Here is a 70,619-nt window from a genome sequence, read left to right as displayed (position 1 = left end):
AACAGCAGTTGTGATGCGAACTACAGTTTCTGGTCGTTTTGTGACACTGAGTAAACTGCATGTACGATTGTGCTTGTTGTACTGATTTTTTTTGTTTTCAACTGCAGTGAGAAAAGTGTTGCGTAACAGTTGCCTTTTGTAGACCTAGTGCGGCCTGCCGAATGGCTGTGATCTTGCTCTGCGGCCCATATGCTGAGTTGAGTTTGAGACCCCTGCTCTATCCACTGCACTACCACCTGGTTAGGCGAGGAGCAGTAGTCTTAATAGGAAATTGACAGCCTTTGAACGTTTTAACTTTGAGATGCTCATTGGACATAAAGTAAGTGGTCACAGTTTGGGGGAGAAGCCAGGACTTGTAGGTAACAGAATTTTTACTGACATTTGAAAAACATACATTAAGGTATGATAAAGAACACCCTATACTTGTCACCCAGTATTGACAGTCATCTGCATTTTACTTGTCTTGTTTTTTCTATTCCTCCCCCACATAGAAGCACACTTTTTCCGGCAGTTTCTTTTTTTTTTTTAAAGCAAATCTCTTTAAAATGATGTCGCATCATGTTATCAATAGCTACAAGTGTGCTAAATTTTGGAGCTGTTAATATAGAGATAACATTTAAAGACCTGAGTTTTTCTGAAACCGTCCATGCTGAGGGGATAGAAGGGGTGAGACCAGGCCATGGGGCCTTCCACATTTGGGGAACAGGGAAAGGACTAGCTAGCATCCTAGAGAGGAGTCGAGAGGAAGTAGGAAGACCAGGTGATAATCTGGTGCCAAGGGAACAAAGGGTTCCAAAGAAAATGTGCTTTACTAGAGAGCAGAGATACAGGGCAGTAGTTGGACGTGGACATGAGGTCCACAGTGGAAAAAGCATGGCAGCCCTGGCTGATTGGCTAAGTGGATAGTGTTGGCCTGGTATATGGGGTCCTGGGTTTGATTCCTGGTTGGGACACACAAGAGTAGCAATACTCTGCTTCTCTCCCTCTTCCTTTCCCCCTTCTTTCTCTCTTCTCCTCCTGCAGCCAGTGGCTCGATTGGTTCCAACATCGGCCAGGCGCTGTGGATAGTTTGGTTGGTCTCGGTGTGTCAGCCTCATGCACTAAAAATAGCTTGGTTGATTTGAGCATTGACCCCCTTTCGCTGGATGGATCCTGGTGGGGGTGCACGCAGGAGTCTGTCTCACTATCTCTCCTCCTCTCACTTAAAAAAAAAAAGAAATTAAAAAAAGAAAAAATATGGCTTTGTTATCCCTCAGTTTAAGTACATTATAGAAACTGTTCAATAGCATAACAGATTCTGTAAGGACAAGTTTATAAGTACTTATTTTTTTTTTATTTTTTGGGGAGTGAGGTGTAACTTAAATGTAAAAGTATATAAAAGGCACAGATCTTAAGGGTACAGATCAATGAATTTTTTTCTTTTTTTTTTTACAGGGACAGAGAGAGCGAGTCAGAGAAAGGGATAGATAGGGACAGACAGACAGGAATGGAGAGATGAGAAGCATCAATCATCAGTTTTTCATTGCGACACCTTAGTTGTTCATGATTGCTTCTCATATGTGTGCCTTGACCGTGGGCCTTCAGCAGACCGAGTAACCCCTTGCTCGAGCCAGTGACCTTGAGTCCAAGCTTCAATGAATTTTTTATATAGACTCATGTAACCTTGAACATTTCCAAATACCCAGAAATTGCCCTTTGTGTCATTTCCTTGCCAATTCTCCCACTCCAGAAGCACTAATCCGACGCCTGTCACTATAGGTTAATTGTAACAGCTCTTGAACTTCATAGAAATGAAATCTTACAGCAGGTCTTCTGTGTCTGGTTCTTTAGCCTGTTGTCTGAAAGTCTTCCAAGTTGCATGTAATAGGATGTTGCTCTACAAGAACTTCTAAAGGATTTCCTACTGGTTATTCTTCCTGCTGGTTATTTTACAATATCTATTATAAAAGATTGAATTTCAGTTCCAGATGTCTTGCAGTTTGGTGAGTGCATAGTGAACTTTAAGGACAATTGAGGTTCTAAAGTGCTTAAAGTTATAGGGGAATGTTTTTAAAAAGGGAGAGAAATCACAGCATGTTTGTATGGTGATGGAGTGATAGAGGGAAAATGGAGGAGACTAGGGAATAGGGTCTTAAAAGAGGTGAGAGGGGGTGCAATGGAATTGAAGAAGGGTGAGTCTTATTATTTGACATCCCTCCAAATTGTAAAAACTACTCCCCTGGTTTTTATATGTTGGCAGCTATTCCACACAGCATAAAAACTCAAAACAGGTCTTTGGACTTTCAATCTGATGTTGATGTAGATAATAGGGCTTTCTTTATGGTTCTGGACAAATACTGGTGATGGCTGTTCTAAGTGGGTGGAGCCAGAGGGAGTGGAGAGTGGTGGGCAGTCAAGGCAAAAGTGGGAAGAGGAGCCCCATGGCAGAAGCAATTGTGATACTGGGATTCATAATAAATATATATGGTCTTCCTCCCGATTCTGGCACAGAGCCCTTAAACCCTTAGAATTTTGTGATGAGAATGGTAAAAGTATCTCTTGTTATGTTAATGAGTGACTTGGAAAGCACCTAGGTAACTTAAGGCAGTGTTTTTCAACCAGTGTGCCGCGGCATACTAGTGTACCGTGAGACATGGTCAGGTGTGAGTATAAATACATTTAGAAACTATATTATTAACTATATGTATAATATGTACTGTGTTAGAGTGTCACTTTGGTAGGTGGTGTGCCCCAGGATTTTGTAAATGTAAAAAATGTGCGGCGGCTCAAAAAAGGTTGAAAATCACTGACTTAAGGATGGGGCTGGTTGCCAGGGAACCCAACCGGTATGATTGTGGTAAGGTGCCAGAGAACTGTAAAACTTAGTATTGGCAATGCCATTTTAAAGAGGAAAAGTCAGGCTTTCTGTTCTGTCCTTTCTTTGGAAAATGGAGGGAAAAGGATATAGAAGTCTCCTGATTTACAAAGAGTTCTCTGAAAGGATTAAGGTTATCTGAAGAACTCTCTCTTCCTTTTCAATAAGAGACAAAATTTACATACCACCCTACACTGATTTTGGCTCTCCCTCCCTTCCTGGAATCCTGAGATTAAGTGTAACCTCTAGGCATAGGAGGACAGAGAGATACTAAAAGGTTTATGAATGTTTTTGATTGTATTACCTTGAAAGTTTTAATGTTTTTTTGTAAATCCCCTAGACAAATGTTATAATCTTGTTAATGATTGTGTCATGCTGTCATGCCCCCCCAACCTGTATATAGTCAAAGGGTATATAACCAGCCTCTGAAATATACTCGGGGCTGCATGATTTGGGTCTGAAGAATCCCTCGTGTATGCCGCCAGCTTAATCAATAAAACTCCTCAAAACTCAATTTTGGATTTGGTATCTCTACGTAAACCCGCTGAAGTGAGGTATGGTACTTTTCAGAATCTGGGGTGTAAAGCCAGGAGCCATGGCCAGGGCCACTATCACAGCCGCCTGGACCATGCAGGTTCGCATAGGATTCGGACAGTTGGTAAAGAAACAACGGAGCCACAAACTGGTGGGCCATAGTCTTTAATTCTAGCTTGCACCCGGTGGACAAGTAAAAAATACACACTGGGCTCCAAAACCCAATCACATTCAGTGCTCACAAAGCCACTGACTTATCCAAGTTTCCTAGAATCAAAAGTTTCTAGCTCACCAGCCTTATTCTCCTCAGTTCCCCATCTCCTTCCTTATCCCAGATACAAACTACACAAACTGGCATCTCACTCAGCACTCCGCCATCTTGGCTGCTTCTCCTGGCCTACTCCACGTGGCCTCCTTCTGTTCTCCTTTCTGCTCTCTCCTCTAATGATGATCTCAGGAACCAAGAGAGCAAACTCCTGTTCCGCCCCCACTTTATACTGTAGCTTCATGTAAAGCCAGCAGGCAGGGCCATGGCCAGCATCAGAGCTGCCTGGCCCATGCAGGTTCGCATTGGATTCGGACAGTCGGCAAAGAAACAGCGGAGCCAAAAACTGGTGGGCCATAGTCTTTAATCTAGCTTGCACCCGGCGGGCAAGTAAAAATACACACTGGGCTCCAAAACCCAGTCACATTCAGTGCTCACAAAGCTACTGATTTATCCGAGTTTCCTAGAATCAAAGGTTTCTAGCTCAACAACCTTATTCTCCTCAGTTCCCCATTTCCTTCCTTATCCCTGATACAAACTCTGTACAAACTGGCATCTCACTCAGTACTCCGCCATCTTGGCTGCTTTTCCTGGCCTTCTCCACGTGGCCGCCTCCCGCTGCTGGCTCTACTCTCTCTGCTCTCTCATGCTAACCTCAGGAACCAAGAGCGCAAACTCCCGCTCTGTTCCCATTTTATAGTGTAGAAATCCAAACCCTTAATCCAATATACATAATGGGGAAGTCTCTAATACAAAATCACTTCTATGAGGCATGATAGGATTGTACCACCTCACACCAAAAAGGGTGGGACAGGCTTAATCCCAAAACCAAGCCTCAGGCTACAACAATTCTCAACACACATTAATATCACCTGGGCAACGGCCTCTTTTAACAAAGTGAGCATAATACATTTTATCTGCCCAACAATCTACCCCTATGCTCACTTTACTACCCACCAATTTACATCACCAGCATCCCCGTGCAAGGAAATTAGGCATTATACAGATTACAACAGCAAAAATCATACGGTTTCAACAATTACAAAGGTACATTTCACCAGTCTCTGAGCACTTAGCCCAAAGCGCAAAATGTCCTCGGCCTTCTTTCTAGCCATGGGAAAAACTTCCCGGGGCAGGGGAGTGCTTCCAACAAAGCCACCCCCCACCCCCATCAGGGTATTTCACATTGTCCAAAATCCGTAATCCGTAAGTCCATCCAACAAAGGAGCTAATGCCCACTCCGGTCGTAGTCCAGGAAATCAGTCCACACACATGGGGCATCAGCCACCCCCCTCATTCCTGCCGTCCTCGCAGGTCTTACACTGTCCCAAAGAGGGGCACGTGGTAATGGCAGTCAGCATTTCCACCTCTGCTCCGGAAAGCATGTCCAGCCCTATGTCCCCAAATCGCAGACCTACCAGGGCCGCAGTAGGTGCTCCTTCCAGCTGGGCTCTCATCTTATGGAGACTGTAGATTGCAACTCCAGTCCGATTCTCCTCATCCTCCAAAGAGGAACTGAAAACACCAGCTCCCGTTGCCGGGCTCGATCCCCGGACCGCTGCCACCTTCTGCTCTGCAGACCTTGCAGCTCCAGACCCGGCCTCAGCTTCAGCCTCAGCCCCAGCCTCCCGCCGCTGCTGGCTCTCCACAACATCCAGGGCAATCTGCAACTCACGAACCTCTGAATCCTCCTCCAGCGTTTGCTCCATTTCCAGGCAAATCTCGAACACCTGGTTGGCCTCCTCCTCCAGCATTTCCTCCAGCTCCAGGGTCAGCATCGGTTTCTCCTGCGTTTGCTCCATCTCCTTCCACTGCTCGGTTTGCAGGTCCCGGGCAGCCTCTTCCACAGAGCTCTCAGTTTCCTCACACATGGCTATAAAAGTCAGCCAGCCTATGGTCCCCAAAAGGACAGCCATGGGGAACCATAACAGCAGCCAGTCCTCTACTCCACCGCTCAAAGGTGGTGGTTGCTCCATACCGAACTGTATCGAATCCTGCCACAGACTACGCCAAATGTAAAGCCAGGAGCCAAGGCCACGGCCACTATCAGAGCTGCCTGGCCCATGCAGGTTCGCATTGGATTCGGACAGTTGGCAAAGAAACAGCGGAGCCAAAAACTGGTGGGCCATAGTCTTTAATCTAGCTTGCACCCGGCGGGCAAGTAAAAATACACACTGGGCTCCAAAACCCAGTCACATTCAGTGCTCACAAAGCTACTGATTTATCCGAGTTTCCTAGAATCAAAGGTTTCTAGCTCAACAGCCTTATTCTCCTCAGTTCCCCATTTCCTTCCTTATCCCAGATACAAACTCTGTACAAACTGGCATCTCACTCAGTACTCCGCCATCTTGGCTGCTTTTCCTGGCCTTCTCCACGTGGCCGCCTCCCGCTGCTGGCTCTACTCTCTCTGCTCTCTCATGCTAACCTCAGGAACCAAGAGCGCAAACTCCCGCTCCGTTCCCATTTTATAGTGTAGAAATCCAAACCCTTAATCCAATATACATAATGGGGAAGTCTCTAATACAAAATCACTTCTATGAGGCATGATAGGATTGTACCACCTCACACCAAAAAGGGTGGGACAGGCTTAATCCCAAAACCAAGCCTCAGGCTACAACAATTCTCAACACACATTAATATCACCTGGGCAACGGCCTCTTTAACAAAGTGAGCATAATACATTTTATCTGCCCAACACTTCACAACCTCTAATCCAATATACAAAGTAGGGAAGTCTCTAATACAGTCACTTCTCTGAGGCATGATTGGATTGTACCACCCCACATCAAAATGGGGTGGGAAAGGCTTAATCTCAAAACCAAGCCCCAGGCTACAAGGATTCTCAACACACAATATCACCTGGGCAACGGCCTCTTCATGGGCAGCGTCATATTTAACAAAGTGAGCATAATATACTCTATCTGCCCAACATGGGGTATGGTACTTTACAACATTATAACAGGGTTGGAATTTTTAGTCCCACCATCCTACTCCACCTCCTGGGAGGGGAGGGTCTAGACCAGTGGTAGTCAACCTGGTCCCTACCGCCCACTAGTGGGCGTTCCAGCTTTCATGGTGGGCGGTAGCGGAACAACCAAAGTATAAATAAAAAGATAGATTTAACTATAGTAAGTTGTTTTATAAAGATTTATTCTGCCAAACTTAGCAAAAATCTGACATAAAGTACTTGGTAAATAATTATTATTATATGCTTTAACTTACTGTAACTCTGCTTTATAAATTTTATAAAGTAAAGTTACTTCCCTACTTTATAAATCACCATTACTGTGGAACCAGTGGGTGGTTAGAAAATTTTACTACTAACAGAGATACAAAAGTGGGTGGTAAGTATAAAAAGGTTGACTACCCTTGGCCTAGAGGCTGAGTCAGTCGCTAAATAGCCAAAGATTTAATTATCTAAGACTATGTAATGAAGCCTTTATAAAAAAATAAAAGGGGCCTTGGCCGGTTGGCTCAGCGGTAGAGCGTCGGCCTGGCGTGTGGCGGACCCGGGTTCGATTCCCGGCCAGGGCACATAGAAGAAGCGCCCATTTGCTTCTCCACCCCCCCCCCCCCCCCTTCCTCTCCGTCTCTCTCTTCCCCTCCCGCAGCCAAGGCTCCACTGGAGCAAAGATGGCCCAGGCACTGGGGATGGCTCCTTGGCCACTGCCCCAGGCGCTAGAGTGGCTCTGGTCAAGGCAGAGCGACGCCCCAGAGGGGCAGAGCATCACCCCCTGGTGGGCAGAGCATCGCCCCTGGTGGGCGTGCCGGGTGGATCCCGGTTGGGCGCATGCGGGAGTCTGTCTGACTGTCTCTCCCCGTTTCCAGCTTCGGAAAAAATAAATAAATAAAAAATAAAAGGGTTCAGTGGGCTTCCAAAGGTGACTTCATGGAACTGCTGGGACAGTGGCCAGCTCGGGGGGCACAGAAGCTCCTCACTCTTTCCCCTTTCATTGACCTTAGCATCTCTTCCATCTGGCTATTTCTACTTATCTCTTTTTATAATGAGTTGGTGATGTAGTAAGTAAAATATTTCTCTCTTTCTATAAGCCAATTAATATGGAACCCAAGGGAGGGGGCTGTTGGGACCTCTGATCTATAGCTAGTCAGAAGCACAGGTGACAACCCGGGCTTGTGATTGCTGACTGAAGTGGGGGAACAGTCTTGTAGAACTGATATCTTACCCAATGGAATCTGACTCTGTCTCCAAGCAGATAGTACTAGAGTAGTTTCATATTGTTAAGGTAAGAAATATCCAGACCTGTAGAGAATTTTTATGAGTTCGTTTGAGCCCAACTGACAAAAATTGCCAGGAAGCAAAATCTCAACAGATTGAGAAAATGCTCCAGAGAATGGCAGTTTTGCAGATTATTTTACAATTATAGTCAAAGGAGGAGTCAAATGAAATTCGTTGGTGGTAGATTAGGGGGTAGGAGATAGCAAAGCAGGAAATCTCAGAGATTAGATCAAGAATAAACCGTGAGACAAATACTTCTTTTATATTGGTGGGTACAACATAGTTAATAATTAACATTTATAGCACATAGAGAGGTATGCAAGGAACAAGATTACAATGAGGGGTTCTGGGCTCTAGTGGGTGATTGTGCCCTGGGGGGTCTGGAAAAAGGATTACTTCAACATTCCAAAGGTATATTATCGTAGATATGCAGATAGGAAGACAATAGGTAGGCTCAGTTAAGGTAAAAATTGATACTGGCCTAGAGCATGACTACCCACCATGACTCACCTTTAGTTAGGAAGTTTTCATTTCAGACCATCCTCTGTGGTTACTTTAGGTCTCTGAGTTTGTAAGGCCGCCATGCAGGTCAGGCTGCTCTGAGCTTGTCAGGTTTTGTATTTGGTCACCTTTTCATCCATGATATTCAGCAAAATCTCACTTTTATTCTTACAGGACTTACGTTGGAATCCATGGGAGTCCGAAAGACCAGTCACAGGCTTTATTGAAAGGAAGAGAGGAACCCTGCCGGGCACTTCTCTGGGGGAGAAGAGCGCCAGTTACAGACTAGGAGCGACTTATATAGTGTTTTGGAGACCCTGAGGGGATACTGAGGCAAAAGTCCTGGTATGTCCGGAGCCCCTCCTTGGGGCGGCTTGTTAGCTTTTTGGAATTCCTCTGTCTCAGGGGCGATAGTCTAGTTAAGGTGAGGTCTGACAGATAAGCGAAACATCAAGAGGGCAGTTTGGAATACACAGATCTATAAACTTCCATCTGGTATTCAAGAATTGCTGGATTTGAGTAAAAACCTGCAAGTAGGAACTAGTTGCATAATAACAGGCAGGAAGAGGGGCTGGAGTGGGAGTGTAGCAACTAAAGAACCCTCCAGGTGAGGCCTGTGGGTGTAATAACACAGTGGAACACTGTTCTGCAGTGTAAACAAATGAGTGGCCTGGATGGATCTCACAGCCACTGTGCAGAGCCCAGGAAGTATATACTGAGCATGAAGGTATTGGCTGGGCCAAGAGAGCTTTTAGGGGGCTAGAAACTTCTAGCTATTTAGGTGAATGCATTTGTAAAAATCTGTTGAGATTGCTTATAAAATTTGTGTAGTTTATGTATAATGGATCTTAATAAAAGGAAAAATGAGCTAGGATTAAGAGCTAGATTGACAGAAGGCAGGTGGGAGTCATGGAAAGGTTTTGAGCCAAGTGCAGGGCCTAGTCAAATCTGGGTATTATTAGAAAGGCCCTCTGCCTGACCAGGTAGATGGTGGTGGCGCAGTGGATAGAGTGTCAGTCTGGGCCACAAGGGATACAGGTTTGAAACTGAGGTCAACTGCTTGAGCGCAAGCTCACCAGCTGGAGTACAGGGTCGCTGGATTTAGCCTAAAGGTCACTGGTTTGAAATCCAAGGTCACTGACTTGGCTGGAGCCCCCCACCCTGGTCAAGGCATATATGGGAAAGCAATCAATTAACAACTAAGGAGCCGCAATGAAGAATTGATGCTTCTCATCTCTCTTCTGTTTGTCTCTCTCTCTCTCTCTCTCTCTCTCTCTCTCTCTCTCTCACACACACACACATGAAAAAAAAGAAAGGCCCTCAGGGGCGAAGGAGAGGCTAGACCTTATCCACTGCCTCTAACCCTGGTAAACCCCCACTTCTCTCTGTGCCCTCTTTTTCCCACCCAGCCCTCTTAAAGTGTGCAGGCAAAACAGAAGCAGGAGAGGAAATAGCCAAAACTCACCCTGAGGCTGAGCCTCTGAGGGCAGAGCCTCTGACTCACGCCTGCAGTTTCAGCCCCTGCGCAGGACCAGGCCCTCAGGAAGTGCTGGTTCTGAGAGGGAGTGCAGAACTGCCAGAAGGGGGGGTGTCAGGACCTGCACCCACAGGGGAGAATGGGGGTGGGTAGGCAGGGACAGACATGAGATCATTCAAAACTGGGATCTCTCAAGTGTTCTCTTAGTTTCTTAGTCAAAAGCCCCTTCTAAACCAGTTCCTGCCTTGTCTCAGTAGAAACCAACTTGTGGGCTTTGGGCCACCCCAGAGATTCCATGTGCCCATTCAGTAGTACTCACTGAGGCCTGCATGTGGCATTTAAGACACGAGTGAATAAAAATGAAAACGTGGTGGGATGGTCTGAATAGACCAGTTGGCTCAGTGCTGGGGTTCTGGAGCCAGGCTGCCTGGGTCGCATCCCAGCTCCCCCACCTCTGCTGTGGCTTTGGGCAGGTTTCTTTTCTTTATTTTACAGAGATAGAGAGAGGGATAGACAGGGACTGACAGGAACGGAGAGATGAGAAGCATCAATCATTAGTTTTTCGTTGCACGTTGCGACACCTCAGTTCATTGATTGCTTTCTCATATGTGCCTTGACCGTGGGGCTACAGCAGACCAAGTAACCCCTTGCTTGAGCCAGCGACCTAGGGTCCAAGCCGGTGAGCTTTGCTCAAACCAGATGAACCCATGCTCAAGCTGGTGACCTTGGGGTCTCGAACCTGGGTCATCGGCATCCCAGTCTGATGCTCTATCCACTGTGCCACTGCCTGGTCAGGCCTTGGGCAGGTTTCTTAATCTCAGTTTTTTCACCTATAAAACAGGACCAGCAGGACCCCCTGTGCCTCTTATTGTAGAGATTGTGTAAGATTGGTCATACAGAGTGCTTAATGTGATGCTTGGCTTAAATAGTGTGACAGAGGCAGCTTCATGGGGCTATAAGGAGCTTCAGAGAGCTTCCTAGAGAAGGGGACATATAAGCCAAGGCTTTAAAAAGTAGGAAAGAGTTTGCCAGCTGAAGGGGGGTAGCGTGTGTGTGTGTGTGTGTGTGTGTGTGCGCGCGCGCGCGCACGTGCACGTGCGTACAGCAGCAGGGGAAAGACTGAAGAAAGAGTGGTCCTGGAGGGATGAGTTGCCAGGGGATCTGGCAACACTGTAAATAGGGCTTCCTGCAGTGGGAGGCTGTTGGAGATGTCTTCGGAGGTTCCATCTATTATAGTTCCTTGTCTCCTTTACTCCTCGGGGTGGGCTGGCAGCCAAGGGCAGGCATTCTGGCAGTGGGTGGTGCAGGCCCCAGTTTAGCAGGGCTGAGGGCTGAGGCTAGTTGCACACTTGTAGGGAAATCCAAAGATAGCTCAGCAGAGGAGGATGACTCCCAGCCTCGGCTTCCCCGCAAATCAAGGGAAGTGAGGATGAATCAGCCTCTCAAAGTGGAATGAAGCCACTGTGGAAAGTGAGACCTGGGTTTGGGCCTCAAGGCCACTCTGCCTCTGACTCACCTCTGGCAGAGCACAGAGGGACAGGCTGGGTGTGAGTCTGGACCCTGCAGCCCCCGTGCTCAGCTTCCAGGCCTGGTTCCTCTGGAAACCTGTTTCTGTATCTGAACAGTGGGGTGGGGTGGGGTGGACATGGTCTTGGGGGATTTATTTATTTATTTATTTATTTTTTGTATTTTTCTGAAGCTGGAAACGGGGACAGTCAGACAGACTCCCACATGCGCCCGACCGGGATCCACCCGGCAAGCCCACCAGGGGCGATGCTCTGCCCACCAGGGGGCGATGCTCTGCCCCTCTGGGGCGTCGCTCTGCCGTGACCAGAGCCACTCTAGCGCCTGGGGCAGAGGCCAAGGAGCCATCCCCAGCGCCTGGGCCATCTTTGCTCCAATGGAGCCTTGGCTGCGGGAGGGGAAGAGAGAGACAAAGGAGGGGAGGTGGAGAAGCAAATGGGCTCTTCTCCTATGTGCCCTGGCCGGGAATCGAACCCGGGTCCCCCGCACGCCAGGCCGACGCTCTACCGCTGAGCCAACCGGCCAGGGCCTGGTCTTGGGGGATTTATAAAAAGGGAGCACAGAGCTGGGCATACCGTAGGACCTCCAGAAGTGCCAGGCTGTCCCCTTTCCTGTCTGAATCCTAGCAGATAGGAAATGAGTGTGTGGACTGGTTTGGGGTTCCTGCTCGTCTCCTGATGGGTGAGGTGTCCTCTAGGAGCAGTGGAATGAGTAGAGGGGAAAAGGACAGCAGAAAAAAGAGAAAGGGCAGCCCGCATTGTGTCTGAAGGTCAACAGCAATAATAAAAATACTGAGTATTTCTTGTAATTGGTCCTTACTGAATGCCTGACCCTCTGTGCCTCTCCGTTTTAATCTTCACAGCAGTTCCATGGGGTATGGCCCCATTTTACATGTGAGGTAAAATGTTCAGAGACGTGGAACCATTTGCCCCAAATCACACAGCCAGTGGGTGCCAGAGCAGGATCCAAAGCCTTGGCTCTTAGCCTCAGATCTGGGGGGGGGCTGTTGAGGACCCCCCCAGCCTACGGACCTGGGAGGGCACTTAAGGGAGGCTTCTGTTTTATCGATGAGGAAACAGGTTCAGACAGGGCAGTGTAAGGGCTTTCCACTGGATGACCTGCCTGTTTAAAGTGTGGATATGTTTAGAAAGAAACATGAACTTCTGTCTTTGTTTAACATTTATTACAAAGTATAAAGAGCAGAGACTGGTGGGCCTGTTCACCCTCCACACCTCCTCCCCCACGATATTCTCTGCAACTCTAGATAAATGGTGTGCTCCCACTTCCCACCAGGGGGCGCTGCCTCCTGCCTTGTCCCAGCTTCAGGCTGTTCCTTCAGTTCTGCCGACCAGCGGAAACTGAGGCACCCCAGGATCCTGGACTCTGGATCCCAGTCCCCTCCTCCTCTGGGCCATAGCTGTTCCAGCCCCCAGGCACCCCCACTTATAACTGAAAGGTGGAGGTCATCTGTAACAGCATAGCGGATGTGTTTGTTGAGGGTACGTGGGGTAGTGGTGACCCTTTTCCCATTTGGGGCCTCGGGAATGGGCCACGGCCGCCCTCCTTCAGCCAGTGCCCCCTCCAGCAGCCTCAGTGAGTCAGCCCACACCAAGGTGGGGCCCGCTTCAGTCCTTGCATTTGAGGTGCTTATTCATCGGGCTGGGTCAGGAGCAGAAGGGAGAATGTCCTTGACCTCAATCCTGGGGAAAGTAACCTGGTTCTTCCTCCATGGGTCCTGGTAGGAGACACCAGAGGAGGAACAAGAGTGGGACATGGAAGTGAAGACAGAAACCAGTGAACAGATGAGGAAAGAAGAGTGTGGATGTACCCAGCACCAGATCAGGGATTGCGGCATTGGGAAAGAGCCAGAGAGCATGCCCAGAGACAGGCAGAGAGAGACACGGCCAGATCCCAAACAAACAATAGGGAGAGGGTATGGAGGGCCAACAAAGGGGAGAAGAAATATCTCCTTCCTTCACTGCCCATCCAGTCCCAAACTTGGAGTCCCTTCCTCCCAACACAGCCAGAGTGGGAGAGAAAGGGTAGCCTTGTCTCCAGGCCATCGCCCACCCCCTCACTGTATCGGGTGCTGACCACAGGCACCTTTCCTCCAGAATGCTCTCCTGCCCAAGTCCCAGCCTCCTCACCAGCTATGTGGCCTCCTGGCTGGGTTCTGGAAGCTGCCTTGTTCCCAGGGCGGTGCTAAGCAGCTCGGTCAGGGTGTCCAGCTTCCCTGCCAGTGCGTCAATCCGCTTTTCCAGGGCCTGGTGTGAGCTGCTCAGACCCAGCTGCAAGTCACACAGGATCATGTGCATCTGTGCAGAGGGAGGGTCAAAGGCATCAGGGGCTGGGTACACCTGCCCTGTCCCATGGAGTAAGGCGGTGGAAGCAACATTTAATCATTAGAAGCCCTTGATTATCCTCAATTATAACTGTTACCAGTTATTGACCCCACACTTCCGCTTCTTGGGCAGGTGCTTTTCATTATGGTTTAAATCCTAAAGAGCCATGGGGAGTGAGAATCCTGTTCCCATATTTACAGCTGAGCAAACAGCCTGGGAGCAGCTCATTGACATACCCAAGGCAACACCTAGAATAGACCTAGGATGTAGTAGGTACGCACTAAATATTTATGAGATTGATGAATGCCTGACTTCAAAATCTAGATAGCCCTCTCCTTGCCTCCTCAAACCAGGATTCATGGGTTCATCCTTTGGGGTGTGTCAGCTTTCTATGAGAATTCTTTAATTCTATGTTATGTGGCTCAGTCATCTTTAGGAAATTATCACCTGTCAATTCCATAAGATCTAGGCCATCACCTCCTCACTGAGCCATATATAAGTGTTTACCATGGCATTGGTGCTGTGGGCCACTGTTTGAACTGTCACGGACCAGTGAGAAAAAGCAAAGGCCACTGGATAAGCAAAAGACACTAAGAGTCAAGTTAAGGGGTGTGATGTCACTGTCCCTGAGCACCGGTGGAATCAAGGGTTCCCCGCAGGAGGTGGGCGGGCCGAGCCACTTGGCCAGGCAGGGGAGGCAGCAAGGCCCTGGGCCCTCTTCCCAACAGCAGCAGGGATTGAGTTTCACTGAAACATTGTTGCCCTTCCTCGTGTCAGTATTGTTAATTGCATTTTATTGGTTTAGGCTTGGTTTGTAAATTTGCTTTGGTTTTATTATTGTATAAGAGTCAGAGTTGGAAGGAATTTTATATCCATTCACATGTGACAATAAAAATAATTTAAAACCAAACACTGGAGTTCTTTGTGCAATTTCTTTTTTTAAGTTTAAAAGGGATCTCTGTACCTTACATGAGTTTAAGAAACTCGGTATTGCATCATTCATTCATTCATTCAACCACAAACCTTTATTGAGAGCTAGTATGTGCCAGTGTTCCCTATTCCAGGGCCAAATTTCCCTGCCCAAGCCTCCTCCTTCCCCAGACCCGCTCCCATGGGATCCTGGTACCTTGGAGATATCCACCATGGAGTTCACTTGTTCCCGGAGCTTTCGGTGTTTCAACCTCACCTGGCGGAACCTGTGGGAAGAAGTAAGGGGTCAGTTTTCCTATAAGCCTGATCCGCATATGTGACCCTAGTTCTGGGGAGGGATAAGGGGAGGAGCGACCACATATACACAGTACTCAGAAGAAAAGTTGCTACAGAGCTGAAGGGGGAGTACCCATGAGCCTGCCTTCCTGGGAGAGATCCAGGCCCACAGACAGACATGCAAAATCAACCACAGCACAGACACACAGAGGCTGTGAGGTTCAGGCAGACATCTGTCCAGTCATTCATGGGTGAGCGCACTTGTACACACACATGCCATGCAGAGATGACATGTGGACATGGGAGTGCGTGCACGCACGCGCGCGCGCACACGCACACAGCAGCCCTCACGTGCTGATGGCGGCCAGCAGCCTGCGCTGGTATCTGCGGGCAGCTCCCTTGTCCTTCCTGCGTGTGTGTTTGTAGAACATCCAGGCCTCCTGTAGCACTCGGGCAGCTGACTCCCTCATCTGGGGTGGGGGGTGGCAGAGTAGAAAGACCCTTAGGCTCTGGGAAGAGGGGGCGGGGCCTGGACTCCCGAGTGTGAAGGGGCGGGGTCTGAGGGAGGAGGGCTATCACCGGGACTCCTGTGTGGGCCCGTCCTTACCTCTTTGGCATACTGAATGTCCATCATGAAGTTGTGCACATGCTTCTCTGCCTTATTAAACTCCAGCTTTCGAGCAACCACAGCCACCAGCAGGGCTGTGCAGCAGACCCCCTGTGGGCACAGCAGGCACTATGACACCAGGGCGGGAGGCTGTGTAGGCTGATCTTGTACCACCAACTTTCTCCTTGAAAGCTCCCAACAACCACAGAAAGCCCAACAACTCCTGGTTGACAGACAAGCCAAGAGCTCCAAGGAGTGGAGCAAGGATGTGAAATCACATCTGAGACCAGTTCTTGTGCGTAGTATTTACACCATAACAATGTTCTCTTTCATTAATGGTATGATTGGAGGAGAGGAGAGCTGGTCTGTGTGAGGGGACCCCTGCCTGCCTTTGGGACCCCTTCCTCCCTGCTGCTCACACCCAATAGGTCACCAAGGGTATCCCTTACCCCCTCCCACTCCCACAGCCTCTGCCCAGCTCTGGCCCTGTCCTCATCCTCCTGGACCGTCTCCAGCCTTCCAGTTACCCTGCCCTGACCCCAGGGAGACCTAACCCCAGTCTGACCCTGCCGCCCTCAGCCTAACGTCTAGCTTCCCACAGCCCCAGCCTGCTTAGCCCGGCTCTCAAGGCCTGCCCCCATGGAGGCCTCTGCCTCCTCTGCCAGCCTCCCTCCCAAACAGCTCAGCCCCTGCCGCAATCTGGCTCGCCTGCCTGAGCACCTGGGTCTGAACACTTGTTCTCCCTCCCCCCTCCCAAGACCTCTGGTTCTTTGAGGCCCCATCCGGCCCCAGCTGCTCTGTGGCACCTGGTCACTCTTCCTTGAGTCAGAAAGGGTCTGAAGCCTCACCGACTCCATGTGTTTCAGTTCCTGAACACTCAGAACAATTTGCTAACTACAAGCATTAGCTCTGGGACCACTTGGGTTCCAAACCCAGCTTTTAGCAAGCTCTTTAAATGCTCAGTGCCTCAGTTTCTCCTCTGTAAAATGTCCTCAAAGTATTACCCTGTGGGTTCTGTAATGTAACACCTGGACAGTGTTGAGCACAGAGACTTGCACGGCGTGTGCCCAAAAGTTAGCTATTATAATTCCGCTGTGCCATGGAAGCTCTTGGCCAGGAGTGAGCTGTGAACTCTGCTGCAAATTGCCTATCTCTCTAGGTTTCAGTTTCTCCTTCTGTCAAATGAGGGAGGAGGCCCCAGGCAGCCCTGAGTGTCCCTGGCCCTTTGGGAGTGTTTCCCTGGCTGAGTCTCCACAGCTCTCCCCTTGTCACAGATGCCTCTGTGTGTGTCATTTCCCTGACACCCCCATCTATATCACCTGTAGGCCCAGGGCTTGGGGAGTCAATATGTCCTTCCTGGGACAACATCAGCTGAGGACTCATGGCTTGAGTCCCTGAGGGCAAAGGGTGTCAAGCTCTTTTGGGGAGGTGACGGCCAAGGCATTGGGGTGGGTCCTGGAGGGGGTAAGGGCTGCATGGGGAACTGGATGCCTCGGTCCTGGAGGGGGAGAGGGGAGTGTCCGGATTCGCGAGGAGGCCAGCTCTGGGGAGGAGGTATGAATCTGGGGCACGAGAGCCCCTGCCTCATCCTTGAGGGCACAGGAGCTGGGGTGGGGGTGGCAGATGCCTGGGACCAGTCACAGTAACAGCACCCCCCCCCCATTTACTGAGTGCTTCTTCTGTGCTGGGCACTGTTTGAGACCCCTTACATGTTTTAATTCATTTAGTCTTCTCAGTAGCCCTATGAAGGACTCATTAGTATAAGCATCTCATTTTACAGATGAGGAAACTGAGGCCCACAGAGATTATATGGCTTGCTTCCAGCTAGGAAGTGGCAGAAGGTTGGACCCAGGCAGCCTGGCCCCCCAGGCATGCTCTTCACTATTAGCCTCTACAGCCTTGTGGAGGCCGGGAGACTGCATTCCTAGGTCCTACAGCTGGGCAACAGTGCCCGAGTCCTAGATGATTGGGGGGCAAGGGGGTGGGTTGAGATGCCTGAGCCTTGATGGGGCTTAGGGCTGGATTCCTAGATTCTGGATGGAAATGGAACTGGGAAGTCAGGGGCCTTGTGTCCCTGAGGAAGATGAGGGCTGGGGTCTTAGGCTCTGGAGAGAGCAAGGACTTTGGGGATGGATTCCTGGATTTTAAAAGGAGATGGGGCTGGGGGGTCTATGTCTTGGGGAGGGACTGGGGCTGTGGGGGTCCAGACATCCAAGTTTCTCGAGGGTGTCTCTGATTGCCTGTGTTGGCTTCGTGGTTTTCTGGGGCCAGGGTGTGGCCAGTTTGGAATAAGGGCAGGGTCCCTGAGGTGGCTGTACTCACCATGACTCCAGTGCAAAGGCAGACAATCTTGCCCCACGTGGTGCCGGGCACCACGTCCCCATAGCCGATGGTCAGGAACGTGATGGGGATCAGCCACAGAGTGTCTGAAAGGTGGCCAGTGGCATTAACAGCCTGCCTGCGGGGAAGGATCAGTTAGTTCCGAAACCCCACTCTAGGGCTTCCCGTGGTGTCTGCTACCCTCCTTCCTAATACATACCCACAGTCCCAAGAAGCACCCAGGGAAAAAAAAGCCAGTGAGTTCTGGCCTTTGGAAAGCCTGCCTGGCCTCCTCTGTGCTTTGTGCACAGGGCTGGACGCTCAGCACTCTGGTCTGTGGGAGCTGAACCCGGGTACAGCCAACTCCAGAGCCTGCTTGGTTTCAGTGAGGCCACGAGGGTGGCTGTATTCGGAGTGTGTGGTTGAGGGGTTGAAAGGGTACAGAAACCCAGCCCAAAGTCCACTTGTCACACCCTGGCAGGGGACTGCATCCTCCCAGAGGAGTGGGAGACGTTTTTTTCTAATTTCCACAAATATACTGTCTGGCCTACAGGTGTCCCTATCATGACTAAAAAGATGGGACTCTACAAAGTCTTGGTGGGACTCTGCACTTTCCCCTCATTTCATAGAAGGGAACATTTCAGTCCAGTCATGGAAAGAACCAAAAATCTGGACTTGCCCAACTTTGGCCCACAGACCCCTCCTGCATCAGGGTCAGCAGGGAAAGTGTATACCCATGGTGGTGACAGACACCTCAGACCCTCTAAATTAGTGTCTGGAAGTGGGAACTGAATCAGCACTGTTAACGAGCCCCACCGCCTCATCCCGAAGTACAGTCAAGTGTAAGGACTTCTGCCGAGGAACTTAGAAATGTGACTCCCTCCCCACCCTCCCATTTTTCAAATAAGAAACATAGGAGGAGGACCATTCATTGATCCTGCTTCTGACCAATTTCCCCTGTGGGAAAACTGAGGTCCTGTGAAATGACGTTTAAAATTACAGAAGATTAGAATTGCCAGGGAGACTTTAAACATGGTGGAATTTGTGAAATTGACCCATTTTACAGATGAGAAAATAGGCTCAGAAAAGAGAAATCTAAAGCCAGGGTCTTCTTACTCTCCACCTCCCCTCAAGAATCCAGATGCAGCCTGACCAGGCGGTGGCGCAGTGGATAGAGAGTCAGACTGGGATGTGGAGGACCCAGGTCGCCAGCTTGAGCGCGAGCTCATCTGGTTTGAGCAAAAAGCTCACCAGCTCGGACCTAGAGTCGCTGGCTAGAGCAAGGGGTTACTCGGTCTGCTGAAGGCCCGCAGTCAAGGCACATATGAGAAAGCAATCAATGAACAACTAAGGTGTCCAACGAAAAACTGATGATTGATGCTTCTCATCTCTTTCTGTTCCTGTCTGTCCCTATCTATCCCTCTCTCTGACTCTCTGTCCCTGAAAAAAAAAAAAAAGAATCCAGATGCACTAAAACCAGAGCTCTCAACCTTGAGTAGGCATCAGAATCACACATCGCTTGGCCCCACCTGCCAGTTTACAATTTGGTAGGTCTGCCCTGGCCCGTTAGCTTGGTTGGTTAGACCACCAACTAGAAACAGGAAGCCTGAGAGTTTGATTCCCAGTCAGGGCACAAACAAGAATCAACCAGTGGAACAACAAATCGATGTCTCTCTCTCTCTTTCCTTTTCCATCTATCTAAAGTCAATCAATAAAGAAATTAATTTAAAAAAATCAGTAGGTCTGATGGGGTCTGAGAATTTGGGTTTGCAAGAAGTTTTCAAGTGATGTTCCTGGTCCCAGAAACACTTTGAGACCATGGGCTAAGTTTTCCCACAATTCCTCTGTGTGTGTGTGTGTGTGTGTGTGTGTGTGTGTGAGAGAGAGAGAGAGAGAGAGAGAGAGAGAGAGAGACTGGGATTTTAGAATAGGTGTCCCCTTCCTCCCAGGCGGATGCAACTCGTGGCCAGGCCCCAACGCCTGGACTTCCAGACAGAACAGATGCCTGGAAACCTGAGGCAAGAGAGGTTGGGAAGCAGGAAGGGAAGGGTTTCCTAGGGTCTGTGTGTGCCTGGGGAGACTGAAGGCTGCAGTTGGAGGAAGGGCTGTGGCCGGCCTGGACAAATGCGGACAAACTGCCCTCTCCACCGCGTGGGCCCCGCGCTCCCAACCTGCCCCACTGGACGGGGTGGCCGCTGCTGTAAGCGGCTTCTCCGGGTGCTCCTCACCTCTCCGCCACCGACAGCACCCAGGCGGTGGTGAGCCAGAGGCCAAGCGTGAGGCAGAGCAGCAGGCGGCCGGGGTGCGTGTTCATGTACAGCTTGGCCACGAACCAGTGGCGGAAGCGGACCTGGTTGAGGGCGCCGATGCTGCGGTAGGATGCGTTGAGCAGGACGCCGCTGCGCAGGAGCACGGCGCGGGGCACCAGGTAGAGGCGCAGCAGCATGGCCAGCGACAGCAGCGCCTCCCCCTGGCTCAGGAAGCCGGGCCAGGACTGCGTCGCGGTCGCCGGGGACCCGAAGCCCTGCGCGCATGGCGGGCCCCGCACCGGCGCCGGGTGCAGCACGCACACCGCCAGCTCCAGCACGACCTGCGCAGCCTGCCGCCTGGTCAGCGCCACGCGCCAGTCTCGGAGGCCGTTGTCAGTCATGAACAGCTGGGGGAGGGTGCAGACGGGGGAAGACGGGGTCACACGAAGGTCAGGCGGCCTTTGCCAGCCTGCGTTGGGAGATAAGGGGGGCGCGCCGCCCGGCCAGGGAAGGAGGCCGATAGCGCAGGGACTGGCGTGGGGCTGAGGAGGGTGGGCAGGCAGCAGGGCAGGAGCTGAGGAAGATACGCCTCCCACTTCTCCCCTCCCTCCCTCCTAGCTTCAGCCTACTTCCAGAACTTTGTGCCCAGGGACACTTAGTGAGTACCTACTGTGTGCCCGAGATTGTTCTATAGAACGAAAGACAGAAACGCCTGCCTTCCTGGAGTTACATTCCACATGCATGCAGCCACCTCCCACTCCTGTTTCTGGGGACACGGATAGTAATTGCAGTCGTTGTACCATTAGCAATGACAATGGCTGACACTGAAGGGGCACTCTGGATGTATCAGGCACTGTTTCCATGTTGGAACTCCATGAATGTGCACAACACGTGGGGTTGAAAGCTAGGCCAGAACCAAGGCACTTAACTGCTCATTTGAGTGCTATTACTGGGAAGGTGTGCTTTTTACTGAGCACCTCTTACAGACCAGGCACTGCAGGGGATATTACAGCACATGGCCAATAACCCCTACTTATGTAGGGGGAAGGGAGGAGGAAACAGGATCTGGGGTGGGGGTGTTGAGAAGGCCGGGGCTGGGAGTCGAATGTCCCAGTGAGACAGGACGCTGGAGGGGGATATGGGTGGAAGGGCTCCTGGGTCAGGGGTGTGTGGGCACAGAAGTGGGGAGCTCCAGAGTGGAGAGGGAACTTGGGCACAAACTTGGGGTCTCAGGTTGTTTGAGATTAGAATAAGTGGGGACTCCAGGATGGAGGAAAGAGATCTGAGTGGCTGGGACCGGAGTGAGGCTGCCGGGGGGTGGAGTGGACAGAGGCCTGGGGGCAGGAACTCTCAGCACCCATGAGCATGCAAGGGAGCCCGGGGCCTGCCTGTGAGCAAGGGACCGGCGGCGCCAGGAGGCTGTGTTGGTCTGTCTAGGGTTCATCCCATCCCAGTGGGTGAGGGTGTGGACGCATCTCAGGGCAGAGGAACCTCATTACTCAGCCCAGGAGGAGGAGAGGGATGGAAAGTGTGAGCTGCCGGGGCGTGGCAAGGGCTGGGGCTGGGGGGAAGGAAGGGATGGGGCAGGCCTGTCCTACCTGGACCTCTTTGGCATGAAAGGCCAGGATGAGACAAAGGAGCAAGAAGGTGGAGATGCTGATGAGGCATTTAACCAGGAACAGGTAGAGCGCCCACTATTGGGAGAGACAGAAACGGGGTGAGATCCCAGGTCTTCCCCCATCAGTCCCCTCTACCTTCTTCCCAAACAGCCTGTCCTTCTCAATTCCCAATTTCTAGCCTCCTTCCCCCACAAGCCCCAACACAGTTCCTCCCGAGGTCTCAGTTCTGGGAAAGTCTCAAAGCCATCATCTGGTCCCCGTCCTTCCCAACAGGACAGCCCTGTCCCGAGTCCAGTGTCCACCTCCTCCTCAGGCCTTGTCCTAGGACCCACATCCCTTTGGGAAAACATGAAACATTCTTTCTTAATTCCTGTCAACTTCCCCATCAAAAATAGTTCTTTAGTCGTGTGCGTGTGTGCGTGTGCGCGCGCGCCCCTAGAAGCAGACATCTGGCCTCTAGAGTACCCCCTCCCCACCCCTTCCTCACCCCTTCCCAGCAGGTCCTGCCCTAGAAAGCAACTTCAAATCCCACGCCCCATGGCCCAATTCCCCAAGAGCCTAGAAACTATCATTCAATTCCCAAGGAATGAGGGATGCCCTCCCCTGCCCCGACACAGGGAGCTGAGAGACCCCAGACCCAGCTCAGAGAACAGCCCCCTGTCCTGTGCCCTGCCTCTCCTCTCCCCTACCTCCTGCCCTCTCTCCTGGCGCCAACCCAGGCCAGATCCGGCCGGAAGCACATGGCCTCCTGGAACCACGGACAAGGCTTTTTTCCTCTCTTTGTGTGGCGATACCTTGGAGGAATGTAGAATTCCTCAGGGAAGGATTTAGTGGGAACTGGGATTGCCAGATTCCCTAGGAGGGGCTGGGGGTGTCCCTGCCTGGGGGGGTGTTGTCTGGGGGAGAGGGCCACCTGGGCTCCCAGATGTTTCTAAGACACCTGTTCCTCCTAAGATGTGCCAGCTCCCCTGGAGGGGGCGGGGCCTACCTCTGTGTGGGGAAGAGAGCCAGTTTCCTGGCCCAGGGGACCTACCCCCCACCCCTCCCTGAACAATGGCTCTGTTGTCCCCAGCCCTCCCCCACCCCTTCGTGCTTCTCTGGCACCCCATTCCCGTCTCTTACTTTAGTTTGTCCCTAACTCCACCCCACTAGACACAACCCCTCCCCACACTGCAGTCCACTGCCTCGGTGGTTGTCTCTACTTTTCCAATTCCTGGACACTCCCACCCTCTCTGGTATCTAGGTCTTGCTCCCCTTTAGTCTTGGAGTTTGGCCGCTGCATCCCCTTCAGCCCCTGCACCCTGGTGAGCAGGTGTCTGGGTCCCTGTGGAACGAGTTCATCAGACTGAGAAATTGCTGGGAGAGAGGACATGGCTGTTAGCAAGGCCATCTTAGAAGCGGGTCCAAGGAGGACCCCTCGGATCATGTATTTCAACCCTCACCCCCAGCTGACAGGCAGGAAAACTGAGGCTCAGAGAGCTGCAGCAGCTTCCCCTGGTACCCACTGCTGGAGGCAGACGCCTGGCAGACGGTAAAGGAAAGGGAGAAATGAGAAGTGAGAGGCGGAGGGAAGGGTAGGAGTGACCCCCTCGGTCCTTCCTATCAGCCAGGGCTCCCTTGTCCTCACCTCCCCAGCTGGGCGGGGAGCTGGAGTGTGGGAGTGACGGGCAGGCCCACCATGCTTCCTGTTGGCATGGGTTTCAGCTGCCCCACCCCCTCAGTGCCCGCTGCCCTCGCCTGGGTCTCCTGGCCGGAGGGAACCAGTCTGCTCTGACCTTCCATGAGGCTCCTGGTCACTGAAGAGCGTCTTGACTCCCACACCCCCGAGTCCAAGCCTGAGCCTCTATTCCCCAAACATCCCCCCAACTCAATCCTTAAACCCGTGGTCTCCAACCAGCCCACTTTCACATCCTCACCCCAGACTGGTCTCCAACCCCTCCTTTCCTGTTGCGCATTTCTGTTCTGTCCTCAAGCCACTAATTCTGACCTGTGTCCTCCATGTGCCCCATCACGGCCCCGACCAGAGCTGGAATGTGCCGGAGCCTGCTCAGACCTGTCCCGGCCCCACCAGGCTTTCCCTTTCTGCTCACTATCCCCAAAGTCAGCCCCTTTCCCCAAAGCTGCTGTGAGCCTCCTCCCTCGGGCCTGGGGCCTGGGCCCTCGTCCCCTCCCCCCCTGGGACCCAGGAGTCCAGGCTCCTATACACCCACCTGTCCATTACTTTCCAGATTAAACAGCATACAGATTTGTGGGCAGCTGAGCTTCTTAATGATGTGATGGGACAGGGTGTGTGTGTGTGTTTCCATTGCCCACCCCCACCCAGCCAGTTTCTTCTGATCTCTACCCTTTGTGCTGAGGTACTGGGTAAACGTTAGAGTTGAGATAAGGACCAAGGAGCCACCGCCTACTGGAAGAAGTTAGCCTCTATCCTCACCCTTCAAGGAACCTAAGGTTACCGCTCCCCTAAATTGCTTTTGGGGGACTTGAGGATCTGATCAGCCCTCTCCCCCTGACTCCACAGGTCCTGGACCTCCAGTGTCCTATTGTTATACCTTCAAACACTGAGACCCCTCTTCCCTTCTTTTAGCAGTGAGGGCCCCAACATTTGCCTCCCTGGATCCCAGATTCCAGCACCCAACCTTCTTCATTCTTAGACCCAGGAGTCCAGGCCCCTGGGCCCTCCCCCCTCAGACCTGGGAGGCCAGACTCCCACCCCCTCATCCCTCAGACCCAGGAGTCAGGCCCCCACCCCTCCCCCCTCAGACCTGGGAGTACGGGGCCCCCCCTCCCCCTCACACCCGGGAGTCAGGCCCCCCTCCCCCTTCACACCCAGGAGTCTGGCCCCCATCCCCTCCCCCCTCAGACCTGGGAGTACGGGCCCCCCCCCTCCCCCTCACACCCGGGAGTCAGGCCCCCCTCCCCCCTCACACCCAGGAGTCTGGCCCCCACCCCCTCCCCCCTCAGACCTGGGAGTCTGGACTCCCACCCTCTCACCCTTCAGACTGGGGAGTCAGGCGCCCACCCCTCCCCCCTCACACCCGGGAGTCCGGGGAGGGGCCTCCCTTCCCCTCCCCCCTCACACCCGGGAGTCTGGTCCCCATTGCTTCACCCTTCAGACCCGGGAGTCGAACTACCCCTCCTCAGACTTGTGAGTCCTCCTCCCTCAGACCAGGAGTCTCACCCCTAGTCTCTTGGGCCCAGGATAAGGATGTCACTCACCGGGCACCCTCCGAACCACAGCATCTCCGCATGTAGTACCATGAGCCCGATGCCAAGTCCCGCCAGTGTCAGTGCCCAGCAAGCCAGCAACTTCTCCTGCTCCAGCAGGCGCTTTCGCCGCCGCAGGGCCCCCAGGCCAGGAACTGGCTCCCCACCCATGGCCCCCTGGGTCTTGGGGCTCAGCCAGCTTCCTGCCCAGGGCCCCCCACCTCTCAGCACGCAAAGGGCGGCCACTGTGGCTCGCAGGTCGTCAGCCTGCTCTGCTCAGCTGCTCTGGGGCTCTTGCTTTGAGGCACAGCAGAGCCTGTGCCCTCTGGGGGGTGGTGACTGCTGGGCAGGGCAGGGAGGGGCTGGAGAGGCCCTTGGGCAGAGGGGAGGCTCCCCAACCCCCCTTCTCAGACTGAGGAGGAGCTGGGGTGTGTCTTGGGGCAGAGCAAGGAAGAAGCGTGCATCCACGTGGAAAAGACACAGTGACACACAAAGGTCAGACACAACAGTCTGCCCTGTGTAATACACACCTACATGCAGCCACACCCGACACCACATGACACCCTCATCTACAGCGTGGTTTGGAGACAGAGCCTAACGCACATGGGCACACAACACAACCTACACCAAGTGACTCACAACTCCCAACAAGTTCTGAAACCCACAGCCACACCCAGACACCACACACATAGTGTGACACACACTGGCGCTCAACGGGGCAGGCAGTGCCCCATGGCACACACAGCCACCCAAATATTGTCTACACGCAGGCACACACATTACAGTCAGAATGGGCACAACATTGACACAAATAGCCACACCCAGACACCACACGCCGGCTGATGCACATACACGGCTACATAAGCACAACATAGACCTAGTGTTCCACAGCCACACAGTTTGCACTCTCATAGCAATGCCCACATGCCACACAGCCAAGCACCACGTACAACAGCCGCACACAGCCCAGCACTCCACATGCCCCAACATGCATGACACACAAGTACAGCACACACAGAGAAACACACAAACATGCAGTGACACAACACTTCCTCGCACCACCTTTGACAAACACCACGTGTCACATGACGCAGCAGATGGGACCCCTGACACAGCTGATACTGAGGCCTGTAACAACAGCACACACAACACTAGAGGACATGCTCTGGCACAATGTAATAGACAACTACACAAACACCACATACTGAGTGTGCACTCTAGGCTGTGACATTGTCAGGAAAAGGGCAAGCCCCCAGTAAGGACATGCAGCTCAGCATGAAACATAGGGTCACATCACTGAGTGACACACAGCTCTAAACAGAGTACCTGGAAAGAGACACACACACACTGACACATAGAACAGCTCATGCTGTGCAGAGTGATACAGAGTGGCGTGTGACTGCATGCAGCAGCACCGACTTGACATGTGGATCCGTACACGGTACATGTCAACACAGATCAAAAGCCTCCTTCAGCAACACACAGGGACACACTGGCCTGGCAACACCACACACCTCGCATAGCATCACACACTGATCTCCCGGCATAGCCGGTGGTCCCAGGGACGACACTCCTGGGGGAACACACAGACATAACCCCTCTCCCCTCCCAGGTCAGTCAGGCAGGAACATGGACCCGCCAGCCATAGGGAAATGGACACGCACAGACATACCTGGCAACACACCAACACAACCCACACAGACACACCCAAGACACCAAACCACACACACAGACACGCCCAGTGACAAAAACACAACCCATGCCGGAGCCCGCCCCGTGGCACACGTGGGGTTTCAGTCGGGGTAAGACACGGCGGGAGAGTGGCGGAGACTCACCTGGGCACACGCACACACCGCACACGTGTCTGCTGGGGAAATGCCGCTGCTGGGTGCTCTCAAGGCTGAGCGGGCACCACCGCCACCCGCCGCCCTTGGGGCCTGCCCCCCCTCCGTGTGCGTCTCTCCTCCAGGTTCTCAGAGACTCGCCTGCGACCCCTCTCTCAGTTTCTCCAGCTCTGGAAACCTCTGGGTTCATCCTTATCTCTTCCTCCCTCTTTCTGCCTCTGTTTTTCTCTCCTTTTCATGCCTTAGTCTCCATCTCTTCTTTCTCTCTAAGTGTCTCTACCTCTCTCAGCCTCTGTGTCTCTGTCTCTCAGCAACTCTGTCTCTGTCTTCATCTCTGTGTCCCTCTGTTTTCTATTTTATTCTCTCCCTGTCACCGTCTCTGTGTTTATCGATGCCCGTGTTGCTGTCTTTCTGTCTCCGTCTCCATCTCTGCCTGGGCTCTTTTTGGTCTCATTTTCTCTCTGTCTCTTGCTGAATCCAGGTCTCTGTCCTTGTCCATGCCTCTATTTCTCTCCCTGCTTCCTGACCTCCCTTTGGGCCTCTCTCTGTCTCTGGTTCTCTCTCTGGGGCTCTCCATGCTTGTCTCTGCCTTTTTCCCTATCCTGTTCACTATTACAGCTGGGGACAGCTTTGCTTTTTCCAGTTCCATCCAACCGCACTCAGGGGCCAAAGGCCAGAGACACAGAGACTGCAGTCACCTGAGAGAGTCAGAGGTCATGGACAGACACCCCCAGGCACCAGCCACCTCATTGCGGTGCCTCAGAGCAGGCGCTGGTGAAAACTGACAGAGAGGGAGGAGACACCCAGAGAGACCTCTGCGGTGCAACCAGAAGAGAGGGAGAGTGAGACTGAAGAGTAGGAAGGAGGGGAAGGAGGGAGGAAGTGAAGAAGGGAAGGAGGAAGAGAATGGTATTAAAAAAAACATCAGAGATAGAGAAAGAAGAGACCCAGAGGTAACGAGAAAGCAGAAGCCAGAATCAAGACATGGAAGTTCTTGCAGAGAGAAACTAAGAGAGAAAAAAGGAGCAAAGGCTGGACCTGGGAGACACGGGCTGGGGCTGGGGGGGCAGCAACGGACGCAGTGGGGAGGGCACCTGCCTCCACGCTGGAGTTCCAGCCTGTGGGGTCAGTTTTGAGGACACATGGCTTGAGCCAGCTCCCTCCAGCCCAGGGAGGGGCTGAGATGGGCGGTGGGGGTGACTCAGGGCCAAGAGCTTCCTGTGACTCAGCTTGGGTCTCAGCCCTGGAGGGGCGAGTGCAGGGGGAGAGTGGTCCCTGTGAAAGAGAGGAGGGAGGGGACTCTGGAGGACCTCTGGGCCTAGGCTGGCCTGAGGGCCACTGTGTGGGATTTGGCGGGGAGGAGTGGACTGCGGGTGTGGACTCGGGCCCAGGCTACTGAGTTTGTGAGAGGAGGGCGGGGGGGGGCCCAGACTCCTGGCTCTGAGGGAGGAGACCGGGGTCTGCACTCCTGGGTCTGAGGGAGGAAGGGACTGGGTCCCCAGCTCCTGGACAAGGAAGACTAGAATAACTGATTCCAAAGTCCCTGGGACCTTTCCCTGGCCGGGGCCCAGCTGCCCCACCTTCCTCTCAGCCCCATCTCCGGGCCTGGAAAGGACCCAGTTGCCTTGGGGCCCAGCCGGAAGGGGCAAAGAACAAAGGATTGTTTAACTGCTTAGGGAGTGAAGAAGAGGGTGTCTCAGTCGGAAAGGTCACTCGTCTCCCAGGGCTGGTGTAGGGAAAGGCGGGGCTGAGCCCGGGGTAAGACATCCTGAAAGTCAGAGGCCTGTGGCAGCAAATCCTCCAGGGCAGTCTTTTGGGTTTAGGCAATGGTGACTTTAGGGCATCAGGCTACTGCCACCTAGTGGTGGTGTTGGGAACTGCAGGAACTCTGCTTGTCTAGCCTAGTTTACAGTCAGCATACATACATCCAGCACATACTGAGCGCCAGGTACTGCTCTAAGCGTTGAGGGGATGGTAATAATAAAACAGACAAAGTTCTTGCCCTCTTTGAGCTCCCAGGCTAAAGGAAGTCTAGTCTCGTGGTTCTGTCAGTCCCAATCTCTTTCTGTCTCTCACTTTCGCTCTGGTTCCTGAATGCTTGCTTCTTTCTCTCTGTGTATCTTACTTCTTAGTTTCTGTCTCCTGGTTTTTGTCTCCAAGTGCATGCATGTCCTTTTATTTTCCCCCTTTTCTCTCTGTGTTGTCTCTTTTCTCCTCTGTATCTTTGTCTTCCCCACCAATTAAACATGATGTATATTATTATGTTAAATTATATATAATAATTATAAATGTTATTAATATATGTAATTATCATATATATGAATATATAACCATATATTCATATGTGTAGATATATGTATCAATCTGGGAGTTAGAGACCTTGGTTCAAGCCTTGACGTGGCTACTCACTTTGTTTTTGTGTAAGATATAATGCACATGCATTCTGGTTTAGAGGCAGACCTGAGTGCACGTGTAGCTCTGCTGTCCCTGGCGGGTGTCCTGTGAGGATGATAGTACCTATTTCACATGACTGCTTAAGGATTAGGTGAGATGGAATGTCCAGAGCCCTCATGACAGGACTTGGCATATGTGGGCACTTGTACATTGTCTCCCCTCTCTGTGCTAGCATGTGGCTTCTCTCACTAAGTGGCAGACTCTATGTCCCTTATCCTTTAATCTACCTGGCTCATGACTTGCTTTGACCAATAGAATGTGGTAGAAAAATGCCTGACTTGTTGGGAGCACAGTGGATAAAATGTTGACCTGGAACGCTGAGGTCAGCACTTCAGAACCTTGCACTTGTCTGGTCAAGGCACATATGGGAGTTGATGCTTCCTGCTCCTCCCCCCTTTCTCTCTCTTTCTCTCTCTCTCCCTCCCTCTCTCTCTCTCTCCTCTCTAAAATGAATGAATGAAAATAAATAAATAAATAAATAAAAGAATGTGGTAGAAATGGTGTTGGGCTAGTTCCAGGTCCAGCTCTTAAGAGAATGTGAAGCTTCTACTTTTCTTTTCTCAGAACTCTAAGACCACCATGCTGTGAGGAAGCCCAAGCTAGCCACATTGAGAAGCCATGCAGAGAAGAACCAAGGCACCCTGAACAAAAGTCCCAGTCCAGCCCCAACTGAATGCAGCTGCATGAATGACCTCTGGAGAGACCAGCAAAAGAGTCCCATTAACCCTCAGCATCATGTGAAATAATACACTCTTTGTGTTAAGACACTGAATTTTGGAGTGGTTTATTACACAATAGTAACAATAAATATTATAATTTTCTGTCCACTTTTGTGTTTAACGTTTTCCCTAATAAAAATAGACATATAAATTGCAGCTATATCATCTGCTTCTAGCTTCTTGCCCCTGAGTCTTCCTTGACTCTTTCAATCATTGCTTGTCTTTTATGTTTTTCTGTTTCTCTTTGTCTTTTTCTGTCTGTGTGTCTATTCCAATCATGCCAAACCCCCACCTGACACTTTCTCCTCCATTTATTTTGCTCTACTACATTAATCTTCTTGCTGATCCTCAAATGGACAACTCTTTCCTGCCTCAGGGTCTTTGTACCTGACTTTCCCTCATCTGAATGCTTTTTACCTCCAATCTTCTCGTGGATCACTCCCTCACTTCATCCAGGTATCTGCTCAATATTGTCTCATCCTTAATCACCTCTTCAAAAATGGTCCCTTTCAGTACCATAATTAATTCTATATCCTATTTCATTGCCTTATCTTTATCATGGCACTTAGGACAATCTAAATGACCCTGTTACCTTCTTTTTCTAGTTGATTAGGACAAGGATGTTACCATCCCAGTGCCTGCACCTAGGAGATGCTCAATGGATATTTGGTGAAGGAATGATTTCGTTCAGTGATACTGACTGACCCTCCTTTGACTTTATCTTCTCACGTGTTACACACTGTCCTGGGGGATGGGAAGACGTCATTTCCTCATTTCCTTGTCATTTGTGCCCCGTTAGTTGAGTTGCTGTCTGTGGTTCTGAGACCCAGTGCTACGGATCTGTCCTTGGTGCTGACTCGGGCGCCCACTTCTACTATTAAGCTGGGGAGGGCTAAGGAACCTTGGGGCAGCGGCAAGATGATGTATGATCCCGGCCTATATCGTGTGAGAATCACCGAAAGAAGCAGACCTCTGAATTCTGAAGAGAGGAAGTGCCAGGGTTACTGTTCAGCTGGTATTTGTTCTATCTATCTGTCTATCCTTTTCATTATGGAAAACTTCAAAAATACATAAGTGAACAGAAGAGTATAATGAACCTCCATGTACCCATTTAACAAGTACCAACCAACGCATGGTTAATTGCATTTCATCTACACCTACCCCTACTTCCTCACTTCTATTATTTTAATGCAAATCCCAGACATGATATCATTTAATTATATGTTGTGCTTTTAATTTTGTTTCTTTCTCTTGAGGTATGATTCACAAATCTTTTTTTTTTTTTCAGAGAGAGAGAGAGAGAGAGGGATAGATAGGGACAGACAGAAACAGAGAGAGATGAGAAGCATCAATCATTAGTTTTTTGTTGCGACACCTTAGTTGTTCATTGATTGCTTTCTCATATGTGCCTTGACCGTGGGCCTTCTGCAGACTGAGAAACCCCTTGCTCGAGCCAGCAACCTTAGGTTTAAGCTGGTGAGTTTTGCTCAAACCAGATGAGACCTTGCTCAAGCTGGTGACCTCGGGGCCTCGAACCTGGGTCCTCCGCATCCCAGTCCGATGCTCTATCCACTGCACTACTGCCTGGTCAGGCTGATTCACAAATCTTAAGCATACAGGTAGATGCAGTTCTACCTGTGTTCAGAGTATCCCTATTGTCACAGCCGGTTCTATGGTACCCTCTCCCCATTGATGAAACAGAGATAGCCAGTATTCTGACCTCTGTCACCGAAGATTAAAAAGTCACAAAATGGGAGTTCAAATATCTGCGCTCTGGCTTTGACTTTGCTGCTGGCATCATTTTTTATAAACATACCATTCATGCAGAAAGTGCATTAAATATAGAGGTATGGCCCTGGCCAGCTGGCTCAGTGGATAGAGTGTCTGCCCAACATATGGATGTCATGGGTTCAATTCCAGGTTAGGGCACACTAGAGAAGTGACCATCTGCTTCTCTCCCCCATATCCTCCCTTCTCTCTCTCTTTCCCTCCTATAGCCATTGGCTCGATTGGTTTGAGCACTGGCCCCAGGCACTAAGGATAGCTCAGTTGGTCCTAGCATATCAGCCTCAGGCGCTAAAATAATACAATAGCTCGGTCCTGGCCAGTTGGCTCAGCGGTTGAGCATCAGCCTGGCATGTAGAAGTCCCGGGTTCGATTCCCAGTCAGGTCACACAGGAAAAGTACCCATCTGCTTCCCCACCCTCCCACCTCTCCTTTCTCTCTATCTCTCTCTTCCCCTCCCACAACCAAGGCTCCAATGGAGCAAAGTTGGCCGGGACGCTGAGGATAGCCTCTACCTCAGGTGCTAGAATGGCTCCAATTGCAGCAGAGCAACGCCCCAGAGGGGCCAAACATCGCCCCCGGTGGGCATGCCAGGTGGATCCTGATCGGGTGCATGTGGGGGTCTGTCTGCCAGTGGACCCTCCCCCATCTCACTTCTTACTTAGGAAAAATACAAAAAAGAATAGTTTGATTGATTTAAGCATCGGCCCCAGACAGGGCTTGCAGGATGGATACTGGTTGAGCACCTGTGGGAGTCTGTCTATTTACCCTCTTCTCACTTAAAAAAAATATAGGGCCCTGGCCGGTTGGCTCAGTGGTAGAGCGTCGGCCTGGCGTGCAGGAGTCCCGGGTTCGATTCCCGACCAGGGCACACAGGAGAAGAGCCCATCTGCTTCTCCACCCCTCCCCCTCTCCTTCCTTTCTGTCTCTCTCTTCTCCCCCCGCCCCCGCAGCCAAGGCTTCACTGGAGCAAAGTTTGCCCGGGTGCTGAGGATGGCTCTGTGGCCTCTGCCCCAGGCGCTAGAATGGCTCTGATTGTGGCAAAGCGACGCCCCAAGATGGGCAGAGCATCGCCCCCTGGTGGGCATGCTGGGTGGATCCCGGTTGGGCGCACGCGGGAGTCTGTCTGACTGCCTCCCCGTTTCCAGCTTCGGAAAAAAAATTAAAAATATATATATATATATATAGAGCGAGGGGGGGTACACTTTGAACAAATAATTCTATAGTGAACCCTAATGAAATCATCACACACACACCCAGGGAGAACATTGCCACTCCCCAGAATACCCCTCACCACAAACCCCTTCCCAACTTTCAGATGAGACCACTACCCTCACTCACAAGGCACTTGACTCTTCCTAACCCAGAGCCTCCACATGCTCTGTTTTCTCAGTCCCTCCTTCTCTCCCCAAGGCCTTCAACATGAGGTGGTTCCTGACCCTGGAGACCAAAAATGGGAGACTCCATCACCAACCTCTTGCTGGTCTCCTTACCTCTAGTCTCACTCCTCTTAGTCTGCCTCCTACATGGTCTCAGGGAGAGCTTCCTATCACCTGGTTTTGACCTTGCCTCTCCCCACTCTAACCCCTGTCATGGAGATCAAAGGCCTCAGGGAAAAACTCAGAAAACTATCCTCACCTCCATGGGCCTTGCCACCCACTCCTCCCCATCCTCCTTTCTCATTTTTTTTTTTTTTTTGTGACAGAGAGAGACAGAGAGAGGGACAGACAGACAGGAACAGAGAGAGATGAGAAGCATCAGTTCTTCATTGCAGCCCCTTAATTTCTCTTTCTTTTTTTTTTTTTTTTTTGTATTTTTCTGAAGCTGGAAACGGGGAGGCAGTTAGACAGACTCCTGCATGCACCCGACCGAGATCCACCTGGCACGCCCACCAGGGGGCGATGCTCTGCCCATCCAGGGCGTCGCTCTGTCGCGACCAGAGCCACTCTAGCGCCTGGGGCAGAGGCCAAGGAGCCATCCCCAGCTCCCAGGCCATCTTTTGCTCCAATGGAGCCTCGGCTGCAGGAGGGGAAGAGAGAGACAGAGAGGAAGGAGAGGGGGAGGGGTGGAGAAGCAGATGGGCGCCTCTCCTGTGTGCCCTGGCCAGGAATTGAACCCGGGACTTCCGCACACCAGGCCGACGCTCTACCACTGAGCAAATCGGCCAGGGCCAATTTCTCATTTGATTTCTTTCTTTTTTTTTTAAAGTAATTTTTTTATTTATTCATTTTAGAGAGGAGAGGGAGAGACAGAGAGAGAGAGGAGAGAGAGAAGGGGGGAAGAGCTGGAAGCATCAACTCCCATATGTGCCTTGACCAGGCAAGCCCAGGGTTTCGAACCAGCGACCTCAGCATTTCCAGGTCGACACTTTATCCACTGCGCCACCACAGGTCAGGCTGATTGCTTTCTCATATGTGCCTTGACCAGGAGCACAACCCTACAGAAGACTGAGTGACTGCTTGCTCAAGCCAGTGACCTTGGGCTCAAGCTGGTGAGTCTTGCTCAAACCAGATGATCCTGCACTCAAGCCGGCGACCTCAGGGTTTTGAACCTTGATCCTCTGTGTCCCAGTCTGATGCCCTATCCACTGTGCCACCACCTGGTCAGGCTCTCATTCTTTATATACAGACCAAGCCTTTGTATATACTGTCCTACCTCCTGGGAACGCTCTTTGCCCTGCTCCGTTGCCAATTCCTACTGGTCATTTGGGTGTCTTTTCACGGATTCCTTCCTATCAGAAGCCTTCTCTGATCTTGTCATAGGCTCGTCCCTCTGCCTGGAGTGTTTTTCTCCACTCTGTTAGCCTGGTGACCTCCTACTCATCCTTCAGGACCCAGCACCCACTTCGTCTTCTATGAAGTCACCTCTGATGTCTTAATGCCCTAACCCTCCAGCCAGAAGTATTTCTCTACTTTCCAGTCCTTACGGCACGAGCACCCCCCCTTATTTACTGCCCTGCTATCCCTCAGGGCTGTGTCCATGTGGGCCCCAGTCTGTGTCCTCCATCAGACCCAGAACTCCTCAGCGTTCTCCAGAATCACCCAGCACAGAAAAATGAATTACAAATGTTTGTTGATCTCTGGTGAGGTTACTTTTGCCTCTGTATCCTTATTTGCATGAGCTGGTCCCGCTACCTGGAATGCCATTCCCTTTGGCATGCTTCAAGACCTGTCACCAGGTTCTCCTCCCTCTGGTATCAGCCCAATGGGTTCCTTCTCAACAGTGGCTCCTTTTGTGCCTGCACATTCCTCTACAGCAGTGGTAGTCAACCTGGTCCCTACCGCCCACTAGTGGGCGTTCCAGCTTTCATGGTGGGCGGTAGCGGAGCAACCAAAGTATAAAGATAGATTTCACTATAGTAAGTTGTTTTATAAAGATTTATTCTGCCAAACTTAGCGAAAATCCGACATAAAGTACTTGGTAAGTAATTATTATTATATATTATTATATGCTTTAACTTGCCGTATCTCTGCTTTATAAATTTTATAAAGTAAAATTACTTTCCTACTTTATAAATCACCATTACTGTGGAACTGGTGGGCGGTTAGAAAATTTTACTACTAACAGAGATACAAAAGTGGGCGGTAGGTATAAAAAGTTTGACTACCCCTGCTCTACAAGCTGTCTGAGCATTGATCTGCCTCTCCCATTAGACTGGGACTCACCTCCGTGGCGCCAGTACCCGGCGCATGCGCAGTGCTGTGAATGATGTGCACTGATGTGTATAAATCCCTGTTTGGTGATGCTGGTCCCCTACCACCTTTCACTTGTATTTCCAAGATTTGTGTCTGAAGCGGTCTGATGTGTGTAAGTGGGAGCTTGGAAGGTAGGGGCTATCCTTATTCCTCCAACCACACATAAAGTCCCTCCTGGGACTGCAGGTTATCTTCCTCTCTGCTGTGTTACACACAGTTACTTTTGACCAGGGAACTCATTACACAGTGATTGACATGTGGCAATGGGGTCATGCCCATGGATTTCACTGGCTTACCTCAGACCCCATGGCCTAGGAGAAGCTGGCCTGATAAAACAATGGAATGGCTCGGTTATTGTTGCCCAACCCTCAAGGGATGGGGTTCTGTTTCACAGGATGCAGTGCAGGCTTCGAGCATTGACTCCCCCAGAGCCTGAACACATAGGTCTGGGGATTGAGGGGTGATGGGGTGCTCCTCTCACTGTTACACCTGAACTCATGTGCAGACTCTGCTTCCCATCCCCACTACTGTGAGCTCTGCTGGTTTGGAGGTCCTGGTTCCCAAAGACAGAGGTTCCACTAGAGGGCACAGTGACGGTCCACTGAATTGTGGGAGGGGAGATTGCCCCTTGGCCAATTTGGGCTTCTCACACCATTGAACCAAGAGGCAAAGAAGAGGATTCCTCTAACTGCTGGGGTGGTTGATCGCAATTACCGAGGGGAAATTGGATTGCTGCTAACACAGTGAGGCAGGGGGTGGTGTCTAGCACCCAGGGCCCTGAGCAAACCAAGGTGCTCTTAGTTTAAACTGGATCAGATTCAACCTGTCTAAGACTCCACTGCTGAGTCTCACTCCCTTCCATCTGTTACTCTCTTTGTTAAACGGCACCACCACTGACCCGGCCCCTCAAGCCAGAACCTTGGAGTTGTTTTTTCTTCTCCTCACAGTCCTCCACCAATGTATCAAGTCTTGTCAGCTCCACCAACAAAATCTATCCTGTTCCCAACCCCTCTCTCTACCCCTGTGGCCTCCCGCATCACCACATACTTGGACTGGTGCAGTAGCCACCTCACAGGTCTCTGCATTCGTTCTTGCCACAGGGATCCTTTCAAAATATAAAGGATGTTCACAGGAGGACATGCTGTAGGACTCCATTTACAGGAAGTACAAAAAGGCAAAATTCATCTATGATAAAAGTCAGGGCAGAGGCTACTTTCAGGGTAGGAAAGTGCCTATGAAGGGTTATGAGGGAGTCTTTTGGGGCGGAGGTTGGACATGTCCTGTATCTTGAGCTGGGTGGAGGTTACTGGGATGTATACATACAGACAAACTGCACTTTATGCATTTTACTGTATATGTTTTCTAACCGGCAACCTCAGTGTTCCAGGTCAACGCTTTATCCCACTGCGCCACCACAGGTCAGTGTATATGTTTTCTATCAGTGGTTTTCACCACTGGTCTGCGGACTGGTGCTGGCTTGCCAGATATATTGTATAAAGGCCATCAGGGTGGTTAACTCTGTCACGGACTGGCAGTTGAAAACCACTGTTTTATATCTCAGTGAAAAGTTATACGTAATTATATTTGTATATAACTATATATGTATATTATAATATACAACATGGTATATATACTCTATAATATCCATAATGTAATATGTATATTACATTATGTATAATATACACATATCATACACAATTATATATAAATATATAAATAGAGAGAGAGAGAGAGTGTGTGTCATGGTAGCCCCCTGCTATAAATCCTACAGTGGATTATGTATCAGTCTTGGGTCATCCAGAACAACAGAACTAGAAGCACATGTATATATTTATCACAAGGAATTGGCTTATGCGATTGTGGGTCTGGCCAGACAAGTTTAAAATCCGAAGGGCAGGCTGTCTGGTAGGGCAGGCTGGCGTCCCTGGGCTTGCTCTGAAGTTGCTGCCCACAGGCAGATTTCTTTTCCAGGAAACCTCGGCGGCAGGGAAATGGGAGGGAGCGAGAGAGACAGGTGAAAACTCTGATATCATTTTCCACATTATAGGGGCTGATGCAGTGAGGGGTGCGTGTGAGCCCTGCCACAGCATCTTGCTCACGAAGAGGCTATGGGGAGAAACCGAGGGGTCCTCCCAGAGGGCCAACCAGCAGGGGAGCCACGAGGAGCAGGGCCACTGCGTGGGGTGCCAGGGGCGGGGCGGCAGCGGAATCCACGGCGAAGCGCTGCGCCACAGAGCCCCTGTTGCAGAGGTGCCCTTCACAGCAGGAGCCCAGGAGGTCGATGTCTGTCCAGGGGCTGGAGGTGCCCATGATGGTGCAGGAGGGCCGGTGGCAGGTTCTGATGTACACGGGGACTGAGAAGTTACCTGCGGGGGCGGGGCGCAGGGAGGAGGGGTCAGAACTGAGGGAGGCCCGGCCCCGACTGGGGGGCGCAGGGAGGAGGGGTCAGAACTGAGGGAGGCCCGGCCCCGACTGGGGGGCGCAGGGAGGAGGGGTCAGAACTGAGGGAGGCCCGGCCCCGACTGGGGGGCGCAGGGAGGAGGGGTCAGAACTGAGGGAGGCCCGGCCCCGACTGGGGGGCGCAGGGAGGAGGGGTCAGAACTGAGGGAGGCCCGGCCCCGACTGGGGGGCGCAGGGAGGAGGGGTCAGAACTGAAGGAGGCCCGGCCCCGACTGGGGGGCGCAGGGAGGAGGGGTCAGAACTGAGGGAGGCCCGGCCCCGACTGGGGGGCGCAGGGAGGAGGGGTCAGACCTGAGGGAGGCCCGGCCGCGACTGGCTCCGCGGGCTGACTTCCACTCTCCCTCCTTAGACTCGGGCTCGGCCTCCTCCCGCAGGCCTGAGCGACAGCTCTCCCTCAGGGCCGCGTCCCCAGGTCTGAGGCCTGGTGCCTCCACACTCAGGCCTGCCTGGCCTCCGGGCCCTCCGGCCCTCCCAGGTCCTCACCAACGGTCATTTGGCCATTGCCCTGGAAGCAGACACTTTGGTCCTGGTGACACTGGACCCGTCGGGACTTCTCCGGGGTGCAGTCCTCCGGGCGGATCCCCACGCAGGCGTAGCACTCGGTGCCGCTGAGCGCGGGCGGGTTGGGCGCTGGAAGGCAGCGGAGACTCACACTCGGCCCGGTTCTCCCGGCGGGGCGCGCGGGGCGCGCGCTGCACCCGGGCGCCCGCCTCCCGGGACGCGGGGACGGGAATGCCGTGCGGCCGGAAGCGCCCGCGGAGGCCCGGTCCCCGCCCCGGCCCGCCCTCGGGCACACCTGGGCTCAGGTTGGGGATGGTGTCATGGGTCATGAGGTCATCGTTGCACCAGTCGGTGGTGCAGCCGCGTATCACCGAGTAGTCGGGCGGCAGCGCGTTGTCGTTGGACTGCATCTGGCCGCTGGGCGGGCCGGTCCAGCAGCCCTTCTGTACCATGGTCACCGGGGCGCGGTACCCTGCGGGCGGGAGGGGATGGGGCCTGTGCGCTGCCTCTCGCCCTGTCCCCCGCCCTCCACCTTGCCCTCCCCCCCACTCCTACCTCCGCTGTGCACTTGACCCCCTCCCGTCACTTGTCTGTCTCCTTTCCGCCGCTCCTCTCTCTCACTTACCTTCCTTCTCCGTCCAGCCCGCCGCTTTCCTCCCTCTCTCCCGTACAAACTCCACTTTTCTGGCCACCTCCTCCCCTCGTCCCTTCTCTTCTCTGCTCATCACCAACCCTTTCTTCCCTTGCGCTTCTCTCCCTCCCCTCTGCCTCCTTTCTGCCCCCCTCCCACCTCCTCTTCCTGGCTCCCTGTTGCCTCCCCCCCACCAAGCTCTCATCCATCCTTTCTTTCTCTTTCTTCTCCTCCCTTTCCAATACCTTCCCAATCCTTCCTTTTCCTTCCCCTCCTCTTCTACGCAGTGCTCCCTCAACCCCTTGACTCCTCCCCATCCCTTCCTAATCTCTCAGCCTTGTTCTTTCTCTTCTGCACACACTTGTTCTTATTTTGCTGCTTCCTGCTCCTCACCAGTGTCCAGCGACAAGACAGCCTCAGAGCATCCATCAGGACAGGAGACGTTGGGGAGTTTCATGTGACTGAGGTCAAAGGGCCCAAAGTAGATGTGCTGAAAGCTGTAGCATTGTAGGGCTTGGGACGCTGAGGAGAGGAGCAAGGGTGGAGTGAGAGGAGCAGGCTGGGATGCACCTGTCACAGGCACTCACGGCTCCTCCAAGCTTGGGACAGCCACAGCTTTTCTCTGAGTGGAGACAGGTCTTGTTGCCTTGAGAGAACCAGGGTCTGCTGCCACAACAGTTCAAGGCTATTCTAGCCCTGGCCAGTTGGCTAAGTAGTAGAGCATCGGCCCAGAGTGTGGATGTCCCAGGTTTGGTTCCTGGCCAGGGCACACAGGAGAAGCGCCCATCTGCTTTTCCACCCTTTCCTTTCTCTTTTCTCTCTCTCTCTCTTCCCCTCCCACAGCCAAGGCTCCATTGGAGCAAAGTTGGCCCGGGCGCTGGGGATGGCTCCATGGCCTCCACCTCAGGTGCTAAAATGGCTCCAGTTGCAACAGAACAAAGCCCCAGATGGGCAGAGCATCGCCCCCTGGTGGGCATGCCGGGTGGATTCCGGTCGGGCGCATGCAGGAGTCTGTCTCTCTGCCTCCTCACTTCTCACTTCAGAAAAATAGGGGGGAAAACAGTTATTCTACCTGGTGGCAGAGTAATACTGGTCTCTCTGCACTTGCCAGTCCAGTCCCCCCTCCCCCCAGGCCATTCCACATCTTTTTTTTTTTTTTTTTGTATTTTTCTGAAGCTGGAAACAGGGAGAGACAGTCAGACAGACTCCCGCATGTGCCCGACCGGGATCCACCTGGCACACCCACCAGGGGCAACGCTCTGCCCACCAGGGGGCGACACTCTGCCCCTCTGGGGCATTGCTCTGCCGCAACCAGAGCCACTCCAGCACCCGGGGCAGAGGCCAAGGAGCCTCCCCAGTGCCTGGGCCATCTTTGCTCCAATGGAGCCTTGGCTGCAGGAGGGGAAGAGAGAGACAGAGAGGAAGGGGGGGTGGAGAAGCAAATGGGCGCCTCTCCTATGTGCCCTGGCCAGGAATCAAACCCGGGTCCCCTGCACACCAGGCCGACGCTCCACCGCTGAGCCAACCGGCCAGGGCCCATTCCACATCTTGACTGTCTTCCAGGAAGCTCTCAAGATTTATTATTTTTTAAAAATTTTTTATTTATTTATTTTAGAGAAGAGGCAGGGGGAGAGAGAGAGAGAGAGAGAGAAAGAAAGGGGGGAGGAGAAGGGGGAAGCATTAACTTTCATATATGCTTTGACCAGACAAGTGCAGGGTTTTGAACCGGCAACCTCAGTGTTCCCAGGTCGACACTTAATCCACTGCGCCACCAGAAGTCAGGCAGCTCTCAAGATTTAAATAAGGAAGTGATTCGCTCCTGCTCTGTCTGTTTTTCTCCCAGCTATACTCACTGTGATTCGTTGCACTTAAAGACCACTGATGGAAAACAGATACTCCAGTCCAGGCAGCGGGATGTGCAATCTGTACTTCACATACGCAGCCAGCCCCAGTGGCTTGCACACAGAACACTTAAACACTGACTTAAATGCAAAAGAGCAAAATGGACAGACCCATGCAGATCTCACAGATGGACACAGAGTATCCTGAAGGCAATTCACACACAAAACAACTACCACCCAGACCCTCCAGTAGAAAGCACCAGACCAAGGTATACAGCATACACATGCAAAATCCTACTCGCAGGCAGAAAACATGTGGTATGGAGCCAACAACCCTCACAGAGACCCTGGAGCACAGGAAGTCATACTCGGAGAGAGACAGGTATAGCCCCAGGTATCACAGACACACAGCTAGAAAAACCACAATTATGAAGTTAGAGGTACACAAAAAAGACCCACAAAAACATACAACTTAAAATCACACACAGATACAAGACACATGGAGACATGAGACACAGAGCGACAGACACACATCAAGATCCCTGAACACGTACACACAGAGATAAATGCAGGACTTCTGATCACAGAGCTGCACAAACATAGAGACGCAGATGTACAAAGTTATGCATGCATCTCTTTTGTTAAAAAATAAAGTTAACACCCTGGTTGGTGACTTAGTGGATAGAGCATCAGCCGATGGCATTGATGTCCCAGATTGGATTCCCTGTCAGGGCACACAAGAGAAGCGACCATCTGCTTCTTCCCTCTACCCTTTCTCTCCTTCCCCTCCTGCAGCCAGTGGCTGGATGGCTCAAGTGTGGCCTTGGGCCCTGAGGATAGAACACAGCCTCAGGTGCTAAAAATAGCTCAATACTTGAGCACTGTCCCCAGACAGGGGTTGCTGAGTGGATCCTGGTCGGGGTGCATGAGGGAGTCTGCCTCATTATCTCCCCTCCTCTCACCTAAACAAGAAAAGAAAGAAAGAAAGAAAGAAAGAAAGAAAGAAATGAAGCTAAGAGATAAACACACCCACAAAAGCATTTGTTCAAACACTCAGACATCAAACCTGATACAGAAAAACATGCACAAGCACAGAGACCCATAGGATGTGGGGACACATCGACTCTCAGACAGGCTTGTTTTCCATGGGTGAGTGCACACGCAAAGCCAGCTGTGAAAGAGGCACCCCTGGCTCCCTAGAAGTACCCTTGAATGGGATCATGGACAAGGAGGATGAAAAAGGTTCAAGTGGCAGGAAGAGTGAAGATGGAGAAAATGACTGACAGGAGAAGAGGACACAGTTTCCAGGCCTCTCCATGACCAAGACCCAGGAGTCCAGGCTCCAGCCCCTCCTCCCTCAGGCCCTTCTTGTCAGAAGTCTGGGTACCTGTCAGGCAGAGCATAGTCCCACAGAGGCAGAGCAGGATGGCTCTAAGGACTCTCATTGCAGGTCGTGGAGCTGAGCAGTGACACCGTGGACAGCTCCTCCTGCTCTGATTTCTGCTGGGCTGGTTCTTCCTGCCAAGCTCCAGGCATCCCAGCTCCCCAGCCTGGCAAGATTCCTCCTCCTCCACCCTCCTTCTCTAGGGCCGGTCTCCTCCTATATATTCATGGTGGGGCCAAGATGACTCCTGGACACCGAGAGGGGGAGGGGCCGGGGCCCAGACTCCCGGATCTGAGAGAGGAGGTAGCTAGGGACTTATAACCCTTAATTTTGGAGGAATCTGTGGTTTGCTGCCTCTCTTTCTACCCTGTTCCCTACACTGTGTTCTAGTCTGAGCCTGGCACACGTGGCCCCTTGATCTCTCTTCTCTTTCTCCTCCCCAACACGCATGACCCACATACTTAGACACACACAGCCTCCAATCCTGGGGCCATGTCTCCAGACCCAGAGACACAGACACACCTCTTCTGGGGACCCTTTCTATCCCCACTCACCCACCCACCCTCAGGGCCAAGCATCTCCCTGTCTTCCAAGCATGCTCACCCTGGATTGGGCTATTGTCTGTCACTCCCAGCAGGCTGTGACCTCCTTAGAGGTCTTTGGGGAAGTTCACTATGCAGTCTGAATAAATGAAACAATGAATGTACAGAAAGGGAGGCTTGGAGGGAGGGACAGAGAGAGAGGGAGAGGGAGAGAGAGAGTCCCAGAGTTACACGTGAGATGTAGAAAGACAGTGTGGCCAGAGGTAAAGGTAGACACACAGACAAACCCAGACTTGATGGGGGACACCCAATGAACAGGACATGCCCACAGAAGGAATTGAATAAATGTTTATTAGATTATTAAATGAGTGGGTTTAAAAAAAAAACTGGATGCAATAGAGACACAGGCAGACAACTAGAGGGACACACTGTCTCCCAAGGACACAGACACTCAGATATAGGGCTCAGACATTGGGCTAATGGGGACATCTGGATGCATGTCCTTGCAGATGCTGAGAGCTGAGTCAGAGACCCCAGGTTAGTCTTCCTGTCCTGCCTCTCTTCTCTATGCGTGGAGGAGCTGCCTGCTGGGATGACACCCACTCTCTGTGCTGTGCAGAGTGGGCACCAGGCATGTGCAGAGACCTAGAGTCACAGGCCCACGCATGGGACAGAGTTGACATAATAGCAGTGACTAGGACACCCTTAACCATCCTAAGATTGATTAAGTTTTACACAGGTTTCTTCCTGACTATAAGTATAGGCCCCCACCCTTCCTTTTTCTCACAGCATTTACTTTAGAAAACTTGTCATTGAAAATTCTTTGTCCCTTTGAAATGTAGGTAAATCTTTTCCCAGCGTCTTGCCAATTTTGCAACCCAGGAATGCCCTTCTCAAGTACCTCTGAAATGTCATCATCGAGGAAGACAGCACCCTGTCTCCCAGCTCCCTAGGCGGGTAGGCGCTGAGCTTGCATAAGTGACAATTAGCATACACAGATGGTCTGATCACAAAGGCATTCGCAGACTCAGGAATGACGCCGAGCACTGGACACATCCTGTGGACCAAGCTCCCTCTTGTCATTCTCCAGCACCCTGCCTCCCAACAGCCCATCTGTACCTTTAAAACCTTCCCACCTTTTGTTTCTGCAGAGTAGAGTTTAGTCTTTCTCCACTATTGCATGGTCTTGAATAAAATCTCCTGTGCCTGTTTAACTTTGTTCGGTACAACTTCTCTTTGGCATCGGACACCCAGGTGCCAGGGCCACGCACCAGAGGTCTGGACTCTCACAGGCGTAACCTCCCTCACTCTCATCTAGCCAAATCCCTGCCCCTCCCGTTAGTCCTCAATTCCTGGAAACTGTTTTGCATCCAAATTACTGTTATCCCTGATCTGGGCTCTCTGTCCGGGGCTGACCACACAGGGGCAGGTGCAGCTAAGGGCCCCTGGAAAGCAGAGGCTGGCCAAGGAAGGAGACTGGGTTTTCTGAAAGCCTTGTGGAAGGTGGAGGCTTTTAAGGTGTTCACAGTGGTTCACTGATTCAGAGGTTGAGGCTTGAAGAGTCAACAGACCAGCCCATTATTGTGCGTGAGAGTGTGTGTAAGTGCCTGTGTGTGTGTGGCTGGGTGTGTGTGGTTTTTGAATCTGATAACCTTCAGGTATTTTTGGAGGCTGTAAGATAATCAGGTAGAGAGCTCCCCATTGCAAGTAATTGAGGTAATTAAGTGGAGACCCATGATCTGGGTCTGGGGATTTGGGCGGGGTGCTGGCGTCCACAGAGGGCCATGGGACGTGAACTCCAAGCTCCCTGGGAACCCAGAGATTCTTTTTTTGGGGGTAGTAATTACTCTTTAGTAATTAAACTTTAGAAATTAAGTAATTGATGAAGAGATTGGTGAAAATTGAGGATGTTTTGTCTGTTTGTCATAGGCATTAACTGCTATTTTAAAAACTTTATTAGTGTAGCCCTGGCCGGTTGGCTCAGCGGTAGAGTGTCGGTCTGGTGTGCGGGGGACCCAGGTTCGATTCCCGGCCAGGGCACATAGGAGAAGCGCCCATTTGCTTCTCCACACCCCCCCTCCGTCCTCTCTGTCTCTCTCTTCCCCTCCCGCAGCCAAGGCTCCATTGGAGCAAAGATGGCCCAGGCGCTGGAAATGGCTCCTTGGCCTCTGCCCCAGGTGCTAGAGTGGCTCTGGTCGAGGCAGAGCGACGCCCCAGAGGGGCAGAGCATCGCCCCCTGGTGGGCAGAGCTTCGCCCCTGATCCTGGTCGGGCACATGCGGGAGTCTGACTGTCTCTCCCCGTTTCCAGCTTCAGAAAAATACAAAAAAGCCCCCCCAAAACAAAAACACCTTTATTCGTGTATATATATGTTCAAGCACACGCAAACATACAGGAAATAGCTACTCATCACTCAGACTTAACAATTATAAAACATTTTAAATTTATTGATTGATTTTTAGAGAGAGAAAGAGAAAGGGAGAGAAATTAATTGTTCCACTTATTTATGCATTCATTGGTTAGTTCTTGTTGTTAGGTCGCCAAAGGAAGGACACACAAGGCCTGATAAGGTTTACAGGAAGTTTACTCACGCATCTGCGGACAGAGGGGCTGAGAGCCCAGTGGCGTCCACAGCGAGAGGATGAAGAGCCTCGGCCCGCCCAGGACTGAGCTGGGCTGTACTTCTCACCACAGGGGGAAAATCCCTGTTACCTGTGACGGTTGAACAGTGGAAGGAGTGGTGATTGATGACCAAGCAATGGAATGTTCAGATAAGTGAGGGGGTGACTAACTGGCAGGATGTCCGAGGGTCAGGTGGAGTTAAGACATCAATCAGGATTGCTCTCATGGAGAGTGACAGGAATTGCCCTGGTTCAGGTCCCCTAAAATTCAACTTGGCTAGATGAGGCTTTTGGTAAGGGGCCCTGGACCCAAACCTAACACTTGTATGTGCCCTGACTGGGGATTGAACCTGTAACCTTGTTGGATTGGGACCATGATTTAACCAACCGAGCTACTTGGCCAGGGCTTGGACTCGACAGTTTCTGACGCATTGCTGATCTTGTGTTATTCTAACCCCTTTGGGTACTCATAAAGGCACTGAATTACTTTGCTCAAAATATTAATTTCACTTAAAACACCATTTAAAAGTAGATAATTTTCATAGTGTAAATTTGGTTTATGTTCTAAGATGCAGATCTTTATGAGTACCATGAACAATTTCTAAAAGGGTGTCCCTCACAACCTTGAACTGAATTCTTAGCTGTCTCTTTGCGTATTGAACAGTTTCAAATTTATTTTCAACAAATGTGTTTTCAATATATTTCAGCGTTAGGAGTTGAAGAGTGGTTGTAGAGTGCTTGAATGGTATTTAAACATTCAGTGGCATAGAAAGAAATCTTGGCTGCCTTACTCGTTCTCCAGGACAGGGTTTGCTCCTCCAAGAAGAGAGAAAGGAGGCAAGTCAGGAGGTATTCCCTGGAGGCTCTGCCCCAGAACCACCCGCCTTCCGGAGCCTGGATGTCCTCAACCGCCTGGTGTTCGAGTGTCCAAACGGGCCTGTTTGACTGCCTTAGAATTTTCTCAAGGATCTTCTGTTGTGTTCCAGAAGCTTCCACGTGCCTTTCCATTTCCACACACTTCTGTAAACACCTGACCTCTCAAAGGTTCCCCCCGCCCCCGGGTCGGTTTGTGTAAGCAGTTTCCTAAATGTGTACATCATCTGTGCCCAGTTGTACCACCTACTGGACAAAAGTCCTCAGAGTTTCTATACAGGAACAGGTGCAAGCTGGAAGTCTGTCCACTTAGCAGCACTTGGTAACTGGCTTGTTACAGGCTTTGTAGCCAAATAATTGAGTCGCACTTAGTATTCCTTACCTTATTTAAAATAAGTCCATCAATCAAACATGCAATAATTGTAATGATTTTTGTTTTTTATGAGTCTTTTCTTTTTTAAAAATTTTTAGTTATTAATTTTTAGAGAGGTAAGAAGGGAAAGAGAGTGGGGGGGGCAGAGATCTGTTCCTGCATGTGTCTAACCAGAAATCAAACTGGCAACATTCTGTGCTTTGGGAGGACGCTCTGACCAACTGAGCTATCCGACCAGGGTGATCTGTGTTTTTATGTCACCCCTCCTCAATGACCTGTGACTATCTTTGCTGCCAATCTTTATGTGCTACATAAATGTTCTTCCACGTGTTACCAGAATTGTGAAGTTTTCTTCCGGAACCCTGGTCACTGCCTTGTTGAAACTGAATTGTGTATATTATGCACCAACATTTTCTTTGTTATTTGCACATAATCCTGCCTGCAACACCAGTATTTCTTTTTCAGATAAGATCTGAGTTTGTTTTTTTTTTACAGTTCAATAGTTTAAGTATATTCATACTGTTGTGCAACCAATCTGTAAAACTTTTTCATCCTGCAAAACTGGAATTTCAGACCCATTAAAAAACAACTTCTCACCTGACCTGTGGTGGCACAGTGGATAAAGCATCAACCTGGAATGCTGAGGCTGCCGGTTCCAAACCCTGGGCTTGCCTGGTCAGGGCACATATGGGAGTTGATGCCTTCTTCTTCTTCTTCTTCTTCTTCGTCTTCTTCTTCTTCTTCTCCTTCTCCTTCTCCTTCTCCTTCTCCTTCTCCTTCTTCTTCTTCTTCTTCTCTCTCCTCTCTAAAATGAATAAATAAAATATTTAAAAAAACAACAACAAAAAACAACTTCTCATACTCCCTCCCCCCCAGACCCTGGTAACCACCATTATTGTCCTTGTGTTTCTATAAATTTGACTATTCTGGAGACCTTGTATAAATGGAATCTTACAGTACATTACTTATTTTTTTTTTATGACTGGTTTATTTCATTTCATATAATGTCTTCAAAGCTTATCCATTGGTAGCATGTGTTAGAAGTTCCTTCCTTTTAAAGGTTGGATAATATTCCACTGTATGGATATACGGCCTTTGGTTTATCCATTCATCATTGATGTACACATGCATTTCTTCCATCTATTGGCTATTGTGAATAGTGCGCCATGAACATGTGTGTACAAACGTCTGTTCAAGACCCTGCTTTTTCAGATCCTAACTTTGCTAATATTTGCTAGTATAATTCCAACATCGCACACGTTGTGGATGAGTCCCTCGCCTTCTTATTTTCAAATATGTGATCAAAGCTGCCAATCTGTACTTGGCTCATTGGGAGGCAAGACTGAGCTGGAGATTAGTGCTCAGGATTGTGGGACGTAAGCGAAGGAGGCAGGATGGGGCAGAGGGAGAGGTGGGTTGTGATTCCGGCCCACGGAGGGCTGGGTCCTCCCCAGAGGGAGCTCTGGCCTGAGGGTGGGTGGCTGAGGCAGTACCCTAGGGGACCAACTGAGGGAAGCAAGTCCTTCATTTCTGAACAGGTCATGGTGGCAAAACACAGCATCCCCCACACGCTACGCCTTCTCGTTGTCAGTCTCTTTCTATGCCCAGAGTTTGAAATACAGATTAACTACAGGATCCTTGGAGGTGAAATCTCCCTTCCTTCCTTCCTTCTTCCCTCCCTCCCTCCTTCCTTCCCTCCCTCCCTCCATCCCTCCTTTCCTTCCTTCCTTCCTTCCTTCCTTCCTTCCTTCCTTCCTTCCTCCCTCCCTCCCTCCCTCCCTCCCTCCCTCCCTTCCTTTCTTTCAGAGAGAAGCAGGGAGAGAGAGAGAGAGAGAGAGAGAGAGAGAAACATCAAGCTGCTCTTGTATGGGCCCTGACCAGGGAATTGAACCAGCAACCCTCATGCTCCGGAACAACACTCCAACCAACCCAGCCATCCAGCTAGGGCTTAATTTTTATTGACCTTTAGAGAGACAGAGAGAGGAAGGGAGAAAGAGGGGAGGGGGAAGGGAGGCATTCATTTGCTGTTCCACTCAGTCGTGCCCTCCTTGGTTGCTTCCCGTGTGTGCCCTGACTGGGGATCAAACCCACAACCTTGTCATTTCCAGACAATGCTCTTAACCGACTGAGCTAATTGGCCAGGGCTGAATCTGATCATTTCTTCCCCAGTTGAGAGAAGTTGGTGAAACAATATTTCTGCCTATTAGTGTAGCCTTTTAGAAGTTCAAGGGTTTTATTTTTGTTTGTTTTTTGTTTTTGAGAAAGAGAGAGAGAGAGAGAGAGATGAGAAGCATCAACTTGTAGTTGCAGCACTTTAATGTTCATTGATTGATTCTCATATGTGCCTTGATGGGTAGGCTCAGACCAAGCCAGTGACCCCTTGCTCAAGCCAGCAACTTGGGGGTCGTGTCTATAATTCCACATTCAAGCCGGTGATCTTGGGATTTCAAACCTGGGACCTCAATGTTCCAGGTCGAAGCTCTGTCCACTGTAATACCACCTGCTCAGTCTCAAGGTTCTTATTTAAAGTGAATTGTTTTTGAGAGTTTAAATTTGAGTTGGATATCCAAATGTTCAAAATTTAAGAGTTTCAATTTAAGAGGCTAATATTTAAATCAGATGGCTGGGTACCTAGATTGGCAAAAAGCATATTTAATGAAAGGCTTCTTCATTTCTCCTGTTCCTAGTCATTTCTTGAAAAATTTCCTGCGTGGTTTACATGGAGGTGGGAGGTGAATTCACAACATGAACAGATGAAGATTCAGCTACAGTCAGCTGAAATAACAACTGTGAAAATCCTCCCCACCTTATTTTTAACAAACAGTTATTCATTATCTAATTAGTTTTATAATAGTTTCTCATTTTCTGATCCTGATTAATTTTCCTTCTTGATAAATGTCAAATAGGCTTAATGCTTTATTTTAGAATTTGAACTTCTTAAAATAATATGTAAGTAACAAGTCATTACTTTTTTTTTTTTTTTTTTGTATTTTTCTGAAGTTGGAAACATGGAGGCAGACAGACTCCCGCATGCACCCGACCGGAATCCACCTGGCATGCCCACCAGGGGGCGATGCTCTACCCATCTGCGGCATTACTCTTTTGCAACCAGGGCCATTCTAGCGCCTGAGGTAGAGGCCATGGAGCCATCCTCAGCGTCGGGGGCCAACCTTGCTCCAATGGAGCCTTGGTTGTGGGAAGGGAAGAGAGAGACAGAGAGGAAGGAGAGGGGGAGAGGTGGAGAAGCAGATGGGCGCTTCTCCTGTGTGCCCTGGCTGAGAATCGAACCTGGGATTCCTGCACGCCAGGCCGATGCTCTACCACTGAGCCAACCGGCCAGGGCCACAAGTCATTACATTTTAATAATAGTTTATCTTTATGCTGATGAAATTTCTAAAGCTATAGTAAACAACTGTTATAATAATATAATTAGCAGACTATTGTGTAATAATCTCTAATTTCCACCCCCTTACATTCTTTGTGGATTACTAATGGTAATTGTATATTAGTTATCACACAGTGATATGTGCCAAGGTAAAGGACATGTGAACTTAACCTTAGAATTCAATAATTCTGACCTGTTACAGTAAATAGCTAGCAGAAGATATGACCTGCAATATAAAACATTAAATGCAGCTGATGCACAGCTATTAATAGGAATTTAAAAGAAAAAAGATGCTCTGTGTATCATGTGGGAAAGCAGTTCCTTGTTTAGAAGTACAGGCTATTATATATATTTATATAACACTTATATAAATATATAATATATAAATATGTTATATAACATACATTTTAAATTTTTATTGATTTTAGAGAGAGAGTAAGAGACAGAGAGAGACAGAAACATCAATCTGTTTCTGTCTGTGCCCTGACCTGGGATCGAACCGGCAACTTTTGCATATTGGGACAACGTTCTAACCACCCAAGCTCTCTGGCCAGGGCAAAACACAGGCTATTTTAGATGATATGAGATCAACAAGATCTTCCCATTTTCAGACTGGTTTCTCCTTCCTCGATGGAAGAGGAATGACAGCTACCGACCCTGTTGGAACAAGACACTTGACTGCCATCTGCTGGATCACTGTTGCAATAAATTAGAAATCCCTGCAGTCTGCAAAGAATAACATATTACACAAAATTATCGAAAAGAATTGTTTCCAAAATAATAAAGATGCCTGTGATGTGAATGGTACTTCCTTGGGCATAGTGGTTTTGTGCAGTGACCCAACACGAGCAACTGTGCGTGGCAACCGTGGAAAGCCTCACACCGATGAGGCAGATGTTGGGGGAGGATGGCTCATGGCAAAGAGGAAGATGGAAGGCTTCCAGGAAGAGATCCACAACCCGGAGCAGAACTCGGGAATTAGATAGGAGCGGATTTTAGGACCATCTAACAGGACGATGGGGATAAGGGCTGGCAAATCAAGATTGCAGGTGTTTTTGGGAGGTTGTCAAATGTGGGCCAGGAAACCCGGGCTCTACCTTGCACTCACTGTGGGTGTTGTTTCTGAGAATTACAGAGACTGAGGTCTGCAGGATGGGCGAGGGTGTGGAGTGCAGGGACCATGTGCTGTCCCTGTAGGAACAGAGGTGGCCGAACCCCAGGGGGACTTGGCCATGTTCTGGCCACAGCAGTGTATACTCTGCACTGAGGGGGGGGGGCGCTGAGGGACTCAGGGGTCTCAGCTAAATGCTGGGAAGAACACTCAGAAGAGTCCTTCATGACCCTTGTCCAAAACCTTTTGAATACTCCAAGTTCCCTCTACATTCCAAACTTCTCTGCCTTTTCCAAGGATGTCTGTTGTCTGCTCCTTCTCATCCCTTCCAGCTCTCTTCACTTGTATCCTAGATTTCCCTCACTCTCCCTGCTCTCCCCACCCTATCCCTGCACATCTTTTTTTTGTGTGTGTGACAGAGACAGAGACAGAGAGAGACAGAGAGAGGGAAAGATAGGGACAGATAGGCCGGTAAGGAGAGAGATGAGAAGCATCAATTCTTTGTTGTGGCCCCTTAGTTGTTCATTGATTGCTTTCTCATATGTGCCTTGACTGGGGGTGGGGGACTCCAGCAGACTGAGTAACCCCTTGCTCAAGCCAGCGACCTTGGGCTCAAGCTGGTGAGCCTTGCTCAAACCAGATGAGCCTGCACTCAAGCCAGCGACCTTGGGGTTTCGAATCTGGATCCTCCGTGTCCCAGTCCAATGCTCTATTCACTGCGCCACCGCCTGGTCAGGCTTTGCACATCTTTCTTCTCCATTCTCTTTCCCTACCAGAACCATTTCCTCTAGCCTCTCTTCCAACCCACTTTTCTCTGTCCATTTTTCTCTTTGCTTCCCCCAACTTCTGACTCTTTCCAAGCTGTCCAGTTCCCCTCCCTTCTCCTCAGCTCCTCCTCCTCCTCACATCCTAGCCCTTCGTTCCTGAGTCCATTTCACATCCCCTCACCTCAGGTTGCCAGGTAAAATAGAAGATGCTGATTTAAACTCAGATTTCTGGTAAACAACAGATAGATTTTAGTATAGGTATGTCCCAAATAGTTTATGGTATACTTATACTGAAAGGTTATTTGTTGTTTATCTGAAATTTGATTTTTATTTAGTGTCCTGTATTTTTTGTTTAGATTTTTAAAAAATTTATTTATTTTTAGACAGATGAAGAGAGAAAGAGAGAGAGAGAGAGAGAGAGAGAGAGAGAGAGAGAGAGAGAGAGAGAAAGAGAAATGGAGGAGAGGAGCAGGAAGCATCAACTCCCATACGTGCCCTGACCAGGCAAGCCCGGGGTTCTCAATCAGTGACCTCAGCATTCCAGGTCGATGCTTTACCCACTGCGCCCCCACAGGCCAGGCTAGTGTCCTGCATTTTTATTTGCTCAATCTGGCAATTCTACTCTGTCTCTCCCCCACCTCCCTGGGCATGTTCACTTCACCCAGGCTGGTCTTTTCAGAGATCCTGAAGCTCTCCGGCAGGCAGTCCAGTGCCCCCCCCCCCCCATCCAGTTTAGCTCCTCACCAGCCACTCTGAGGCTCCTCACAACCCAGCAACTAAAGGGGACCTATAGTCAGTATTCTCTGTTTGTATGGCACCTGGGCACATTCGTTGTTATATGGTTTATTTCAACTGATTTGTTTCTCCCTAGATTTTTACCACACTGACTTAATTACTGTAGCTTTTGAATAAGCCTTAAGATAGAGTCCCCCTCCTTTTCCTTCAAGGTCGTCATGGCTATTCTAAGTACTCACAATGTAAATTTTGGAATCATCTTGTCCACTTTTACTTTAAAAAGACTGCTGGGGTTTTTATTGGGATTATGTTGATTCTATAGGTACATTTGGAGAGAATTGACAGGCTAACAATATGAAGTCTTTAAATACATGAATATGACATACTGTATCTCTCCATTTATTTATGTCTTTGATTTTTTCCAAGTCAGTAGTTTATAGCACTTACTGTAGGCCTTGTATATTTATCCATTACATTTTTTTTTTTTTTTAGAGAGGAGAGAGAGAGGGAGAGAGAGAGAGAAGAGAAGAGAGAGACAGGGGGGAGGAGCTGGAAGCATCAACTCCCATATGTGCCTTGACCAGGCAAGCCCAGGGTTTCGAACTACATTTATTTTTTAGCTATTATAGTTTAAATATTTTAAATGGTAGTACTTCAAAACTTTATTGCACATTTGTTTGCTAGTTTATAGAAATATAGTTGATTTAAAACATTTTTATATACAGTAATTGATTTTTAAATATTGACATGTTATCCCTTAACTTTGCTAAATCTACTTATTAGTTTTAATCATTTACAGATTCCTTTGGCTTTTCTATGTACACAATCAGGTCATCTACAAATAAGGACAGTTTTATTTCCTTTCCTATCTTTATGCCTTTTATTGCCCTTTCCAGTCTTATTGCACAAGATTGAGTACAATCAGTGGGAGAACACGTGCTTGCCTTGTTCCTAATATTGCTATAATTTGAATATCATCTCTGCTAACACTTCTTGGGGTCTACGCCATCCCCCAAGACCTCCCATTATCAGCAACAGAAAAGTGGATGCTGTCCACCCGTGTAGACTTCAAGACCCCAGGCCAGTGATCAAACTGAACTGCTCAGGCCCTAACTACTCATCTGGTGGCTGTGGCTCAGCCTAAGCCCAGAGCCACATTCTGGGGCCCTGGAGGTGGAGGAGAGACATAGAGATCAAGGAGCCATCTAATCCTTCCAAATCTTCTGAAGAGCATCTGTTTCATTGCATCTCTATCTGGGAGTTCACTACAGAAAGAAATGTGTCATCTGACGTGGTTCTTAAGAGTATTTTTATTTTTTAGGTGAGAGAAGGGGAGATAATGAGGCAGATTCTTGCATGCGCCTCGACCAGGATCCACCTGGCAACCCCATCTGGGGCCAATGCATGAGTACTGAGCTATTTTTAGCACCTGAGGCTGACACACCAACCCAGCTACCCTCAGTGCCGGGGACTATGCTCAAACCAATCACCAATGAAGCCCCTAACTGTAGGAGGGGAAGAGAAAGAGAAGGGGGAGTGGGAGGAGAAGCAGATGGTCACTTCTTTTGTGTGCCCTGACTGTAAATTGAACCTGGGATGTCCATACGCTGACCATCACTCTATCCACTGAGCAACTGGCTAGGGCCAAGAGTATCTTTTGATCATTAAGTTTAATATTAGGTAAAATCATACATGTCACTTTGACAGTTCTTCTAATTGTGTTAATACATTATGCAACAGAGGGAAAAAAAAGCCAATTGTTTGGATAAACACATGGAAAAATGATGAGCTATTCATGTGGATAGTCTGAATCTCACTGAGTTTGAGCTATTTTAAGATAGCCGGTAACTGTAGCGAAGTTTGGTAGTTTTTCCTACATTCATTCTGAATTTGATGATCTATAGGAACTTACATAAGAGAGCTACTTTGGAAATGCGAATCATAGACTGTCATTAATTAGCAATGATCTGAGTAGCAAGGATGAAACCTTAATTACAATTCCTAGACCTTAGTAACCAAATATAGGGCAAGATTGTAGGCCTAGAAATTGGTCCAGGAAGAGAAAAACCAGTATTCTAACAAAATAAAATTTGTTTTAAATCATAGCAAACATATAAAAGACCACCAGACTCCAAACACATAATCAAACCCCTGTCTTTGGCAGTACGTGTGTAGTTCCTGGTACAGCTCTAAAGTATGTTCATAAAGAATAATGAAATATTCTTTACTTATGAACAAAGCTCTAAATAAAAGACAAGACATGAATATTTTGAATAAAGATAAGCAATGCTTCATAGATTAGCTTTGAAAAAAAATGATATAGAATAGTAGAGAATCATGGTATCATAAAAATAAAGATTATTTTTCTAAATCATACTGTAAACATGTTTTTTTATGGGAGACAGAGACACAGAGAGAGGAACAGATAGGGATGGACAAAAGGAAGAGAGAGAGATGAAAAGCATCAATTTTTCATTGTGGCACCTTAGTTATTCATTGATTACTTTCTTATATGTGCCTTGACCTGGGGGCTACAGCTGAGCCAGTGAACCTTGCTCAAGCCAGCAACCTTTGGGCTCAAGCCAGAGACCATGGGGTCATGTCTATGATCCCACACTCAAGCCAGGCACCTGTGCTCAAGCTGGTGAGCCTGCGCTAAAGCTGGAGACCTCAGGGTTTTGAACCTGGGTCCTCTGCCTCCCAGGCCAACCCTTTATCCACTGCACCATCACTTGGTCAGGCCATATTGTAAAAGCATTTAAAGGTGCAAAAGTATTGAAAAATTTCTTCAGGTCTTGGCCGATTGTCTCAGTGGTAGAGTGTTGGCTTGGTGTGTGGATGTCCTGGGTTTGATTCCCGGTCAGGGCACTCAGAAGAAACGCCCATTGGCTTCTCTACCCCTCTCCATCTTGCTTCTCTGTTTCGCCCCCTCCTGCAGCCATGGCTCAATTAGAGCGAGTTGGCCTTGGGTGCTGAGGATGGCTCTATGGCCTCTGCCTTAGGCACTAAGAAGAGCTTGGTTGCTGAGCAATGGAGCAATGCTGTAGATGGGCAAAGCATTGCCCTATAGGGGACTTGCTGGGTGGATATGGATGGGGCACATGCAGGAATCTGTCTCTGCCTCCCCTCCTCTCACTTAATTAAAAAAAAATTAGTTCAGAGATTACCTGAACATCTCAGATCCAAATTATTAACATTTTTATACCTGTGTATTCTATCTATATTTATGTATCATTAGCTTCTGCTGCATAACAATCCACAAACAAAACTCAGTGGCTTAAAACAATAAACATTTTATTTTAACTCCCAATTCTGTGTGTCTCCTGGGCTATTAATCTGGTATGGGCTGTCTTGACTGATTAATGTTGGGCTTTCTCACATGTCTGTGGTCAGCTGGTCAATTGGTTGGTGGTTGGATGATCTAGGATGGTCTCGCTCACAAGAGCAATAGTCAGCTGGCTGCCAGCCAGGCCTCAGTTCTTCTAACATGGCCTCTCATCCTCCAGCAGGCTAGATTGTACTTTTTTATATTTTGAGAGAGGGAGGGAAAGAGAGACAAGAACATCCCTCTGCCCCTTTATGTGCCCTGACCAGGGAATCGATGGCAACCTCTGTGCTCTGGGATGACGCTTCAAACAAGTGCTTTTCATGCCTCTGCTCAAGTTGTTTGCGAATGTCCCATTGGCCAGAACAACTCACAAAGCTAGCTCACAATCAGCGTGGAAGGGCATGTATAAAAAATGTGGAATAGCCTGACTGACTGGTGGTTGTGCAGTGGATAGAGCATGAACCTGGTATGCTGAGGTCCCAGGTTGGAAACCCCGAGGTCCTTAGCTTGAGTGCAAGCTCACCAGCTTGAGCACAAGGTTGCCAGCTTGAACATGGGATCATCGACATGATCCCATGGTTGCTGGCGTGAGCCCAACGGTTGCTGGCTTGAGCAAGGGCTCACTGATTCGGCTTGAGAGCCCTGCCCCCCATGGTCAAGCAAGCAATGAATAACTAAAGTGACGCAACTACAAGTTGATGCTTCTCATCTTTCTCCCTACTTTCTTTCTCTCTACCACTAAAAAATAGTGTAAAATAATTTGTTGTTGCTTTTGCTATCATCTATTAATCATTCATCCATCCATCCTTCCTTCCTTCCATCCACCCACCCACCCACGCACCCACCCATCCATCCATCCATTCATTGCTGTTGAAACATTAAAAGCAAGTGGCCGTTATCTTGCTTCGCTCTCTATATCAATCCTGGAGTAGGCGAGGAGTCTTTCCCCAGTGTGACTCTCCCTTTCTATTTCTGAAGGTCATATTTAAAAGGATAATAATTTGAACCTTGGTCACTCATCTCACATTCACACAATAATTGAGAATAATGAAGAATATAGGGAGAAAGACCTATAAGCCAACCAACAGATTTTTTTTTTTTCAGAGACAGAGCGAGAATCAGAGAGAGGGATAGGAACAGACAGATAGGAACGAAGACAGATGAGAAGCATCAATTATCAGTTTTTTGTTGCGACACCTTAGTTGTTCATTGATTGCTTTCTCATATGTGCCTTGACCACAGGCCTTCGGCAGACCAACTGACACCTTGCTCAAGCCAGCGACCTTGGGTCCAAGCTGGTGAGCCTTGCTCAAACCAGATTAGCCTGCGCTCAAGCTGGCGACCTCGGGGTCTTGAACCTGGGTCCTCCGCATCCCAGTCTGACGCTCTATCCACTGCGCCACCACCTGGTCAAGCCAGAATTGTTATTTAAAAACATGAACTTTATCCACAATATCCAACAAACCTCCATAGAGAATCTATTTTATTTGAGTGATCAGGATAAAAGCACATCCAGATAGGTTTAGGTGGCTTGAGGCAAGAGGAGTCCAATGCAGACATGAGGTCAGGCATGAGGCCAGGCACTGCTGTTGCTGGTGGCCCTGTGGAGCTGGTCTGAGTTCACACAGGGCTGGCCACTGCAGCAGTGAATCGGCAGGAACTGGTTCCAAAAGGAGGCCAAGAGGATCTGAAGCGGTGCATGTATCTGAACTCTTCTCTACATAAACTCTTCCATGCAATTATCTGAGCCTGGAAATAATTAGAGTTTAGGTCTTAAACTACTGCTACTATATCATTAATGGTTAAGTTTCCATTAAAGATCTATATTTCTACTTGCCAATTCTTTTTTTTTCTTTATTTAAATTTTTTTTTTATTTTTCTGAAGTTGGAAATGGGGAGGCAGTCAGACAGACTCCCATATGCGCCCGACTGGGATCCACCCGGCATGCCCACCAGGGGGCAATGCTCTGCCCATCTTGGGGCATTGCTTTGTTGCAACCAGAGCCATTCTAGTGCCTGAGGCAGAGGCCATGGAGCCATCCTCAGTGCCCGGGCCAACTTTGCTCCAATGGAGCTTTGGCTGTGGGAGGGGAAGAGAGAGACAGAGAGGAAGGAGAGGGGGAGGGGTGGAGAAGCAGATGGGCACTTCTCCTGTGTGCCCTGCGGGGAATCGAACCCGGGACTCCTGCACGCCAGGCCGACGCTCTACCACTGAGCCAACCATCCAGGACTTGCCAATTCTTTAAGTTCTATCTTTCTAGAAAATTGTGTCATCCGTTTGAAAATTTATTCTTAATCAAAAAATCTATTTGTAGTCCATAAGTAGCCTTTTTCTTTAATATTATTTGTTTCTTTTCTCTTTTATTTTATTTTATTTTATTTTTATTTTTTTTGTATTTTTCTGAAGCTGGAAACGGGGAGAGACAGTCAGACAGACTCCCGCATGCACCCGACCGGGATCCACCCGGCACGCCCACCAGGGGCGACGCTCCACCCACCAGGGGGCGATGCTCTCCCCCTCCGGGGCATCGCTCTGTCGCAACCAGAGCCACTCTAGCGCCTGGGGCAGAGGCCAAGGAGCCATCCCCAGCGCCCGGGCCATCTTTGCTCCAATGGAGCCTTGGCTGTGGGAGGGGAAGAGAGAGACAGAGAGGAAGGAGGGGGGGGCGGGGGTGGAGAAGCAAATGGGCGCTTCTCCTATGTGCCCTGGCTGGGAATCGAACCCGGGTCCCCCGCACGCCAGGCCGACGCTCAACCGCTGAGCCAACCGGCCAGGGCCTCTTTTCTCTTTTATAAACTAATTAATCATCTCAGATGTGGATCACTTTACTCACTTTATTTATTTTTCTTTCTTATTGAATTTATCAGGGTGACATGGGTTAATAAAATTATATAGGTTTCAAGTGTACAATTTTGTAATACATCATATATATATATATAATGTATTGTGTGTATACTACCACAAGTAAATATTGACTTTAATTAAGAGGTTATTCGAGTTTGGCTTTTCTGTCGCATTAGTGTTTTCTATTTCACTAACTTACGCTTATTATTTATTTCAATTCATTTGGGGGGATATTCATTCTGTTATTCTTTGTTTTCTAAGGTCCCAAGTTGGATACAGCCTATGAATTTCCACCTTTTTATTTTTCCCTTCTTTTGAAATTACATTACAATCTGTACCCAGTACATTTAACATCTAAATTTCCTGTGGTTCTATTTATGTTGCTTTGTTGCTGCAATTCATGGTGGCTTGTTCCTTATGTTAAATTTGGGATCATTTGCAAAATTCTCCAAGGTGTGAATGGAAGTTACGACCTCCAGAGAGTTTTCTCGATGATTTCATCAAACATCCTGGCACTCTAAGACCAGGATCATTTTGATACTAATTTCTCAGCTTGAGTTTCCTTGAATGTGCTGGCAGTTTAAATTAAGCCACTAACAAAATAAAAACAGGTATATAGTAATATATTATAAAAAAGACCTTACATAATGACCTAGTTGGTTTATTCCAAAAATGTAAAGTTGACTTAACATAAAAAAAAAATCAACCCTGGCCAGGTGACTCAGTTGGTTAGAGCATCGTCCCCATATACCAAGGTTGCTGATCTCTGGTCAGGACATATTCAAGAATCAACAAATGAATGTATAAATGAGTAGAACAAACCAATCTATGTTTCTCTCCCTGTCTCTTTCTGCATTTCTCTCCCCACCCTAAAATTAATTTTTTAAAAATCAAAGTATATTGCCTGACCAGCCAGTGGCGCAGTGGATAGAGCATTGGACTGAGCTGCGGAAGGACCCAGGTTCGAGACCCCGAGGTCGCCAGCTTGAGTGCAGGCTCAACTGGTTTGAGGAAAAGCTCACCAGCTTGGACTCAAGGTCGCTGGCTCGAGCAAGGGGTTACTCCATCTGCTGACGGCCCACGGTCAAGGAACATATGAGAAAGCAATCAATGAACAACTAAGGTGTCACAACAAAAAAACTGATGATTGATGCTTCTCATCTCTCTTCGTTCCTGTCTGTCTGTCCCTGTCTATCCCTCTCTCTGACTCTGTCTCTGTAAAAAAAATAAAAATAAAAAATCAAGGTATTCTATTATTTATCAAAATGAAGTAAAATTTTATGCTCATAATAGTATGTACAGAAGACATTTGATAAACATCCACATAAATTCATAACCATCATAAAAACTCTTAGCAAAGTAATATCTCTTCAGATTAAGTGTGTGTGCATGTGCATGTGTGTGTGAAAATAAAAAGAAATGTAGCCTGACCTGTGGTGGTGCAGTAAATAAAGGATCAACTTGGAATGCTGAGATCACTGGTTCAAATCCCTGGGCTTTTCTGGTCAAGGCACATACAAAAAGCTACTACTACTACAAGTTGGTGCTTCTGGATTCTCCCCTCCCCTTTTCTCTCTCTCTAAAAATCAATAAATAAAATCTTAAAAAAAAAGAAAATAAAATAAAAAAGAAATTTAGAGAAAATATACTAAACAGTTGAAATGTTGAATTTTTGAGACTGGAAATAAGACCAGATCCCATAATAAATGACATGATTCAACATCATACTAGATATTCTAACAAATGCAATATGGCAGGATAGAGAATAAAGGGCTAGAGGCTGAAGGAAAAAAGTAACCATAATCATTCACAAAATTTTGTGATTATATTCTCAGAAAATTCAAATGAATTCATAGGAAAGTTATTAGAATTAATAAATACTTTAAGAAAATGATAGAAAAAAAGAGAAATTATACAGAAACACATTGTAATTCTGTGTGCCAGCAACAAAGATTTAGAAAATAAAATATTTAAAATATACTATTCTTTTTTATTATTCAGTGAGAAGAGGGGAGGCAGAGAGAGACTCCTGCATGCACCCCAACTGGGATCTACCCAGCAAGCCCACTAGGGGGCGATGCTTTGCTCATCTGGGGCATTGCTCCATTGCTCAGCAACTGAGCTCTTCCCAGTGCCTGAGGTGGAGGCCATGGAGCAGTCCTCAGTGTTCGGGGGCCAATTCGCTCCAATGAAGCCCTGGCTGCAGGAGGGGGAGAGAGAGAGAGAGAGAGAGAGAGAGAGAGGAGAGAGAAGCAAGTGGGGGGAGGTGTAAAGAAGCAGATGGTCGCTTCTCTTACATGCCCTGACAGGGAATTGAAACCGGGACATCCATATGCTGGACCAATGCTCTACCACTGAGCCAACCAGCCAGGGCCTCAAATATACTACTTAAAATAATATAAAAATTATGAAAATATGAAATATCTAGAAATTAATCTAAATAAAAGTAGGTAAGATCTATACACAAAATTATAGAAATTATTGAGACAGAATAAAGAAGACTTAAATGAAAGGATATACCACTTTCATGAACTTGAAGATTCAATATTTTAAAGATGTCAATTCTCCCTGAATTTAGATTTGCATTAAATTTAATTTGAAAATTACTCTCGGTCCTGGCCAGTGAGTTCAGTGGATAGGGTGTCAGCCGGGCATGTGGGTGTCCTAGGTTCAATTACCGGTCAGGACACACAGGAGAAGTGACCATCTGTTTCTCTCCTCCTCCCTCTCCCACTTCTCTCCCTCTTCCCCTCCCATAGCCAGTGGCTTAATTGCTTCAAGCATCAGCCGGGGCACTGAGGATATAGCTTGGTTAATTTGAACATTGGCCCCAGATGGGGGTTTCCGGGTTGATCCCAGTTGGGGTGCGTGCGTGAGTCTATCTTCCTTCCTCTCGCTTAAATAAAATAATAATAATAATAATAGTAAAAAACCAATTACTCTCCACTACCCCTTTCTTCCACCCAAAAAAGAGTGAAACTGAAGATGTTAGCTGCTGTAACAAAGGATCTCATCTCGGTGGCTTAATCAGTGGTCGGCAAACCGCGGCTCATGAGTCCATGCGGCTCTTTGGCTCCTTGAGTGTGGCTCTTCCACAAAATACCACGTGTGGGCACGCAGGTACGCGGGGCGTCGGTGGGTGGGGCGACGGGAGACGCAGTGCCGGGGAGGCCTGCGCAATTCCTGCTCCAGCTGAGTGAGCCAGTCAGCAGTCTCATTGTGCAGTGGTTAGTGCTAGTCGCATCCGCAAATCGTGGGCAGGTGACAAAAGTACCTACTCCAAAGACCAACTTAGGAGTGCCCTAATTAAGTTAATAACAATGTACCTACCTATATAGTTTAAGTTTAAAAAATCTGGCTCTCGAAAGAAATTTCAATCGTTGTACTGTTGATATTTGGCTCTGTTGACTAATGAGTTTGCTGACCACTGGAAGTAACTAAAATTTGTCTCAGTCCCGAATCTAGAAGTCCAAAATCAAGGTGTTGGCAGGGTCTCACCTCTGCAGCTGTGAGGGAGGATCTGTTCCACACCTCTCTTCCAGCTTCCAGGGCTTCGTTAACAATCTTTGGTGTTCCTTGGCTTGTGGCAGCATAACTCCAAACTTCACATGGCATTCTGTGTGCGTGTCTGTCTCCAAATTTTTCCTTCTTGTAAAGCACCAGTGATACTTACTCTATGTCAGAACTAACTGCTTCTGCAATGAATCTATTTCCAAATAAAGTCACATGCGGAGGCCATAGGGATTAGGATTTCAAAATAGGAATCTTGGCCCTGGCCGGTTGGCTCAGTGGTAGAGCGTCGGCCTGGCGTGCAGAAGTCCTGGGTTCGATTCCCGGCCAGGGCACACAGGAGAAGCGCCCATCTGCTTCTCCACCCCTCCCCCTCTCCTTCCTCTCCTTCCTCTCCTTCCTCTCCTTCCTCTCCGTCTCTCTCTTCCCCTCCCGCAGCCAAGGCTCCATTGGAGCAAAGATGGCCCGGGCGCTGGGGATGGCTCCTCGGCCTCTGCCCCAGGTGCTAGAGTGGCTCTGGTCGCAACAGAGCGATGCCCCGGAGGGGCAGAGCATCGCCCCCTGGTGGGCGTACCGGGTGGATCCCGGTAGGGCATATGCGGGAGTCTGTCTGACTATCTCTCCCCGTTTCCGGCTTCAGAAAAATACAGGGGAAAAAAAATAGGAATCTTGAGAGAACACAATTCAACTCATAACAATCCTCTTTTTATAAAATAGAGGCCCTGGCCGGTGACTCAGTAAATAGAGCATTGGCTTGACTTACGGACCTCCTGTGTCAGATTCCCAGTCAGAACACAAAAAAGAGGCGACCATCTGCTTCTCCCCTCTCTGCCCCTTCACTCCCTTCTCTTCCTCTTCCCGTCTCACAGCCAGTGGCTCCATTGGTTCAAGTGTGCCCTGGAGTGCTAAGGTTGGTCGGAATGGGTTGGCCTCAGGTGCTGAAAGTAGCTCGGTGCTCGAGTTGGCCCCAGATGGGGTTGCTGGGTGGATCCTCTGCTTCAGTTTAGGATATAGATCACATCAAAGACTTTGTCTTCCACTGTAAAAATAAGAAAATTGGAGAAGATAAAAATGATACTTTTCTTAGCCCTTGTTGGTTAGCTCAGTTGGTTAGAGCATCATCCAAGGTTGTGGGTTCGATTCCCAGTCAAGTCACATACCAGAAACAATCAATGACTGCATAGATAAGTGGAACAACACGTTAATGTTTTTCTCTCTCTGTATCTCTCTCTCTCTTTCTCTCCTGTCCTCTCTAAACATCAATAAAATATTATTTAAAAAACCATGCTTTCTATGAAGATAGATAAGAATGATAGATGCAAATTAACCTTAATTACTGAATCCCAAGAGAAATGAGATTTTCATAGGTGAGCAGTTTACACATCCTGGGGCAGCCATCTGATTTGGGAATAGGCAGGCTTGCCACAGACAGACTTTGCAGGATTAAGGGGAAGTAAATTGATATTTGGATAACAGTGTGTCCTGGTAGGATAGATTAGATTCTAGAAAAGCCCAAACTTTAAGGTTGATTGCTCATCCCACAATTATCTCCTTGCCTGTCCCACCAGAGTTTTCCTTAGAAACAGTGTTGGTGAAGGGACTGGTGTTTTAATCACTTACGATTCACTCCGTTGAAGAGGAGGGATTTCAGCCACAGCATTATGGAGATTGCTGACCACATGACACTTGATACTGAGCAGTAGTTTATTTATTAGTCATATATATTCATAGCCTGGGGAAAAAGGACGCTGCATGCCATGCAGGGCCACTGAGGGGTGCACTCAGGAACAGAGTGAACAACTAAGGGTTGTGGGAGGCACACTTTGTAATATCAAGAGGGTGAGGTAAACCCTGGTTCTTGCAGGAGGATGTGACTGGCTTGTTTGAATAATCCTCTGAATTGGCAGAGAGCTGAAACCTGATACACAAGGAGAAGCAGGATCTGTGCTTGGTCCCCCTGATAAGGACAGTTTGTTACGGGATAAAAGAGCAGAATGGGGCCCTGGCTGGATAGCTCAGTTGGTTGGAGCATCCTCCCGAAGCGCGGAGGTTGCCGGTTTGATTCCAGTCAGGGCACATACGAGAAAGCAATCAATGAACAACTAAGGTGTCGCAACAAAAAACTGATGATTGATGCTTCTCATCTCTCTCCGTTCCTCTCTGTCTGTCCCTATCTACCCCTCTCTCTGACTCTCTCTCTGTCCCTGTAAAAAAAATAGATAAATAAAATAAAAATCCTTAAATAAATGAAAGCCGAGAAACCTCATTTCACCATGTATAAGACGCATATTTTTAAGAAAAGTTTGGGGTCTAAAACTAGGTGCATCTTAAACAGTGGTTGTAGATATTTTTACTTGCATTTCCCACTTTTCCGTGCTTGTTTTTGCGCTCATTGTTGAAGGCAGTGATTCATCATCAGACACAGATGAGGACAAGCTAATGGATGGAAGTTTTGACAGTGACGAATTGTATGACTTTTATGATGAGTGAAACTTGAGTTCAATAGCTTTATGTAATACATTTAAAAAAATTTTGGCCCCAAAATTAAGGTGCATCTTATACATGAAGAAATACGTAATACATGGGAGCGTCTTATATGTGAAGAAATACGGTAATTTGTAGCCAGTAGATTCATACTATCAGAAATGCTAAAGAAAGTTCTTCAGACTCGAGGGAAATGATTTTAGATGGAAAATTCAGATCTGTAGGAAGAAATGATGGGTGCCAGAAATGGTAAATGTGTGCAAATTAACATATACTTTTCCCTCTTTAAAAAACTATAGGCCCTGGCCGGTTGGCTCAGTGGTAGAGCGTCGGCCTGGCGTGCAGAAGTCCCGGGTTCAATTCCCGGCCAGGGCACACAGGAGAAGCGCCCATCTGCTTTTCCACCCCTCCCCCTCTCCTTCCTCTCTGTCTCTCTTCCCCTCCCGCAGCCGAGGCTCCATTGGAGCAAAGATGGCCTGGGCGCTGGGGATGGCTCCTCGGCCTCTGCCCCAGGCGCTAGAGTGGCTCTGGTCACAACAGAGCGACGCCCTGGAGGGGCAGAGCATCGCCCCCTGGTGGGCAGAGTGTTGCCCCCTGGTGGACGTGCCGGGTGGATCCCGGTCGGGCGCATGTGGGAGTCTGTCTGACTGTCTCTCCCCGTTTCCAGCTTCAGAAAAATACAAATAAATAAATAAATAAATAAAAATAAAAAATTATAAAAGATCATTGATCATTTAAGGCCATAATAACAACAATGTATTAGAGAGGTATAAATCATGTAGAAATAAAAGATAATAGCACAAAGGATAGGAAAGGGAAGTGGTGTAATATTAACTGGAGGTAGACTTGGGTGTTAAGGACGCTTATTGTAGTCCATTAAGCAGTCATTAAAATATTAAATAAGAGATGTAGCTAAAAACCCAACAGAGGATATAAAATGAAATACTAAAAATGCTCAAAATAAAAAGAGGAAGAAAAGAAATCCTGATAGGACAAATAAAAATGAAAAGCATAACTATAGACTTCAACTCAATTCTATCAACAATTACGTTAAGTGCAAATGGACTATACACTTCAATTTAAAGATAGCTGTTGTCAGGCTGGGTATAAAAGCAGGTCTCAACATATGATGTTTATAAAAGATTAACTTATATATGAATATGTGGAAAATTTAAAAGCAAAAGGATAGAAAAAGGTATACCTGTAAACACTATGAATAAGAAAACTGGTGTGGCTATATTAGTGTTAATCAAAGTAGACTCTAAGGCAAGAAGGAATGCAAAAGACAAAGAAGGATGCTTCCTAAGCTAAAGGTAAGCTCATCATGAACACATTCAGTAATACTAAGTGGTATGCATAATAATATATCTTCAAAGAATGGGAAGCAAAAATTGACAGAACTAAACTGACACATATAGCCAGAGATTTTATAAGCTTTTCTTAAAAATAGACAGAACAAGTAGCAAAAAAATCAGGAAAGGATAGGAGGAAATAGAAGATTTAAACATTGTCAACCAACTTAACCAAAATCGATATCTCTAGAACATTTTATTCAACAATGAAAGAATACACATTTTAAAATACATGGGCAAAATTCAAACAAATTTTCAGTAAATTCCAAAGGAGCTCATAGTAAGGAAATCATATACAGTAGTTTTTCTGATCACAATGGAATTAAATTAGAAATTAATAACAGCAGCTTCTCTTAGCAGAATGGTGTATGGTGGATAAGAACTACAGATTAGAGATTCCCAGCTGTGTTGGATGTGTACTATGTCAATGGTCATCAAACTGGGTTGTAAAGCAGTCAACATTCAATTCTCAACATCCACATATAGATTATGTTAACATTGATCTGTAGGAAAATTTATCTACAATTCTCCTTCCTGCCTCTCAGAAGACAACCTTTCCCCCACTTAAATATAGCCTGACCTGTGGCGGTGTAATGGATAAAGCATTGACCTGGAATGCTGAGGTCACTGGTTTGAAGCCCAGGGCTTACTTGGTGAAGGCATATAAGGAAGTTGGTGCTTCCTGCTCCTCCCTCTTTTCTCTCTCTTTTTTCTCTCTCTCTCCTCTCTAAAATGAATAATAAGCCTGACCTGTGGTGGCGCAGTGGGTAAAAGCATCGACCTGGAACACTGAGGTTGCTGGTTCGAAACCCCGGGCTTCTCTAGTCAAGGCACATATGGGAGTTGATGCTTTCTGCTCCTCCCTCCCTTCTCTCTCTGTCTCTCTCTCTCTCTCTGTGTGTCTCCTCTCTCTAAAATGAATAAATAAAATCTAAAAAATATATATAAATAAATAAAATGAATAATAAAAAAGTAAAGAAAAAAAACTTCTTTCTCTTAAAGAAAAAAAGAAAGGCATACTTCTTGTCCATTCAGAATCTTACTCCAATGCTTTACACCAAGGATAAATGACTCTGAGTACTATAAAGTGACAATTCAAAATATTCATGTCAATTAATGGTTTTTTTTGTTTTGTTTTCTTTTTGTGTGTGTGTGACAGAGAGAGGGACAGATAGGGACAAATACACAGGAAGGGAGGAAGGGAGAGAGAGAAGCATCAATTCTTCGTTGTGGCTCCTTAGTTGTTCATTGATTGCTTTCTCATGTGTGCCTTGACCGGGGGGCTACAGCAGAGTGAGTGACCCCCTGCTCAAGTCAGCAAACTTAGGCTCAAGCCAGTGACTATGGGGGGTCATGTCTATGATCCCACGCTCAAGCCAGCAACCCTGTGCTCAAGATGGTGAGCCTGCGTCCAAGCTGGATGAGCCTGCCCTCACACTGGCGACCTTGGGGTTTCAAACCTGGTTCCTCTGCATCCCAGTCCACTGTGCCACTGCCTGGTAAGGCCAGTTAATGTTTTTTGAAAAAAAATTTTTTTAAAGATTTTATTTATTCATTAGAGAGAGAGAGAGAGAGAAGGGAGGGAGGAGCAGGAAGCATCAACTCCCATATGTGCCTTGACCAGGCAAGCCCAGGGTTTTGAACCGGCAACCTCAGCGTTTCCAGGTTGACGCTTTATTCACTGCGCCACCACAGGTCAGGCTGTTTTTTGAAAATTTTTATTAAATTTATTGGGGTGACACTGGTGAATAAAATTATCCAGGTTTCATGTGTACAATTCTATAATACATCATCTGCATGTTACATTGTGTTGAGAGAGGAGAAACCAGAAGAATGCCGGGGGGGGGGGGGCTGCAATGTCTGTGATCTTACGCTCAAGCCAGTGACCTCAGCGTTATGGACAGAGGGAGGAAGAACTGACTGAGAAAGTTTAAAAAGTAACAAATCACAGCTGTGGTTCTTGTTATCAGTTTCTGGAAATAAACTTGCAGCACTAGCAAGAAGAATGGATTATATGAATAGTCAAGAACAAATGGTTTGAACCTCCTCTCTACCCCTCCCCTCCCGGAGACACAAAAGTCACGTAGGTCTGCAAACAAAGAAGTCAAAGAAATCAGGCACTTGTCGCGTGAAAGCTAAAGCTGTAAAGGTATATATTAATAAGATGTAAGAAATCTAACTTCGAGGAGCTCATGTTTTTGGTTCTATTAGCCTCACATGCTCCACCGGCTACCAAGAAATCCGACTTCCTCGATCAAGTTGTCTGGGTGTCTTATCCTCTATCGAGGTTACTTCCTGCAACAGTGTATTCACCGTGATTTCACTTACATGTGGAATCTAATAAACTAACAAACAAAATAGAAACAGGCTCATACAGATAACAGATTGACAGCTGTCAGAGGGGATGGGGTTGGATCCCAGCGACCGTGGGATCATGTCGATGATTCTACACTCAAGCTAGCGACCTCAGGGATTTGAACCTGGGACCTCGGCATTCTAAGTCAGTGCTCTATCCATTGTGCCACCACAGGTCAGGCTACTTTTATGGAGTTTTTATATACCAATTACTCTATGTCTGTGTCCACTAGTCAAATAAAACATTCAGTACAGCAGGAATTTTGACTCTTTGATTGTTCACTGATAGCAGGGGTTGGAAAACTACAGCCCACAGGCCAAATACCATCCACCGCGTGTTTTGTAAGGCTAATGAGCTAAAAGCAAGAATAGTTTTTACACTTTCAAGTGGTTGACCAAAGGAAGATGAACAAATGAAAATGACAAGATTCAAATTTCACTGTCTATAAAGTTTTATTAGAATACGGCTACACTGGAGTGTTTACATATTGTCTGTGGCTGCTGTCTCTCGGCAATGGTGAGTTGAGCAGTTGCAACAAAGGCCCTGTTTAAAATACTTGTTATCTCCTTTTTCAGGGAAAGTGTGCCAACTTCTGCTCTACACTCACTACAGAGACCAGTGCCTAGCAGATGACAAAGTCTAGTAGTCTAAGTTCAGTGTGCCACTAGGACATTGGGCATTTACTTAAAGAGCTGGACTTTTAAAAAGCAATCCCTTTCTTCCAGTCGTGGGAAAACAAGAAGCCTCGTGGCACTAATAGGCAGAGACCCACTGGCTGCTGAAAAGGCAGGTTTGCGTTAGCTTCTCAGGGATGAGGTGAGTAGATTGCGGAGACAGAAGAGAAAACGGCAGATGAAAAGGTCGGCCCGCACATGACAAAGGTCAGCTGTGCCTCCACAGGTGCTGCACACAAGCCATGCAAGTCCCCTCTGCTCCACTCTGGAGACATGTTACATTACAGGCAAGTGTCTCTGCAAAGCATGCTGGTCTCTCTGGACCTTTTTCAACAAGGGCTAGTATGTTATTATTAGTAGTAGTATTTTTAACCTGGGCCAACAGTTTTTTGTTGTTGTTGGGTTTTTTTTTTACAGAGACAGAGAGAGAGTCAGAGAGAGGGATAGATAGGGACAGACAGAGAGTCAGAGAGAGGGATAGATAGGGACAGACAGACAGGAACAGAGAGAGATGAGAAGCATCAATCATTAGTTTTTCATTGCGCGTTGCAACACCTTAGTTGTTCATTGATTGCTTTCTCATATGTGCCTTGACCGTGGGACTACAGCAGACCGAGTAACCCCTTGCTCAAGCCAGTGACCTTGGGTCCAAGCTGGTGAGCTTTTGCTCAAACCAGATGAGCCCGCGCTCAAGCTGGCGACCTTGGGGTCTCGAACCTGGGTCCTCTGCATCCCAGTCCGACACTCTATTCACTGCGCCACTGGGCTGGGCCAACAGTTTTTCAGGGATATTCTCAATTCCCCCTGTAGACGCGGTCATTGCTACTGGTGACATTATAATGCTGTACTGGCGGGAACTGGGATCACTGTGTCTCTAACCTATAACTCTTCCAGGGACTTGGGGCTTTCTCACGCCTGCTGGCATCAACCTTGGCAATGACAGACTCACCATTCAAGTATCAGAGTTCTGCTTAGTGTGCTTTTCTTTTTCCCCTCTTGGAAGGTGTCGGTGAAAGTGAATCTCGGCATTGGAACTTTATCTTGAAATCCTAATAAAGCTTTCTTACTTGGGGAAGGGGTGGTGTGCCTTATTAAATCTGACGTCTATATCGAAATCTGTAACCCTCATGATTGTGGTGTAGTGATCCTCTTTCCTTTTTCCTTTTTGTTCTTGGCTTCCTGAGACCTCATGTTCATCATTTCTCACCATTAGACTTGTCAGAATTTTATTCCTTTCCCTTCCAACCTTTAAAATTTCTTTTTTAAAATTGGGACCACAAGTGGCGGCCTCTGTGCATGCTCTGTCCCCCGCTAGCCCTGGCTGCTGGCCGCCCGCCTGCCCCACGGAGACGCATCTTCAGCTATCTGACTTCATATGAAAGATGGCTAATGCAGCCTGACCAGGCGGT

At 48.8% G+C, this 70,619-nt stretch overlaps 2 protein-coding genes across 3 annotated transcripts; both read right to left on the bottom strand.

The window, feature by feature from the left end:
- Positions 1-12,564: 12,564 nt before the first annotated feature.
- On the bottom strand, positions 12,565-25,490 carry KCNN4 (potassium calcium-activated channel subfamily N member 4). The gene is made up of 9 exons (XM_066271884.1): positions 24,954-25,490; positions 21,714-21,809; positions 20,095-20,522; positions 17,870-18,005; positions 15,548-15,658; positions 15,292-15,410; positions 14,861-14,930; positions 13,540-13,707; positions 12,565-13,127 (listed from the first exon to the last, which is right to left on the bottom strand). Exons 1-8 carry the CDS (start codon positions 25,110-25,112, stop codon positions 13,543-13,545), a joined length of 1,284 nt encoding a protein of 427 aa, XP_066127981.1. The 5' UTR covers positions 25,113-25,490; the 3' UTR covers positions 12,565-13,127; positions 13,540-13,542.
- Positions 25,491-37,250: 11,760 nt separating this feature from the next.
- LYPD5 (LY6/PLAUR domain containing 5) lies at positions 37,251-42,434 on the bottom strand. 2 transcript variants are annotated; one of them, XM_066265335.1, is made up of 5 exons: positions 42,259-42,434; positions 39,424-39,552; positions 38,695-38,871; positions 38,382-38,528; positions 37,251-37,804 (listed from the first exon to the last, which is right to left on the bottom strand). In XM_066265335.1, the coding sequence occupies exons 1-5, from the start codon at positions 42,314-42,316 to the stop codon at positions 37,545-37,547; spliced, it is 771 nt and encodes a 256-aa protein (XP_066121432.1). In that variant the 5' UTR covers positions 42,317-42,434; the 3' UTR covers positions 37,251-37,544. The 2 variants fall into 2 exon arrangements, with proteins under 2 accessions (XP_066121432.1, XP_066121433.1); XM_066265336.1 differs by lacking the exon at positions 39,424-39,552.
- Positions 42,435-70,619: the final 28,185 nt, after the last annotated feature.

This window comes from Saccopteryx bilineata, chromosome 3 (assembly GCF_036850765.1).
Source record: "Saccopteryx bilineata isolate mSacBil1 chromosome 3, mSacBil1_pri_phased_curated, whole genome shotgun sequence".
NCBI lineage: Eukaryota > Metazoa > Chordata > Mammalia > Chiroptera > Emballonuridae > Saccopteryx > Saccopteryx bilineata.
This window is presented reverse-complemented; position numbering and strand designations above follow the sequence as displayed.

Coding starts and splice junctions, on each gene's coding strand:
- KCNN4 (XM_066271884.1), bottom strand. CDS start 25,112: ATGGGTGGGGAGCCAGTTCCTGGCCTGGGGGCCCTGCGGCGGCGAAAG. Junction 21,810..24,953: donor TGTGGTTCGGAGGGTGCCCG/GTGAGTGACATC, acceptor CTCTCCCAATAG/TGGGCGCTCTACCTGTTCCT. Junction 13,708..14,860: donor CCATGGTGGATATCTCCAAG/GTACCAGGATCC, acceptor CCCTCTGCACAG/ATGCACATGATCCTGTGTGA.
- LYPD5 (XM_066265335.1), bottom strand. CDS start 42,316: ATGAGAGTCCTTAGAGCCATCCTGCTCTGCCTCTGTGGGACTATGCTC. Junction 38,529..38,694: donor CATCCCCAACCTGAGCCCAG/GTGTGCCCGAGG, acceptor GCTGCCTTCCAG/CGCCCAACCCGCCCGCGCTC. Junction 37,805..38,381: donor CAATGGCCAAATGACCGTTG/GTGAGGACCTGG, acceptor CCGCCCCCGCAG/GTAACTTCTCAGTCCCCGTG.